Raw genomic sequence first — 60,948 nt, 5'->3', positions numbered from 1 at the left:
GGCACTGACGGAGCAAGGGAGAGCGCGCGCCCCTTTAAGGGGCGGGCCGGGCCCCGCCGCAGTACTGACGCGCGGCGCGGGGCGGCGCTCTGGTGACACCGCCTTCCTTCGTTTCCAGATCTTTCTGGAATGCGCGGCGCCCGCTGCCTGCGCGGCCCGAGCCCTTCCGGAAAGTGCCGAAGCCGGAGCCGGCGCCCGGCGGACTACCCGGCGGCCGCCACAGGGCGCCTGCGCAGAGGCGTGCAGGCGCCGGTTGGTGGCTGGTGCTCCGCAGTGGGGGAGAGGCGGCGGCGGCGGCCGGTCCCAGCAGCGCAGCGGTCGCAGGCCGGCGGGTAGTGCCCAGCGCAGCCATGTCTGTGGTCGGCATCGACCTCGGCTTCTTGAACTGCTACATCGGCGTGGCGCGGAGCGGCGGCATCGAGACCATCGCCAACGAGTACAGCGACCGCTGCACCCCGTGAGTAACGCCGCTCCGTGCCGCCCTCCCTCGGGCCGCAGCCGCCGTTCTCCCCTGGCCCTCCGCTCCCTAAGGCGGCGGCGGCGGCGGCGGCGGCGGCGCCGCCGGCGCCGCCGGGCCGTCCCGTCCCGCGGGGCCTCCCCAGTGCGGTCCGGCGCCGGCTGCTGCCCTGCCCTGCCCCGCGCGCCGCGGGCTTCCGGGAGCGGCGCGGTGCCGGCAGGAGAGCTGCGGGGCGCCGTGCTAGAAGCGCCGTTCTCCCCATCTCTCGCCGTGACTTCTCCGTGTCCTTGGAGGACCGCGCCGTGCGGCGCGGCACAGCGGGCACCGCAGGTTTCTGTTTGTTTCCGTTGCGATGGCTCTGTGCTCGCGTGCGTGCGTCCCGCCGCTTCTCCCCGGAGCGGCGCCCGGGTCTCGAACGGCCGTGTGACCGAGACGAGCGGGCGGCGCGGAGCTGTGCGTGCCTCCGCGCGGCCGCAACGTGCTGTGCGGGCAGCTGAGATGGGAGGATGCGCAGGGATCCCCCGTCGGTTTCGTTAGCGCTGAGAGGCCGAGAGCCGGCTCTGAAACTTTGTGCCGGGGAAACCCCGGTGCCCGTCCGTCGCCTCGCTCTGTTTGGCGTGCGAATCGAATGTCTCGTTGCTAATTTGTGAGTCACTTACTTCGAGGCTCTTGCGAAGTGGCTGTGAAAGTGATCTCGGGCACGGCTAGTGAGATAGCACCGGGTGCGCGGTTATGTACAGGCAGTGATACACGCGTCTGGATTTTCTCTCCTTTTCTCTAAATTGTCACAGGGAAAGTACAGTATAGAAAACGAACTCCCTTTCTAATGCTGTTGTCTGAAAGCAAACTTAACAGTGTTAAAATAGTTGTATCACAGAAGCTTGTTGAACTAATTGGGTCTTATTTCAAGTAGGGTTTGAGCAGATGTAACACTTAAATGCATCCAAAGTGCTCTGTGTCTCACTGAACAGTGCAGTAACTGAGCACTTTATCTCTCTGTTCCTGTGGGAGAGCTTACATCACTCAGAGACCTGCAGTTAACCAGGAGCTGACATGGATAGGATGTGTCCCAAATACTTTGGCACTTAATTCCAGATTTACCAAGTGACGGTGTTTGTTGTGTTGGTGTAACGCTCAGCAGAAATACCTGAACCAGTGCTGGACAAGCTAGGACACTCCTATTCACAGCGTGTCACTGAGCTTCCTAAAGAGAGGGCAGTGCTGGATATGCTTTATGGGGCTCGTTATGCTCTCTGCACAGGCCTTACGAGCACAGCCAGCACCTGGGCTTTGCAGCCTGTTCAGATACCTGTGCAGTGCTGGTGCGGACAGTGCGTTGTCAGTAGAGCCTACTTTGCATCTACATAAAAGCAGTATATGTTTGTGGAAGATGGTGTATTATTACACTTGAATGCAGTGCTCATTAAGTCTTGAATACTGTGTCGTGATGGTTAAAACATTCTGGTGATCCTTTACGTCAAACCCATCTTCTATAATTTAAGATGTAGGATTGTTGGCATTTATAAGATGTGCATCTTTGGGATAAGCACTGCAGAAAGAAAGGTTCTGTTGTGAAGCTATCTATGTCAGGAGATGTAGAATGCTCCCTGGGGCTCCTGACCTTGGTGTCTGGTGTTAACTGAGACCTGGCTTTTTCCGACTGGAGAACTCCAGCAGGTCAGCTGCACACGTTTGCACTGAGCCTTGGCTGCTGAATGCAGGGCAAATGGCTGTGTCTCACACTGTGGCAATGTGCAGAAAAAAAGCTGATGGTTGATAGCTCGTAATCTTTAATAATTTTTTTTCAGACCACATGCAATTAGTGTAGTCATAAGCTGTAATTAAAACCATTCTTCAGAGCATCTTCAAAACAGAGCTTGGAGAAGATTGCAGTCTCTTGGTGAGGAGAGCTGCCGCTGTTAGAGCAGTCCCTGTCCTGCTCAGATCCTTGCTTCAGAGGAAGGCAGGATGCTTTCTGCAGGGCTGTGTTCAGTGTGGTGGTGTATAGAGTAGAAAAGTTGGTTGATGGTGCTATCCAAGTGTATGCAATGCCCTCCCTCAGTGTGGTGAAGGTGGGGAGGAGGCAGGAAGTAGTCTGCTGCACTGACCTTTATGCATTCATTAAACAGTGAAATTTAAACCTTATGGGTCTGCGTTGTGGTTGTATGTTACTGATGAATGGCCTCAGGCAGATCCGTTCCCAGATGGGAGTAAATCCTACTTCCAATCTATACAAGCAGAGCTGGTGATTGGGGGTGGGGAAAAAAAGCAAGGATTGTTGACAGTACTTGGAAACACACTGGGAGGATATACTGAGAGTAGAACGTGCTAGGAGGAGGACATAATGCAGTATGTGTTGTTGGAGAAAGAAAATTTGGTAGTTACTCCAGTTTTACTTAGCTGCTGGTGGAGTTAGTGGGGCTCTGAGTGGAGTTCTGTTGCCTTGTTATGTGTGTTTCTTGCAGGTTTTCTTCCTTTTGACACTAGAGGGAAGGCTGCTGGGGAAGTAGCCATGCAGTGTCTGTGCTCCTGGTGAAGGGGTTGGGAGAGGAACAGAGCTGCATGGGACTGCGGGCTGCTGAGGACCTCCCAGACCTGTGATGACTGGCAGCTATAGGGCGTCTGCCTGCAGTTGGCCGTCACTGGGAGTGCCCGTGCGTTGTGGGGTTGGGCTGCTCAGCTACCTCAGGCTTGGGTGTTATTTTTAATTACTGTCTCACAATGATTGTTGGAAATTACTCCTGCAGTGTGAATGGAGTACTGTCAGACTCCGGAGTTTTTGTTTCAAGATAACTTGCCTGGTGACGTTCAGAGCTTCCTTTTTGGTGTTCCAGACTACTTTGGTTCCAAGCTGTCACCTGGAATTAACTATTAATTCCTTATCTTTATTGTAGAATATGTAGAACACTTATGTTTTTAAAGAATTCCCTAAATGCCTTGAGAACAATTGTGGTTGCCAGAGTTTCTACACTAATTTGCAGAGAATGAAATAGCAAGAATTCCACAGCAAGTTCTGGTGCTTGATACAATAATGCTGTTAATACTACAGCCATATTCTTTCATTGTAGTTTTTGGGGCTTTGCTTTGTTTAGAATTATGTGGATATAGTTTATAACACTTCCTTTTAAAACTCAATTTTTTTTTCTTTTTTATTTAGAGCATGTATATCTCTAGGATCCAAGACACGGGCCATTGGGAATGCAGCAAAGAGCCAGGTAAATGGATGGAGGGGGGTAGGGGGGATACAAGAGCATATCACTTACCTGACTCGCATTCTGTTGAGCTTCAGAAAGAGAAGTAGTGAATAAACTTGATATTGCAAAGTAAGTTGTCTGTTACAAGTGTGCATTTTGCAGTATTACTGCTTCAGTATTCTGTTATTCTAGTATTTTTTTTATTCTATTACAAACTGTTTTGTCATTAAGAATAGAGAATGGGAAGAAATGGACATCTTTCCCAGTAAGATATTTTTTTTCCTGACCATTTGTGACAGTAAGAGTACAGTTCCAAATTGTATCTCCATGTGGGGGATGGGAGGGATTCTGTGCTTACAGTTTTTGAAAAGTTGAAGCAGCTGTTCAGCAAAAGCTTGATACTGATGCTAGCTAATTCTTTGCAACTTCACTGGTGGCTTAGGAGAACCAGGAATTGTTTTGGAAGGAAAATACTTAGAAAACTTAAAATAGCCACTGTGAATGTAGAAAGCCAAAGCAGATGAGACTTTACCCTTTTTCTTTACACTCAGACATCGTGTTAGCAAGCTGAAAGGAGGAGGCCTCTTTCCCCAAAGTGGTGTGCAGTTGACTGGAAATTGAACAGCAGGTTTGCTGAGCGGCTGTAGAGGTGATGGAGCCTCCTGGTAGTAGCATGAGCATTCAGGACGTGGCAGATGCTGTGATAACTTCAGTTCTAAGAAACTTTACACTATTGATCTGAGCTCAGCCCCTGAGCTTGCTGGTGGGAAGGTGTCCTGCTGGTAATGTTTCCAGCTGTTCAGCTCATTATTTAGGGTAGTAAACTAGACTGGCTGATGCTGAAATAGGTTACCCTGGAGTATCTTCTTTTGGTAGCTCAATTAAATATTGTATTTGTTAGTGTGGGTTTCTGACAAAATCTTTCCTTAAAATAATCCAGGTGAAATACTCATAACATAATAGATGGAGGGAGGGCTTTATCTTCTTTGCAATTGGAATCTGAATTAGAGCACAATTTTAAGAGAAAAGGAGTGCAGTGTGTGCACTTGTTGAAGCTTCATATGAAGTGAATGTAGGTAGTGGCTTTATTTGTTACTTCAGATTGCTGTTACTTCGATATGTAAATCGTCAAATCTTGTACACGATGTCAGAAAGCTCCTTTAAAATAACAGGTGCAGCAGTTAACAGTTACTAAAGGGGAAAGTAAACTTGGGTTTGATAGTGGAGACCATAGATCTAAGAAGAGTGCTGCTTTCTTCGCACTCTGTGTTTTCCAGTAAATGTGTGATGCTTGAAGAAGTGTGTTCAGTACGTGCATTGAGCCCAGCATAACAGGAGTTATCATCTGAAGGGTTTCTGTAGTCTGTGTGTAAGAGATAACTGAAAATGGAATATCTTTCACAGATTGTTACAAATGTAAAAAATACACTGCATGGCTTCAAAAAGCTGCATGGAAGAGCATTTGAAGATCCTTACATACAAGCTGAAAGGGCCAAACTTCCTTACGAACTTCAGAAGATGCCAAATGGCTCAGTAGGAGTAAAGGTAAGTTAGAACTTGGTGCGGAGTCATCTCTTGCAGTAGAGACCAGCACTTCAAACCTTTGCCATGTGGTGCATATTATATAATTGTGTCTCTTAGTGTACATGGTATAAAGAGGTATTGCATTGACTCCCTTGCAGATGTCCTGTAAAACTTTTCAGTTACTAGTACCAGAAGCATTAAGCTTGGATTTCACTCAACTTGAATAAAACTGTGCAATAAACCTGCTCTTTTCAAGAGATGAAGAGCACCTTTTTCCCTGCAATAACATTTGCTCAAGTATGGTACTTTTTCTGAGATGTCTGTCGTGGTTTCTCTTCGTTAGCTTTCTGTAGTCTCATTAATAGTTTATACCCTACGAGGTTTACCTCTGCATAGGTATAATTACAGTGTGTGATTATTCGTGATATCTCGTTTGTCTTATGGACGTGCGGAAACCGAGTTGCTGAAAACCAGGTTAATTCTGTCTCAACATTTAATCTGAACAAGTTATTTTTAAATTACTTCCAAACTAATAGTTGGAAACAGCTGTTCTTAACATTCAGACGTTTTGGCTTGAGTCTCTGACTGTAGGTCTTAGATAAGAAACACTATGTCTGAAAAGGTATTTGATTTTTTTTTTATTTTTTTTTTTAAAAGTCAAATGTGTTTTTCTGATACTATTTTTTTAAGTAGCTTTTCAGGCTTTTTTTTTTTTTATTTTATTTTTTATCTTGGCCAAAGCTGTTAGTGTACCTCCTTGTCAGGAAGAAAAGGTTGTTGGTGAAAAATGCCATGCCGTTGTTGCTTACAGTGCTTAATGTGGGATGATTTCTTACAGAACTGCAATTCTGTCTTTCAGGTGAGATACCTGGATGAAGAGAGGCTGTTTGCAGTGGAACAAATTACAGGAATGTTACTGGCCAAACTTAAAGAGACTTCAGAAAGTGCTCTGAAGAAACCAGTGGCAGACTGTGTTATTTCAGTAAGTTGTCATCCATTTACTGTCATTTTGCTCACGGGTAACTTTATATAAGTTTGTGCCATTATGCCATAATGTGACAGGGAAGAGATACAAGTGGTGTGTAGAAATCACATTGACAAGGACTTGGGTCTTTATTACAGATTTTTTCCAATTGATAACACTTGTCGTCATACACGAGAACGTGGAAAACTTGTTGAGTGTGCTTTGAGAAAACATACTGTGTAGGCTGATTGGGGCTGGTTTGCTGGAATGTAACTTGCTTTCTCTAAAAGAAATATTCTAATGTAAAGGCATTCTTTCCTAGTCCCAAAGAAGTTCCCAGATGTATGGTCAATTTTGTAGTTGAGTTCTGTTTGGTTGTATTGTATTTGAAAGTTACCTGGAACTTACTGCTCTGAAGATAATGTACTGGGGATTTAAGAAACCTGAATTACCCTCTGTCCGTTGAAAAGGTGTTGTTTATTTGGCTTATCTGCTTGGTATCTTTTTTGCTATGCAGCTCACCCATGGGGGCGAGCAGGGGCAGCAGAACTTAGGCGGGAGGGTTTAGAGGGGATTTGTTCCCAATATAGAAGTCCTAGATGTCTGCTTTTCACATTGTAGAAAAGCGGTAGCCAACAAAATAGAAAATACAAATATAATTCTGTGTTAAGCTTTGCTGAAGTTGAAGAAATGGCAACTGAGTGCAGCCAGTTTCACTTAGAAACATTTAGGTCTGTGATTGTGCTTTGTCTATTTTTGGTGGAATTGAAGACTGCAGCGGACTGTAAGCTGGAACTGTCAGTTAGGTAAAATGGTACAGCTTGATATAGACCCAGTTGTAGCACAAAATTTAGTTCAGAGGTTCTGAACCTAAAAATACTGTAGTGCTTCAGCAATAACTTCTGGGGCTGTGTATTTATGCATACTTATTTAAGTAAATCTTTTGGCTTGGGTGTATAAGTGTTTTGAGCTCATAATGATTTTGAGATCAGATTCATCGGAAGAATGAAAACTTCATGGAGGTTTGTTGGTGCTTAAATATGCTTTTTTAAAAAACAGGTTTGAATTTCACTTGCATATTTTTGTCATGGTTTGAAGTATGCCATAAAGTGGATTGCTTGGCTGTTGTATTCAGACTGCCTTATTAATCTGAGGTTAGTTTATAACACTTTCTTGTGGTATTGAAATTTATAGTCTTGTTTAGTGGGTAAATCAGACTTCTTTGATTTAGAAGTCTATATGTCATATCCTATGTAATTATTTCTTGGAAACAGGTACCAAGTTTTTTCACTGACACGGAGAGAAGGTCTGTAATGGCAGCTGCTCAGATTGCAGGATTAAATTGTCTGAAGCTAATGAATGAAACTACAGCAGGTAAAGTCCTGTGTGCACAGAAATAGAGCGGCAACGCATGTAAATGTTTTCTTAACAAACTGTTGAATCTGTAAGGGCTGTGACGCACTACTGTTACACAATTAGGAGCTTGGAAAAAGCTACTGAGGCTTGTATTGCCCAGTCCAACTTGAGAACTGGAAGCACAGCGAACTGATGAAGCTTAGGGGCCCTGAGGAGAGTTTGCATTTTGTAACCATAATACGGTGCAACTTAAATAGCTCCCCTGCTTGTGAAGTGGGTATCTGTGCTTTCCTCTGTACCGTGGAGCTGCGGCAGGTAGGTCAGGAAAGCCTGAACTAGCTTCAGAATCAATCCAGCAGGGATATGCACCTGACCTAAATCCTCAGCTGTTGTATTAAATAGTACTATAATGTTGTGTTATCAGATGTAACTGCCTATTTTCTGTCTGAAAGATTGCGATTAATCCATTATTTATGTGAGATGTGTTGTGGAGTCTTATTTTAAGAGTGATTTTTTTTTTTCCATGGGTTTGCTCTACATCCAAATCACCTCATCCATATCTCTTTCTAACTTGTAGTTAGCTGCAAGTAAAGTTCTTTCCAATTCTTGATCAAACAGTAACACGACAGATTTTTCTTTCCAGCTTATTGTCTGTGCTGAAATAAAAACAAATTTCACAGTAGTGTGAGGAGGAAGTTGGTTTTTGTTTTTGTTTTTTTTAATTAAAATGTATTTAGGGGAGATCTTGAAAGTGCATAATAAGAACCCCCTCATGTTTAACTTCTCATGTATGGTTTAAAAAGGTGCCTCTACACAAACTGCATTGTTACGGAGTTTTATCTTAAGGCTCATTTGCTGATCATATTTAGAAACCAATGTTATCGCTTTTAAAAATATTCAAATTGAGTAAAGTCTGTGGGAAAGTGACAGTTTAAGCTTGTTGCAAATCTGCCAGTTGTAGCATTAGCACGATTGTTATTTCTCTGAAGTAACTTATTTACTGCCCTTACATGGTTTTGATGAATTCTACGGCAGAGTATTAAGAAGTGCTACATGGGAACTGAAGTTGGAGCGGTTTAAACCAGTCATGTAATTTTTATTGATATGAATTCTTCTATGAGATCTCAGCAAGCTCTCTGGGTGAATGCTGGTTTTGAGATCTTAGCTTCTCCTAAACTATTTTGAAAACTTCTTGTTGAACATACTGAGTTGTGCAGAGCTGAGCTAAGATTCTGAACATAATTTCAGAGGAGAGTTACAGGTGTGACCTTTATACGTGAATAATAACTGCCAACAAATCCTAAAAATTGTAAGTTAGGGTAGAGCGTGTGTTGCGCTTGAATGGCAGTTATGAATTAACGTGAGCTAATAGTAACACTACAAATCGAATGACAGCACAGAATTAGGCAACTCATAGAGCCTGAAAGTCATGTCACTTTGCGCCCAAATATTCTGTGAGAGCAGAGTGATGGAAGTATTTAGTTTAAGTATAATTAGCGCCTTTCTTTTGGTAGTGCTTCTAAAGCATGCTTTCCATCTGAATGCAGCTCTGCCTTGACATTCACACGTTTCTTTTGCAGTTGCTCTAGCCTATGGGATATACAAGCAAGATCTACCAGCTTTGGAGGAGAAGCCGAGGAATGTGGTCTTTGTCGATATGGGGCATTCTGCGTATCAGGTTTCAATCTGTGCTTTTAACAAGGGAAAACTGAAGGTAATCTGTTTTTAAGTCTTTGCAGTAAAATACCATATTTCCAAAGCATTTAATTAAAAATATTGTTCTGTGGAAAGTTTTGTAACTAAACAAAATCTACAGCAAATAGTATTGAAGTGCAGAATACCAAGATTGCCCGGCCTTTTTGCAGTTGCGACAAAGCAGTTTTCAATAACAAAATGCCCAAAGGTTGCCTTGGAAAGTGCTTGACAGTTAAGAAAATATGTGGCTTTTGTGCCTTGTTTTCCCAATGAAATAGTTGTGCATTCCTAGTGATCTCACCGAAAGAGTGGTGATGGAATGATTGACTTACCTATGGGGTATTGTTGAATTGCTTTAAACTGTTTCTTATGATCATTTTTTTCCCTACCGTGTTATAATGATGTAAAATCTAAATTCAATCAAATGTGAAACAAAACAGTATTTGCTTTCCTGTTTCAAAATTTTCATCTTTGAGGTTTGGTCTACTGCTGGCTGGGTGTTTCTGTACGTTGGTCTTTGGTAGACTTCAGCTGAGGTCATGTGGAAGATGATAGTGGTGTGAGGTTTTTGTTTTTTGGAGAGAGGGAGAGTGAATCACAAGACTAGTAATAGCATAAAAAAACAGCTAACTTGCTTTTTCTTCAGTGAGCTACTAAACTGAGTAAAGGCTGCAGCATGGTGGAAAATGGCATGATAAATGTAGCTTTCATTTTTAGAGTAATAATGGTTGCATTTTATTTGAGGAGGGCAGAAAAGAAGTGAAGTGAGTCATTTGTCATGTTTATTTTTTAAGTTGTTGTTCTGTCATGCAACTGACAGTAGCTAGTTCACATCCACAAAAGATGTGAACTTTTAAAACTATATGAAACCTATCCCTATATCTAAAGAAATGCCATTAGGTAACTTGTATTCTGTTTTGTTTGTTTTTTCACTTTTATGCAGGTCTTAGCTGCTACCTTTGACCCTTTCTTAGGTGGCAGGAATTTTGATGAGGCTTTGGTAGACTACTTCTCCGAGGAATTTAGGACAAAATACAAACTGAATGTAAAAGAGAATCCCCGAGCACTGCTCAGATTGTATCAGGAATGTGAAAAACTAAAGAAGCTTATGAGTGCAAATGCTTCTGACCTTCCGCTGAATATAGAGTGCTTCATGAATGACCTTGATGTCTCTAGTAAGATGAACAGGTACCGTACGTTATTTTCACTGAAGTATGACCAGACGTCGTATCGCAGCTGTCTTTTAATATGGAACATTTTCCCTGTTCCTGGCAGAGCTCAGTTTGAGCAGTTGTGTGCAGCTCTTCTGTCCCGAGTGGAGCCTCCTCTAAGAGCAGCCATGGAACAAGCTAGTAAGTAGGAGTTGGGTGCTACCTTTGGTTCTAGAAAGTAATCAGTAATGTGGTTATCCTAGATCTCTTTAATGATTATCTTTTTAATGTATTTTTGTATTCATTAGAATTGCAAAGCTAAGTACTGAAAAGTTAAATGTAAGTTCCATTCATATGCTTGCCATGTATGCATGAATCCCATTCCTGCCTCATTTAGTGCACAAATGCGTATGCAACCCTGACTTATTGACCTTCATTCACCCTGTGTAATGGAAAAGGTTGGGCCATGGAAATATATATGTATTTTTTAAAGGAAAAAAAAAAAGGGGGGGGGGGAATGATGAGGATGGGGGAAACCAGTGTACTGTACTTTGAACACTTAGCAACTGTCTGGCCAGCCTGTTCCATATGTGATACGTAAGTCTTCACTGACCTGAGAACTTGGCAGTCTATTCTCAAAATTTTTGAAGCATGTGCAAATAACAGTTTCTTTTTGTTCGTTTGTTTAGTGAAATAGTCTTTCCTAGAAAAAGGTTTTACCCTATTTTTCAACGAAAAGGGAAATATTCTGCTTATTTTTTGAGTTGGCTCGGTAACTAATGCTGGAAGTAAGAACTTGAATAACTGCTGAGCAAAAACATACAAGACTGACAGCTGTTTGAGATTCTGAGATCACTTCATGCTCATATCTGGAATCCAGAATTAAAGTTAACCTGCAAGCACAGTTGAATATTTATTTTATGTTTTCAGTCAAGGGTTTTGCTTTTCTCATTGGCAACGAAAATTAATCCAAACATACGATGAGGTATGTTTGGGCTTTCTTTTATTCTTGTTTGGGAGGAATGAGAGGTGGTGTGAGTAGTACAGGGCTGCCAAGGGAAATGATTGCACATTTGGGTTTATGTCCACCAGAAGGGAGAGGGTGCACATATACAAGGTGTTTTTGAAGAACAGCTGTCACAACATGAGCTGTATTTGATGCTTTGCTTCTGCATTTTCCGGAGTTGTGCAACCAGTAAACTTCTTAGCCTGCAGGAGGGATAAGGGTTTTAAGGTGCTTCACTGCAAATCTGGTTTTAAAGATTTTATTGGCAGTTTAATCAGTGCTTGTTATTAATGTGTAGTTAATAAGAGATCTCTGTCTAATTTTTGTTGTAGAGACAGCTTTTTGGTATCTTGGTGATAAGTAAAGGCAATGCGCGCTCTTTCTTCTAGGACTTCACCGTGAAGATATCTACAGTATAGAAATAGTTGGTGGGGCTACTAGAATTCCAGCAGTGAAGGAACAGATCTCTAACTTTTTCTGTAAAGAAATAAGCACCACACTAAATGCTGACGAAGCTGTTGCAAGAGGCTGTGCCTTGCAGGTATGGGTATTAAAATTCAGTATTGCTCACTTACTGTGACGTGCTACTGCACTGTAACTAAGGAAAACCAAATATCACTGTGGGTGGAAGGAGGTCAGCTCTTACTTGCTTATTGGAACAGCTGGTGACAGATCACATCAGAAAAGACTGTATTATGTTCGGTAACTTGTCACTGTCATATTAAAGGGAATGACCCTGTTAGAGACCTGTTGAATTTGATTGTCTGAATTTATTGGTCCACTTCTGCGTAAGCCATTTGTAAGATTTTATTGTGTCTTTACTGACAGTGACCAGGGAAATGGTGTTCATTTAATTAATTAAAGTCAGCCCGTTCAATTACCTCTCAAGTCAGTTCAATTAATTATCTGCCAAGAGTAAAAAGATTCTGTTTAAAAAATGCTGTGGTAAGCTGGAACCTTCACGTGACATGTATGCACTTAGATATTAATTAGTTGCTGTACTGCTATTTATTTTACTACATGGGTATAATAAAATTCTGATCTTTGTTTTCTAGTGTGCAATTCTTTCCCCAGCTTTTAAAGTGCGGGAATTTTCCATCACTGATGTTGTTCCATATTCCATAACATTGAGATGGAAATCGTCTTACGAAGAAGGAACAGGGTAAGTTGCACAATGTCTGCTGAGAAGTATGATGGTGTGTTTGTATAGGGAAAAAAATTGAGTTGTGGAGAAGGCCTTTCAGACTTGGAAGTTGTCATCTGATAAACAGTTCTTCTTTCTCTTTTTCTTTTTTTCCTTGATTTCCAATTACTGCTTAATTGAAAAGATATTTAATTTAAGAAGCATTTGCATGAAGTTGCTTAATTTAAGTGACATCAAATGTTTAGTCCATCTTGAGATGCACTGGCCTTTAATGTGCAGCTCTCGTCAGAAACTTTCAAGTAAATAGGTTATTTGGTGGCTTATTTAGCATGGCTGCTGATAATCCATTACATTATGCTCAATGGTTTAAATTTTACATAATATTTTACTGCTGTAGGGAATGTGAAGTCTTCTGCAAGAACCATTCTGCTCCATTCTCAAAAGTAATTACTTTTCACAAGAAAGAGCCTTTTGACCTGGAAGCTTTCTACACCCATCCGCATGAAGTGCCTTATCCTGACTCCAGAATAGGTAAGAACGTGTGAATAAGAAAAGCGACTTTTATTGGCAAGGAAGAAGTTTTCTCTGATGATCTTTACATCCATGTTTCCTACGTTATGGTAAAACCTCAGTTCTGTAGAACAGCTGAGAACAGCCTACTTGCCTTTGATGCAGTGCTCAAACTGTATCAACATCAGATGATGGCAGTCACTAGAAAATTTACTTTCTTTGTTCTTCACTGTTTCTGAATGCTTCAGAAATGTCACTGCAGAGAATTTAGTGCTGTGTTGTCTGGTTCTTGCAACTTCACTAAAATGTGAAGCAGGACCCACCAGCACAGATTTTTTGAAGTAATTGCATTAAAGGAACTGTTAATGCTATTCATCTGTTCAGATATGAATTTATGTCACTTTCTGTTCTTCTGTGAACTTAAAACGTAGATGTTTCCTGAATGAGTCCAAAGAACTGGAGGGTTGAATTAGTTTCCTGATAGCTAATACTGTTTTACTCATAATTTACTCAGCATCTTTAAAACTGATTTGTGATTTTATTTGCTGACTTGTGAGTCAGATATAAACTTGGTACTGCTTTTTTGGGTGTCTGCAAAATACCCATCTTTAGGAAAGAGCATTCTCATCTGTATGTGCGCAGTCTGCATCACTTTTCACTCAACTTGCAACAATTTTCAAAATACAAACCTAACTGTTTGCAGAAGCCTCAATAAACGTGCTGCTCAGTCTCCAAATGTCCAGTGTACCAGGGTAACTAAATCCAGGACCTTTCTCTGTTAAGTTTTTTCATTGCTAAGTTAGTGTAAGTAAGCCAGAGTTAAATGGGTGAAATAAATGGTTTGAGGTGAGTCGCAGAGTAGTTCCTCTACTGTGATGGTTAGAAAAGGTAGCAGAGAGATTTAACGCTTGCTACAGTGTTATCTTGATTTTTTTGTCAATAGTGAAATTGTCCTGTGGCTGTACAACATAAATAAGTGACAGACTAGTTTTTAATTTGTCTAGCTTCAGTTTTTGTCATAGAACTGGAAAGTAAGTAGGAGTTTTAAAATAAATTTTATTTAGATCGCATTGTGATTTAAATTAGCCTTCAAGTTGTGGTTTTGGTGGTCTTGCTTTGTTTTTGTTTTTAATTTTCTGATCTCTTTTCTTAAGGGCGTTTCACTATTCAGAATGTTGGTCCCCAGCATGATGGTGACAACTCCAAAGTGAAAGTTAAAGTGCGTGTCAATATTCATGGCCTTTTCAGCGTGGCCAATGCTTCCATAATAGAAAGGCAGAATGTCGAGGGAGATCACAATGATGCACCGATGGATACTGAGTCATCAACTAAGAACCAAGGCAGAGAAGATGAGCTGGTACGTAAACTTGTAAATATCTACAGTCCTTGTAATTCTGACAAGAGAGATGATAATTGGAAATTGCTATGATTTCACCTCCAGAAGCTGTATGCTCTTTTTCATGCCTACATGATTTCTTCAATTATATAACATGTTTGTTTGTATTATTAAAATACCGGTGACCTGGCACTTTGAAAACAAAACTATGGAAACAAGTGGGTTCCAAGGGGGAATTTTCTTCCTTTGTTTTTTTTTTTTTTTTTTTTTTTTTTAGCATCTCTAGACTAGTCCTGGTATTACTGTGTTGCTCTCAAATGGCAGCACAGTTAATGTGTTCTGACAGATGAATTCTAAAGGTGTGGGGTTTTTTTCCAAGTACTACGTCTTCGTTGATTAAAGAACAGATGGTATTTTTTTCATAAGCCTTCTTTCACTTAAGACGCTGTATGTACTTGTCTATAGGTAGTTCTTACAAACTGTCTTAAAAGCCTTGAGGGGAAGTTAATGGAAATACATGTGTGATAGTGTTGCCATCAATACTGGAGAAATTACTGGTTTAGACATCATTATGTCACTGCTAGTCAATGCTGTATTGCTGTAGAAGTGCCTGCTCACAGCATTCTGCCTGTCAGTTCTCCCATCCTAGTGTAAGGAGGATCATTTTCCTTGCTGGCGTCCTACATACTACAGGTAGATAGCTGAGAGTTGCAAGAGTCAGCTCCTAGACTGACATGGTAGGTGTTAGGACTGGGTGGCAGAGAGTGCTTTTGTGGCTGGGAGTGGCATACCAGCAGTGGTATCTGGCAGTTCCTGGTGGATAAGTGCTTTGCATCTGACATTTGCTTGGAAGTGAAACGGCTGGAAGTGACATAGCTGGCATTTTGTGTTATCAGCATGCTGCATGTCAAGGTTATTAATCTTAGTAAGTACACTGTGTTCAGTACAAGGGTAACCACTTCCATCCTCAGGCTTTGTTGGTTTGTATTACTTCCATTTATCCTAATACATCTTCTGTTTTACAATGGTGCTTGTCAGCAATTACCTTTCATTATTGAGGATGATACCCTCGACTCTGAGGATGAGGTCTGTAGTGTATATGTGTATTTCCCATACCCCCTCACTCCCAGCTGCTTGTAGGCAAGGTAGTTCCTTCTGGTTATTGCCTTTCCTGTGCGAACAGTAAGAACAGAAAATAAGGAAGTTCTGCTCTGCAGTGAGAATGCTTAACTTTGGTAAAAGTAGCCTGTTTACTTCCTACTTCAATCACTAAAACTTGGCCGAATTAACTAACGCAACTAACCTGCAGCACGTGCACCTGTGCTAGAGTTTGCTAGTATTTCACCAAACTAACAATAGTGTTTTATGCATATGTGGTGTATAAATAAATGAGTTTAGTTCTTTGTGAGAAGTCAAAAACTACTTCGGTTACATCTTGACTACTCTTCAGAGTCTCTTCACTATTTATTCATGCCTTGGATTTTCAAGTACTTCCAAATAGTCACTCTGAAAATTTGAAACTTTCATTTATTAGGATGTTATTAAAAGTTTTTGCAGTGACAGCAGGGAATTGGAGAACTTGAACTAATTCAAGTGATCAGCTCTCGTAATTACAGTGATGTCTTTGAAGACTCTCAAATCTAAAATAAGGCAGTGAACTACTTAGTGATAAATTCAAGTGAAACATGGAGTGACCAATAAATATAATTGGTCTTGTGCTGTGAAAGGCTATTACAGAAATGACTTTCCATGGTCCTGTGAGACAAGTGCAGGCAACACTTAAAATTATTAAATTACTTCTGTTTTAGATTATAACTTTTAAGGGTTGGGGGAAATGTTATCTGTTCAACGTTCTGGCTGTTCCTTACAGGATCTGTAGTTACTGCCTGTGATGGTGTTGTGCTTCTAGAATTTTATTTGCATGTATTTCATATGTATGTATTTCAAAATTAAAATGGAGTATTCCCTGCGCTTAGTATAATTCTGTGGATAGCAACATCATAATTGATTAAAGAAGGAAGGCCAAATTGCTTCTGTTTCTATCTCAAATTAAACAGATGCTGTGTTATCAAAATGTCTGTTGAAGTAATGCTTGATTAACTAAATCAAAGATTTGTTGAGACTGAATTGAGCACATAAAGACTGTGATGTATTTTGATAGACATCAGTCTTAAATCATACCACAAACCTGTGCATTCAGTTATGCAACTCTTTGTCTAGGATAAAATGCAAGTTGATCAAGATGAAGGTGCTCAGAAAAGTCAGGCTGAACAGCAGAGCCAGGCAGATGAGGAAACCGAAAATGCAGGAATTGAAACAAAGGTATGTATTCAGCATTGATAAGGAAACACAATATTGTTTTCCTTAGAGTCTCTTTTTTCTGCGTAATATTCTCAGATGTATTCCATTAATCTCCTTAGTTGTGATTCGTAGGGACTTTATTTGGAAGAGCAGAGAAATTCTACCTTAGCACTTCCCTTTCAGTGTTGTAAGCCACGACTTCTGAAGTAAGTTTCCTTGATTTAACATAGGTTTGAAGTGAAAATGAAAATCAGGGAAGCTTGAGAATCTTGGAGAAGAACATGCAGTGTCTTTAGGTTTTTCGAACAGTACTTCACATTGTTTGAAGAAATTAAATTTCACCAATTTGGTTCAAAAGTAAAATAACGGTGATTCTGAATAGCAGATGCTTGTGCTTCATTTGCATGCAGTTAATTTGTAGCTCTTAGTAATTTTTGTCTTCTTTGTGCATAAGTGTAGCATTATTGTAATTCTGTGAAGTTCCTTACAATTGAAAATCTTACAGGCTTCTTCTGGAGACAAGCAAGATCATCCAACCCTGCCAAGGGCTAAAACAAAAGTCAAGAGTATTGACCTACCTATCCAGGCAAGCCTCTATAGGCAACTGGGACAAGATCTTATCAATTGTTATATAGAAAATGAGGTAAGAAGCATGAACAGGTGATTACTCACATTAACATCAATAATTACTTTGTTTGCACAGCCTTAGAATTTCTTGAGGCTTTCCCTTCAGTAAGAACTTTGATTTTTGCCTACTTTTAGTTGGTGTCTTTTTCTTGGGACAATAAATCAATTTACTAGTAGTGCTTAATTACCCACATCTGAATGTAATCTATTAGACTGTTCTTACCTTGAACAATCAATGCCTTTCTTATGCAAGAAATTCCTAGGATTTCCAGTAAAGGCTGCACAGTCTGTTATAGGAATGCTAATTGTTACTGACTAACCTGAATGGGTCAGGATTAGCATTTGCAGACTGTTTTTTGTGCTCTACCAAGGCTGTGTGGCTGGCTAGATCAGGTTTTTGCCCTTAATGGCTTTATCAGCAGGAAAAGTGTTGGAAAGTATTGCCTGTAGAACGCTTGCTTTCCGTAGAATCCTGTATTTGCAACACCTTTACAGGTGTTCTCTCCCATTGCAAAGATTGCACTCATTTAAGATCTTCTCTCAAAGATGGTCAGTGCAAAGACTAAAATGTGAAATAAGTTTTCTGTAGAGCAGATTGACTCTTAGTGACCTCCAAACTCGTCAGTACTTACGTTTTTGTGATGGTCAGACTATAATTTCTACCTGATCCGTTTACGCTGAAGCACTTCACAAACAGCTTCTGAATGTGAACAGTTCTCACCCCCATCCCCTCCCCATTTCAGTTCTTCCTGAGGTGAAGATAAGTTATACAGAGGAGAAAATTAAATCAGTATCGGTCCTTTTTGTGGTTTGGGAAAAGTCATGCTCAAGCTCAGATGCTCATTTTGATACTTGAAATTCTTAGTTTTAACTAAGCTTTCATCCACCCTAGGGGAAAATGATGATGCAAGACAAGCTTGAGAAAGAAAGGAATGATGCTAAGAATGCTGTTGAAGAATATGTGTATGACTTCAGAGACAAACTATGTGGAGTCTTTGAGAAATTCATCACTGAAGAAGTAAGATTCGCCTGCGTGTTTCAGCTGTTGGAAAATGATTTTTCTAACAAAAGCTATGAGTGATATCTGTGGAGGCCACAGGATTCTATTGAACTTGTCTCAGAATGTGAAATGAATTAACTTCGGAAATGAAGTCAGCTATGCATCAGCGTGGCATTTGAATTGCAAATACAAAAATGAGCATAAAAATGAGTGCTTATTATCTGCATTTTATTTATTGAAAAATACAATTAATTCCCCACTTAAAAGTGTGGTGAACCTGGTGTGTTGCTGAAACCCAAGTAAAAGAGAAAGTGGTACACTTGGCTTTTGCAAAAGCAGAATTGAAAAAACATTTATGTATTAGTTTCTAATGGCTGTCTGTGGAAGTGTGTGGTACACAGGCAACAACTTTCTGAAACAGCCATTCCGCAGTAGCAGTTTTAAAGTCTATACTCCATGAATTACCTGGTTACCCAGCAACACATTTTGTTCTTTGCTAATTGATAGTGTCTCTGACTTGCTTCATAGGATACAAACAAGCTGACCTTGATGTTGGAAGACACAGAAAATTGGCTTTATGAAGATGGAGAGGACCAGCCAAAGCAAGTGTACATGGATAAGCTCCAGGAACTAAGAGTAAGGCTTCAAGCTCTTTAGAAAGAGGGGAAGGGGAATAGTGTATATGCATGTTATGTGGCTGGTGTAAGTACATATCTTCTAATGAGGGATGTGTGTGTGCCTGCCTACACGTGAACTGGATAAATCCAGTAACACGGTAGTACGGACATGCAGGTTGTACCTGGGTGGTATTTAGTTGCGTGATTGAATGTAATACGAAGAACTAGGGATACATAGAACTAGCAATACTGTTACTGTCAGTTGTCCTTCTAATATGAAGATGGTCAGCTGAAGTTGACAGTGGCTAGTGATGAATAGTAAAATTGATCACTGTGAGAATTTTTTGTAGCTCTTGCTACACACTGAAAGAGGCTTTTCAGTATTTGACTGTTCTCCCAAGTATTCAGAACTGCACTTGTAAATAGATGGCTCTGGTTTCAGTGTTTATGATGGTCTTCAATAGCTGTGTAATAAAACAGAAGTTTTGGTCTAGCACCAAATGGTAAAGGTTAATGAATGCTTTAACAGTAACTTCCACTATACTGTTTGATTGGTAATGACCAAAAAAAGCCCATCTTAAGTACTTCTAAACTTAAATAATCTTGTGGGCAAGTGTAAATTGTGATGAATGGGTATTTGGTTATTCAAGGCTATGTCTCCAGCTTTAGTTCTAACTGTTTCCTCTCAAGTGACGTTTTCCATTGTGGGAGAGGTCATTGATGGAAACTTGATAAGGGCAACTGCCTTCATGCCTGGATACCAGTATTCAAGAGAAGGGGAAAAACAGACAATAGATAAAAATATAACTTTTCTGACTGTTTTAAAATTCAAACCATCCCTGCAGATTGTCTTGTTTCTCTTCCAAGTGCATTGTAACAAATGCTCTTTTTGCTTTCTTTTGCCAAGAAAGAGCAGAGCACTAATCGTTTATTTAGACTTCTGGGTTTTTTTGGTGGTGGTGGCACTGCACTACAGCGAAATGCAAAGATTAACTCTTGAATGGGTGTGAAGAGGAGGGAAAAGCCATGCTGCTTACGATTCCATTTTTATTCCTTGACCAAAGTAAAAGAAGCTTGTGTTATGTCAAGATCTTTATTTCTGGGAAAATGAATTAGTTGCAGTATCTCACTTGGTTTATGTTTCAGAAATTTGGACAGCCTATTCAGGAAAGATACATGGAACATGAGGAGAGACCAAAAGTTTTAAATGAACTGGGGAAGAAGATTCAGCTCCTTATGAAAGCAGTAGAAGCATACAAAAATAAGGTATTTTTGTAGAAGCGTGGAATGATCTATAGGTGTTTGAATTTGACTATAGGATTTTTTTGTGTATATGTTCTAAAAGAAAAAAAAAACTTCTAGGACTTAACTTTTAAGCTGCTGTAAAATGACTTGTGCTTACCGTCCTGAGAACTTCTAAAACTGTTCTTCAAGGTTCTTTGTGAATGTGAATTGAACACTCGTGTTCTTTATGGTGACTTGTACCACCTGAAATGCCTACCACAGTGTTATCCTTGCTTCCATAACCCAAAAGGTTGTACATTGGGGTTATTCAGGTGAGTCTGTGTGTTCTATTGCAACTTTATGACACAGCTGTGCTTAAGCAGTGTGCATTTCAAAATTTCGCATACCTTAAAGTTTCCCGTGTTTTGTTCTACAGCTATTCTTCATACCAAACACTTGTTTAAAAACAAGGTTTGATTTCTAGTGGGTTGTAGTAATGGTACTCAGTTGTGTCCATTAAGCTCTTAATTGATTTAGAAGTGTGTAGTAATTGATTAAAAACATCTTTCTCCCTAGGATGAAAAATATGATCACCTAGATCCTGCTGAGATGGAAAAAGTTGAAAAATACATTAGCGAGGCCATGAACTGGTTGAACACCAAAATGAATGCACAGAACAAACTAAGCCTAACTCAAGATCCCATTGTCAAAGTGGCAGAAATAATATCAAAATCAAAGGTAAAAAAAAAATAAAAATAAAAAATTGTCATATGTGTTGCAGTCTAGTAAGCTTTTCTTGAATAAGATGTTGGCCTCTGTATTGAGCTAGAATACCATGCCTGCAGAGATGGTAAAGCTCTAAGGAACAGGGCTGGCAGCAGCAGTTTTATTAGCATTCAGTCCTAGCTCTTCACCTTACAGCAATACCTTTGAATAGCTGAAAACATCTGGAGCTATGGCATTGGTTGTGCCATAAAACTGATTACTGTAGGATTTTAACAAATCAGAAACTTCTTTCTTTTAAGCTTCTAGATTTGATAGAAGTCTAGTCCTTGAAAATGTCATGTTGGTCATTACAGACATGAAAGAAATTTGATATGTTCAAGTTTCATGCAGCTACTGTGCCACCAAATAACTCGTTCTCTCACTTTTGTTGTAACTAGGAGTTGGATAGCTTCTGTAATCCCATTATATACAAGCCCAAACCGAAGATAGAACCTCCCAATGATGGGCAGTCAAAAGCTAATGGTGAACATAATGGACCAGTGAATGGACAGAGCAGCACTGAAACAGGACCTGACCCAGCGAAGGACAATTCTCAGCAGACCAAACCATCTGGAGAAATGGAAGTGGACTAAATCTTGTGTTTCCGTTACTAAAAATAGTGCACAGGGTCCATTCTTTTGGTACACACCTCAGATGTTCAGTTACTCTTAGCCAACCTTCTGTCATTTGTTGCTGAGTAGTTTTGGAAGTGTTTCATATTAAGTACACCTCTGATGTTCATTTCCACTGATGCTGCTTATGTGGAGCTTTAGCCAAATGTAGATTGTATAAGTCAGTTTAAGCTTTCCCAATATATTTTATATCAAAACATACAGAATTGATATATAAATGGCAACAATCTACCTTATTTAAAGCTTTTATTGTGGATAAACCTCAGCTCCTTTATTCAGGAAAGGATACTGTATTGCACTACTGATGCTCAAGTGTAGATCTAATTGCATCTTTATTTTGGAAAAATATTGGAATTGAAGTGGCAACGCTTGTCACTTGAAGCACTGACCTTTTCTAGTTATTGTATTGTTATAATTTAAATATTAAAATAGAGGTTAGTTGGCATACTAGTCCATCTTGTTGATGTACCATGAAAATTGTACGGTCTCTTTCATATAAACTAATACAAGCATAAACATTGTTTTTAGATTCCCATACCACTAACAATCTTAGAAAATACCAGTATAATGGCTCTGCCATTTGCTGAAATTAAGTGAATGGTCTCATTGCACACTGCTGTACATAACGGACTGTGCTTATAGGATGATGCTAATGATAATAGTATCAAGTGGTAGAATATACAAGGACTTACATAGCTTTCCCTTGAAAATGTCTTGCTGCACATGTTACCATTTCCACTTGGTTTGTTTTGAATGAAATCTACATCTTGATTGCATATCATGCTGGGGATGAGAAACAGCAGAAATTGTGCTGTGTGAGCTGGATATTGGCCTAATGTTGAGGTTGCTTAAGTGCTGTCTGTTGCAAACTTGAAACAAATACTGAGCGCTTATTTAAGCCATGGTACTTGGCATACAATCCTTTTGGTCAAGGATCTAAACAGAAGAATATGCAAACTGGATATTACTACTCTAAAGATAAAAATCTACTTGATGAATTTGCATAGCTTATCAGTTATCCTTGCTCATCTACTTGATCTAATGGAAGTGTCTATTATGTATTATACAGCTCAGTCACTAGTTTCTTTGATCTGTCTTGGACATCATCAAGATCCAGTGTACATTCATATATACTGAATGCTTCAAGCCAGTCACGGTGGTACTGTAGCACTTGTTAAAACAAGCCACTCCTCTTTTGCTTTAAGCGGCTCTACTGCCAGAATAGAAATGGACTACTTCATGGAAAATGGTTTATTAGCCAAGTTAGCATAGCTGACTGAGATGAGTTGTAGTGTAACGCTTCAGTGACTTGAACTCCATTGCAGAAATGGATGTAGCTGTTAAGGCATCCCATATAACCTTGCTGCTGCTGTAAACAAGCAAAAGTCATGCTCTTGCTTGCAGTTCTGGCAGCCATTTTATTTTCAGCCATGCCCTGATATTTCACCACTGTTCCTGCTCTCTGGTCTCTGACACAGTCTGTGACTGATAGAGTGAACTGTATTCAGCACCATCTTCACAGAGAAAGGAAGCATCACACGCAGCTACTAAAGTAACTCAGGCACTAGAGTCGTACTTCATGAGTGATACAAGTGACTGACCCGTAAACAGCTCCCCTACCAGCTGTGTGTGGTCTGGCGCCTTTTGTTTACGTATTTAAAGCCTTTGTACAAAATTTGAGTGGTGTTGAACTGTAGCTGCTCTGCAATCTCAGTCTTGATTTCCTCTGCTATAATTCAGACATCTTTGGCATCAGAGTGACTGTACTTTAGTGTCAGCTGTCCCTAGCGTAAGCCAGTACATAACTGGGCAAAAGCTTTGGTCCTGTAGGCTTTTTGAATATCTTTTATGAATATCTTAATGGCTTTAACACAGTAATGACTGGCGTTCGTAAGTACTGGCTTCCTGAAACCCATCTAAACAATATTTTGTCAAGTAGACTTGCTGATACCTGGCAGGTGAAGAGCTTAGACAGTGGGAATCTCCAGAATGAACTCTCCAATAATTGGAGATGAAAATGTCATATATAAGAAAAAATTCTTTATTATGCTCTTAATGGTTAAATGTTCAATATGGTATTACAGGTGGTACTGGTGGTGAAAGCCTTCTTTAAGCATGAAGAACAGAGTAATTTTACAGCTGCTTAGTGTCTCAAGCTTAAAAGCAGGCATAGTAAAGAGAGTCTCAGTAAGGTTTTTGTACAAAAATAGTCATGTTTTTGCTGTGCATCTGCTCTATCTCTGGATCCCTGTGGTCCGCTGCCTGCACTCATCAGGTAGCAACTGGTCGCTGGTCACAAAATACATGTTACAAATCCCATCTGTAAGGGCAAACTTGTTCTTACTACAATGGAGGTAAAATTAGCGCATTAACATATGACTTGTTAATGATTAATCTGTTCTCTGTTACAAAGAGGAAAGCTTTACCAGAACACAGATATAGGGTTCTCAACTACTTGAACCATGCACAACTTGCACAAGAGGTTTTGCACGCTGGACTCCAGTGAGTTACCTTTGGCCACCCTGGTGGGCGGCTCCAGAATGAATATCTTCCAGTATAACACAAATAACTGGTGACTGACAGTAGCATACAACCTTGCATCTTAAAACAGCTATTCTTTTTTCATACTTAGTAATCTTTTGAGGGGAAAACATATATCTAATGTTTGAAGCGGTTCCCTCCATCTCATAAGGAAAAAAAACAAACAAACAAAACAAAAACAAAAAAAAAAAAAAAAACCACAGCAACACTAATGCCAGTAGACTTTTGAGTGATGGTAAAAAAAAAAATGAGTCTACAACGTTACATAAAAAGTCAGTTACAAAAGAGCAGAACTACTTCCTTGTATTTTACTAGAAAGACCTTACCTCTTTTCTTGAATAAGCGCCAGTTCTATCCCTCCTTGAGCATGAATGCCTTTGCTTAACAAATGGCTTTTACAGTGCTTTAACAAGCAAACAAACTTGCTAGTAGCTATTTTAAAACTGCTTCATTTTCACACCTTTTATCAACATTTTTTACTTCGGGCTTTTACTGGCAATTCATTTGCACGCGTAACACAGTTTTTTTTTAACCGTCACTTAAGTTTTTATATGTTCTGTTGTTTTTTTTTAATCTGACAAAGGAGTTTTAATGTGGTACACCTGTCTTGCTTGTTTAGTTACTGATTTGGCTATGGATGTCTGACGTTGAATGAAGAATCCTCTCCTTTCTTTGCATTTGGCAGTGCCCTCCTTCTACTGTTAAAAAGCTGCCTTTGGAATATGCTTGTAAAACATCAGTAGGATTAAAATCCTGCAAGCCCTTTGGGTGAAACACATAACACATGCTAGAGCTGGGACTTCACAGGCAAGCAGGAGGCATGCTCATACCCTGTCTGGAGGGGCAGCACTAGGGGGCAGCTGCTGTTCCTGACCTATTCCTTCTGAGGTGAAGAGGTCTACACTGACACCATACAGATGCCTTCAGAGGGTACCTTTGATGACCTTGCTTTAAGGGCGTAGTATGAAGTTTTCTTTTGTTCTACTTAAAAATGAAAGCTGTTAATCTTAGCATCCAAACTGCCTGTTGCCTTTATATCTGCAGGATTTGACATTATTTCATTTTTTGAAACATCTCAATATGTCGAACTCCCCTTTCTGCTATAGCTTCTTCCTGTTAATAAGTTCTCAGATATTCCATGGTTGGTTTTTTTTTTCTTTTTTTTTTTTTCCTGTGTGGAATAAGTTTAAGCATAATCTTATGGTACAGGCTAAGAAATAGAGACTTTTTTCCTAGGTCTTTCTTGACATAGGTATTACTAAGTAGTTAACAGCTTAAAAAAATAAGTCTTCATTCTTCTTAGTACTCTGGTTGTCCATTCATTCTGATTACCTGACACCAGTTCTCAAAAACACAAAGCCATGTTACAGGTACGCTGCATTTGCTGGTTTGGAGTACCTTTCTTGTTACAGGAAGAGAAGCTCAGTGCAGTTCCTGTAGAGAAGTTTCAGCATGACCCTCATCCTCCAAAGCAGGGCTTTGATTGTCGCATTACTACACAGTAATACTTCCTGGGCTGATACAGAAGCCCACCTGAACTGAATTCTAGATGACCAAACTTGAGATAAGAATCAGTATAGGATCTAGAAATGCTAAGCACGCTTACATGACCTGCTGCAGTCTACAAGTTTTCTTGAAACTGGATGAAAGAATATAATTCCACTACTTTTCTCATTCTATATTTTCTAGCCTTTGAAGCACCAGAAAGCAGAGGTAGGAAAAACTGTGTTGCTTTACAAAAGCCACTGACAGCCTTGTAAATTTTCATTTCAACTCCACTATAGTATCTGGAGTGGAGATAAAAATTGTTAACACGCTAGCAATTGTCTGCCAGCTGACTCCTACGTGCATTCTTAGTTCACCACAGTTGAACTTGAGGACATCAACCATCTACTATACACGTAAGTAACAAGTGAACACAACAGGACTGTTGGCGCTACAGCAGAAATTTGCTCGTGTGACGTACGTGAGCGTTGTTAAACCCCATTTTCTGTCTTCCTTATGAGAGGAAAACACATGAAACAGTGAAAAGCAGGAATCAATGCAACGTAATACATAAGGAGTAATTTAAATAAAATGCAATTCAGAGCTGTGCCCACCAGCCACCCTTAGAGAGTGCTAAAATGGCTTAATTAGTTGAAAAGGAGTTAGTTACTGAGTGTTGCATAATGGGAAAAGTTTGTTTACATATTCTGAACATATTTCCACAGGATGGGGGGAAGAGATGGGGATGTTAGAATTAAAGGCAGTGTTAAGTATGCAAAATGTTTACTATGTATGTAAATGGGATCCTGATTAGTGACAGATCATGTGCAAATTGACAATACTCAATTTATTTTTGAATGGCAATATAGATTGTCAAGGTTGTGTATAATGATAATAAATATATAAAACGCTACTTGAACTATAAATGGCCACCGAGACCTACTTTGTCATCAGTGTTCTTAAAAGCAGCTTTGCCTGAGTTAATGGATGCATTTAACACACCTTTGTCCAAAAGACCACAGGTAAGAAACAACAGGCATTTTTGCCTCACTCTGTCTGAATTTGCACAGACAGGCAGGGTTTCTCTTGTGCTTCTCAATCCCAACTGCTGCAGACGTGTCTGCAGACAAACTTCCCCATGTTGGAGCCCAAAGGTACTACTGCTCTGCCTCTGGGAAAATGAGGTCATTTCCACATCTGAAGTCACATTTGACCATTTGGAAGAGTACAAATTGCCAAATGTCAATTAATTCCTCTTTCACTGAATGACTTATTCCAACTTGTGAAAAAGTTCTGTGAACTGATTGGGAAAGTTAGTGACTTCAGGTGGAGGTGCTTCTCTGAGAAGAAAAGATCCTGCAGCACAGCCATAAAGCAAGCAGTTTAGCACCTGCCTCCTGCAGTACTTCTTGCTGCATGTCTCAGTGGTGCAGTTCCTTCATGTTCTGCCAGAATGCTATGACTAGGATACCTGCATATCCTGTATAATTCTATGAAGACACACCATGATTCAACATCTTTATCATCCTGAATATGTTTTAATTAAAAACTTATCCAACTCCCATTTCCTCTGGGTCTTACACACTTGGAGCAGAAGTCAAGAAGTAAACTAATAAAATATTTCAATGGTATTACTCATTTTACCAGCAAGGTTAGGGAGTAGACCATTAGGAGCAGACAAAGGTGGTTCTTTAAAAACAAATGAAGCACACATATATATTTATGAATGTTAACATGCATGCAATATATGTATAAGATAAGTTTATGGAGTTACAATCTATGTGAGCTGGTTTCTGATAAATCAGTATTTACCAGAAAGAGGTTTTCAATTTAAGAATCTAAAAATCTACCTTAGGACATTCAAAGGAGGACTACGGTAGTTTTTTCTAATAATTTCCTTACAAGTCTAAATCACAGGAAAAAATGGTATTTGCATTAGGTGTTGCTTGCAAGGAAATACAGCAACAGTCTAATTTACTAAATTATCCCGATAGGTCAAGACAAGCTACCTTAGTTCATACAAGAGAAACTGATTTTGTAAATATGCATCGTCTTGGTTCTATAACAAACCATTAGATACCTACTTTGTTTTGCTTTCCATTGCCTCCATGACAGAAAAAAATGCCTCAGAGATCTGCTTGCCCCAAAAATGTGCTGAGAAACATAATTTGTCTTAATACGCTGACCTAAAGTCTTTGTCAATAAGCAAATTAAACTAGACAAAAGCATAAATTATATCCTTATGCCTCAGCAGCATTTTGTTTTCATGGATAATCTCAATAAACAAATTTTAGAAGCCAAAAGGGCAGATGGTAATGTATGAACAGGCAAAAAAAGGAAAAAGGAATTTTTCACACAAGCCAGTATGTTTCATACAACAAGAAGTATGGCAGGCGTTACAACCAAGACATCAGCTCTATTGGCAAATCTTAGCAATGGTCTAATTGTTTCCATGATGATTCAGGCATGATGTCATCCTGGCTCTGGCATCAAATGGGTGGCTAATCTCACAGGTGCTATCTACAGAGACAGGGTTTGACTGTGCCACATAGTTACACATACAGTAACCTCACTAAGAGATGCAAAAGATAAGGAGGAAAAAAGCTTATGCTGGTACAAGTGGTGAAATTGGTGAATTACATCTTGGTGGTACCACTGCTACCTGGCATCATAGTTCAGCACAGTGAGCAAAAACAGAATACCTGCCCAGCTTTGATGACATTTATATAAGCAATGTGTTAGTTCTGTAAGCTAGACTGAGGCATGTTGCTGTAAAGCTGTAACTCCATAGGAGGGATCAAAGCTTGAATGCCAGTAAGAATTTATCAGGCAGGGAAAAAAAGCCTTGTGACATATCTAGGTTTTAGTCAAACCAGAATAGATCTAATAGCTAGCATTTCAGAAACAATTATTCTTTGCACAAGCTATTTTTTTGTTGTTGTTGTTCACACACATCACAAAACCCCTCCACCCACACTCCTGAGCCAAGGAAAAAACATGTTGTCAGCTTCACAGATGAGTAAACTGAATCACATGGCTGACAAGTTTGACCTGTTTCTTAAAGATAGGGATTTAAACAAAACAAATACCGCTTTGAAATAAATGGATCTTTCACTAGCGTAGAAGAGGGGTGAGGAAAGAAAAAGGCCCTCTACATTCTTTTATGGATCAGCTGCGGTGCAGTCAGTGATGGCATGGAGCTCTCTTTTTGGTGTGAAACAGACGTTCTCCCTGGAGAACTTGCTGTCAGGCAGACAAAGGGGAGTTGCAGCCTCTGCCTCTGCGAACAAGGCATCAATGCTGACACAGCTCTCAAGAGACCTGTCCAACTCCAAGCCTCACAACTCATACAGTCTGACATCAGTCTGCACACATTTCCTCTGAACATGCTTTGCGGAGAAATGTCATTCTCAGCAACTGCATGAAATGAAACTGAAGCGAAAAAAAAAATTGATATTGAAAATAATAACAAAAAAGCTCAGGCTGTAAGAAAAAATGGAGCAGCTGCAGCATTGTACTGCAGCAATACTATTGTTTCTCAGCCTTAAGATATAAAATATCACAGTTATAAACATGCCATGGAAAGTTCTCAAGGAAAACCAGTCTGGTCTCTTGATGACAGGGCGGAGTATCAGGGAGGAGAACTAAAAGCTCAGTAATTAAAGCTCAGCACAGGCATTTGTTTAAGGACCAAGTTTCAAAGCAAAACCAGCATGCTGCTCCATGTACTCCAACCTCGGTCATGCTGTAAGGATACCCATGCCAATTTTAAACTGCCTTAATTCAAGTGACAAGTCTCAACAGAGGCTGATGAGCCCTGAAATACAGGCCTACTGTCAGGCCCTGCTAATGCTGGGCAGGCACTGATGCACAAGCAGTGGTGCAAATGTGAAGCTGTTTGGTCAAATTAGTCCTGAGACTGGAATGTGCAGAAAAAATACAACCTGACAGTATGTGAATTTTACTGGAAAAAAACCTCACCAAGATTATTCTTGTTCTTCTTGCTGTTCACTATGAGTAAGTCTGTATACGACCAAGCTGGTAATGTCACCAAAGAAATGTAGCTTAATGACTTCTGAGAATCTTAGACCCCAGTCTAGGAATCAAATAGATTAGATTAGATTAGATTAGATAGATTAGATTCACGTAGAGGTGAAATCAGAAAGGCAAAAGCCCAGCTTGAATTTAACCTAGCTGCTGGTGTGAAAAGGAATAAGAAACTCTTTTATAAATACATTAACAGTAAGAGGAGGACAAAGGAGAATATCCACTCTTTGCTGGATGAGGCTGGGAATGTGACCACTGAGGATAAGGAAAAGGCGGAGGTTCTGAATGCCTTCTTTACGTCTGTCTTTAAAAGTCAGACCAGTTATCCTCAGGATACCCCTCTCTCTGACCTGGTAATCTCGGCCGGGGAGCACACTAACCCCCCTGCGATTCTGAAAGAAACAGTCAGAGACCTACTGCTCCAGCTGGACTGTCACAAGTCAATGGGGCCAGATGAGATCCACCCAAGAGTGCTGAGGGAACTGGCGGAGGTGATAGCCGAGCCGCTTTCCATCATCTGTCAGCGCTCCTTGTTGACTGGTGAGGTCCCAGATGACTGGAGGCTTGCCAATGTGACTCCCATTTATAAGAAAGGTCGTAAGGAGGATCCGGGGAACTACAGGCCTGTCAGCCTGACCTCGGTGCCAGGGAAGGTTATGGAGCAGATCGTCTTGAGGGAGATCATGCGGCATGTGCAGGGTGACCGGGGGATCAGGCCTAGCCAGCATGGGTTCATGAAGGGCAGGTCCTGTTTGACCAACCTGATCTCCTTCTATGATCTAGTGACCCATCTGGTGGATGAAGGAAAGGCTGTTGATGTGGTCTACCTAGACTTCAGCAAAGCCTTTGACACTGTCTCCCACAGCATTCTCCTGCAGAAGCTGGCAGTCAGAGGCTTGGATGGGTACACTCTTGGCTGGGTAAGGAGCTGGCTGGAGGGCCGGGCGCAGAGAGTGGTGGTGAATGGAGTCAAATCCAGCTGGCGACCGGTCGTGAGTGGTGTTCCGCAGGGGTCGGAGCTGGGGCCTGTCCTCTTCAATATCTTTATAGATGACCTCGATGAGGGCATCGAGTGCACCCTCAGTAAATTCGCAGATGACACCAAATTGGCTGGAAGCGTGGATCTGCCTGGGGGTAGCGACGCCCTACAGAGGGATCTGGACAGGCTGGAGAGCTGGGCTGGAGCCAATGGGATGAGTTTCAACAAGGCCAAATGCCGGGTCCTGCACTTCGGCCACAACAACCCCAGGCGACGCTACAGGCTTGGGGCGGTGTGGCTGGAGGACTGCGTAGAGGAAATGGACCTGGGGGTATTGATTGATGCTCGGCTGAACATGAGCCGACAGTGTGCCCAGGTGGCCAAGAAGGCCAATGGCATCCTGGCTTGCATCAGAAACAGTGTTGCAAGCAGGAGCAGAGAGGTGATTGTTCCCCTATATTCAGCACTCGTCAGGCCGCACCTCGAGTACTGTGTCCAGTTTTGGGCCCCTCACTGCAAGAAAGATATTGAGGCCCTGGAACGTGTTCAAAGAAGGGCAACGAAGCTGGTGAGGGGTCTGGAACACAGGCCATATGAGGAGAGGCTGAAGGAGCTGGGAATGTTCAGCCTGGAGAAGAGGAGGCTCAGGGGAGACCTTATTGCTCTCTATAACTTCCTGAAGGGAGGTTGTAGTGAGCTGGGGGTCGGCCTCTTCTCTCGTGTCATTAGTGATAGGACCAGGGGGAATGGTTTCAAGCTACGCCAGGGGAAATTCAGGCTGGACATGAGGAAGTATTACTTTTCAGAAAGGGTGGTCAGGCACTGGAATGGACTGCCCAGGGAGGTGGTGGAATCACCGACCCTGGGGGTGTTCAAGGAAAGACTGGATGTTGCGTTGAGGGACATGGTTTAGTAGGAGCTATTGGGAATAGGTGAACGGTTGGACTGGGTGATCTTTTAGGTCTTTTCCAACCTTAGTGATTCTATGATTCTATGAAATTTAACCCTTGTACTAAGCAATGCCATTTTTGAATTTCACTGGAATTTGTAATTCTTGTTTATGTTTAGAGCTGAATGTAATCCACCACAGTTTGTGCCCTTGGAAAGGGATGTCCTATGTTTACTTCTGAAGCTCCATGGTTTAAGCAGGAACTTTCAACAAGTTCTCAGCCAAGATTGCGGACAAAACCTACGCGCATTATGTTACTGACCTATTGCTAACACCCACAGAAATCTTACTCATGTTGTTGCTAATCTCTCCTACTTTAGAGGAAGCTGGGGAGGTTATAGCTAGGTACATCTCTGCAGTTACACAAATGCTGGTGGTTGTTTCATCTCCCAGGATTAAAGAGATGGCCATTGCAGATCATTTACTCACTCAGGACTCTTCTGTGCTTCATGTGATGGTAGGTAACATTTGATGCTTCAGTGGAAGATGTTGATAGCACAAAAGAACATGCTTCATAATACTATTCTGTATGTACCAGGTACATGTTTCCTCCTAAAATTTAGGCAGCTCTACTGCTGAGGAGTGTAAACCTCAGGGTAAATCCATTTGTTCTCTCTTGATAAACCAAAACAAACAGAACATTCCAAAAGGTGGTATAACTCCCTTTCCTTTTCCTTCCCCTTCCCGTTCTCCTCTGTTCCCTTCCCCTTCCCCTCCATTCCCTTCCTTTTTCCTTCCCCCTTCCTTTTCCCTTCCCTTTCATCCAGGAAGTCTTAAAATAAAAGGTTATCTATACTCAATAGGTTGCATTTTTGCTAATTTGTAAAGACAGTTCAGATAGGAATGAACCATTTGTCATCAAAAGCATTGCTTACTATACTCATGTCTTCTTGCATGGAGGTTTACAGTGCAGTTGAAAATCCAGTTGTTTTCTATTCAGTGGTCTTTTTGCATCCTATAAAACACACAAAATCTGCTCACAGGAAGCTCACTGCACAGGAAAAAGCAATGAGCTGACTTCTGAAAACATATATATGGACAAATGCTAATTAGAAAAAGGATTAAAAATGACATAAGACATTTTTTACTCTCATGACTGTTGTGTAATTCTAAATAGTTTGGAAACATCACTAACAAAGGAACTGTGCCTCAGGGAGCAGTCTACATTTGCAAACAGAACTGGCTGTCAACCCTGGAGCTTACGCCCACTGCTGGCAACTGAATATTCAAAAAGGGAGACCAAAGAAACCTCTAGTGAGCATCTAAATAAACTAATATGTAAGGCAACATATCTGGAGGGGGGGAAACACTGCATCGTGCTAGGATAAAAAACAACAGACTAATGAATCCTCATGTAATAAACCACATCCAGCATATGCTTCAGCCCACATGTCTATCTGTGGACTCACAACTCCAGTGTAATGAGTTGTCATCTGTCAAGGGAAAAAAATAAAGAAACACAAGAGCTAAAGGCTTTCAGAGCTGAAGCCAAGCAGCTGAAGTTCCACCTGTGTGTCAACTGCAGGCTGCTGGGCACTGGTATGCTCAAGACAAAGAAATCAGAGACTGAAGTCTTTACATGGAAAAAAAAAAAAAAGCATCTACAATAAAGTAATGCTGCAGTGCTCTTCTCAGTGCCAAAATTGGCATGCAGAATTAAACACAGATTAAATGGAATGAGGTGATGAGCATATTCTTGCAGTAGCCAGCACTTAGAAAGTTGGGGTTCTATTTTCTTTGTGTGGAGTTTTGATTGGCTTTGCTTTAGTTTTTCAGATTATCTTCTGAAAGATTATCTTCTCAGTTTAAAACCATTCTCCCTTGTCCCATCACTATCCACCCTCGTAAACAGCTGTTCCCCCTCCTGTTTATTACATGATCCCTTCAAGTACTGGAAGGCCACAATGAGGTCTCTCCAGAGCCCTCCTTTCTTCAGGCTGAGCAAGCCCACCTCCCTCAACCAGTCTTCATAGGGGAGGTGCTCCCTCTAATCATCTTAGTGGCTCTCCTCCAGACCCTCTCAAACAGCTCCCTGTCTTTCCAGTACTGGGGGCATCAGACCTGGATGCAGTACTCCAGATGGGGCTTCATGAAGGCCGAGTAGAGAGGGACAATCACCTCCCTGCTGGCCTGGAGCCCAGGATACCATTTGCTTTCATTTGCAAGAGCACACTGCTGGCTCATGTTAAGTTTTTTATCCACCGGGATGCCCAGGTCCTTCTCTGCAGGGCTAAATGCCTCTGAATACTTTCACTAACTGTGAAAGTCACAGAACTGTGTAATTACAAACCTCAGTTTTAAAAAGTAAGTCCCTCTTCTTGACAGTGGTTGTGATTTGGCTCCTGGTGATGAAGACTCACAGAATTGCACAGAATTATCAAGCTGCTAATGCACACACGCAAACTTGCAGCACAGGCCCTGGTGCCCGAACTGCCTTGCCTGTCTTTCTTTGCCTCAACAGTTTGCTGCTGCTGAAATACGCTCCTGCACAAGCAGGCTGCTGCTGAGCTCACACCCTAGCAGGTCACAGCAATGTCTTGTGCATATGCTGCAAAGCTAAGGTGTAATTCATTCTCACACTCAGAACATAAAGTTAACACATCAAAGCAGTACTGACAGGGATCCTTTCAGCACCTTCCTGTGCCACACCTTCACTGTCTTGAGAGAGTGAATGATACATTATGTGGTTTATTTCCCTTCCTTCTTCCTTTCACCTGAGCTGAACATGTTATTTCTAGCGTTTTCACATACTAAAGCAGTTCTACACAAGAGAAATTAAGCAAACTTTAAAAAAATAGACCTGAAGTTAACAAAGAACTCATCAAAATTTGTCATGTTTTCTAAAGCTTTCTTCAAAAGCACAGCCATCTCCCCTGTTCGTGGAGAGGTGAGGGATGATGTCTCTGAGTCATTCTCCAAGTGATGTGGACCTTCTTCACTAAGAGTGTCACTGCTAGCAGAACACTGTGAAGAGCCAGCAGATGTCCTGGAAATGCAGGGGGTCAGCTTGACCACCCCTGTATTACACAAGAAAAAACTAAGCTTTTAAAAGCAATCTTATTCTAAATAAAATATACAAATAATAATAATAATACAGTAATATCAGAAAGGAATGGTTTCAACAAAAAACTACTGCAGAGTGCAAGATCAGTATGGAAAAAATGCAGATTTGCAGTTTCTGATGAGATTCTGATGATTTTACAGCTGTATTCTTCTCAGTCTGAGAAGCCAAGCTGAAACAAAAGCCAACTGTACACATTCATATAAAAACAGACACTTTTCAGGCTAACTAATCACAATCCAAAATGAAAATAACTGCCCTTTCTACAAATTTCAACATACGTGTCTCATGGGGAAACATCTGTCTAGAATGCCCTACGGTTTTCATTTATTACTGAAACTAAGCATCTACACTGGCTCTAAACGTAAGGCAGAACAAAATAAAGAATAAAGGACGGCAATCTTCTGAGATAACAAAATGGAGGAGGCAAAAAAATGTGATATTACTATCTACATTCAAGTTCAGGCTGGATGTGGCTCTGGGCAGCCTGGTCTAGTGGCTGGTGATCCTGCCCACAGCAGGGGGGTTGAAACTAGATGATCTTTGAGGTCCTTTTCAACCCAGGCTATTCCATGTTTCTATGATAAATGTCCAGTCTTTCAAATACAGAGAACATGGAAGCAGTTATCTGAGCTGCTGAAATGTAGGGAAACTTCAGATAACTAATAAAAAAATAATATTGCAGTATTTTTTCAGAGACAGTGCAATGACCTGAGATAGGTCATTATCTTTCATAGGACAGATGAATAAGACATCAGTGCAGACCAAAGGAGAAGAAGATGCAGAGTTAAAGGGTACCAGCACAACAAATACCAGTCACACAAGGCCACAGAAACTGCACCAGACACAGCAGACGTGCTCAGTCAGAAGTTCTATTACAAACCAGATACATCATCATATTCTTAAACTTCAGAAAGGCACTTAACTTTTTGTTAAAACGTGACAATAGTGGTGATTTTTATTTTAGCAGAAAAGAAACAGAACTCAACGGCATGAAGCCAAAACTAGGTATACTTGCTTCAGCATAAATGGGTACATTCAAAGTGCGGTTAATTAATAACTGACACAACCTAGCTAAAGGCAAGACGCACTCACTGTCACTTGACATGTTTAACATGGAGATGAGATCCCTGGAGAAGGGATTGCAGAGCTGTGGTCCTCCCAGGCAAATGCACTATCACTTCTGTTCCTTCTCTTCTGTGTAGAAAACGATGTCATTTCAGTACTTTTGTTCACAGCAGCTGCAGCAAAGTAACATGGAGATGTTCCCCCCTTAAACAAATTGGTCCCATTTTACAATAATATACATCTGGCAAAGGCTGGTAAAAGGTTTGGAATTCAAAGGACCATTTAATACCAAATACCATTTAATAATTAATCCAGAAATCCTAACCCAGTTTGTTGTTGTTGTTGATGTTGGGTTGCAGTATGATGATGATGTGAGCGACCATATGTACTAGGAATACCAGAGTCAAAATAAGGTCAAATCAACAAGGGGACTCAAACTGAGGTTTAAATATGTCATTGGGTAGGACAGAATGTCCCCCAGAGAAGAATCGGATTTAGATAAGACTCAGGAGTTCTTGTATGACTAGAAGGAGAAATATTACACAGTGTCAGCGTGAAGGATTTCAGCAAATGAAAAGAAACTGAAGATTAATTGAAGTCCTTGCCATGCGTTGGCTGAGCCGGAGTGGGGTGATTGGAACTAGCAGAACTGCCGTAAAAAAAAGCTGTTTACAGAAAATAATTGGAGAACTATTGCTCATGCCTTAGCTCAGCAAAAATACAATTCTTTGATAATGAGGATTTTGGTGCCTAAATACAGAGAGGGATTAGAATTACCTTTCATCAAAGTTACAAAATACTGAAAATTGAAATGGCCATCAATGGCTCTGTCATGAAAACACGAGAAGTGCAACAATGAGCTTTAATGACAGCACAAAATTAGAAGCCACCACAAAAACAGAGGGCTGGGTATCATAGATGAGGTATCAGATGACCCTCACAATTTCAATAACAGAGACAAAGTGAATTCAGCTCAGGAACCATTTCCAACAAGCACCAAAGACAAGGCAGCACCACCCAGGCACGCTCCACAGCATAGTCCTCTAATATTACCTTTGCAAGCCTTGAGCACATATGCATTTCAACTTCACATTGCATGAAAGTCTACATCATCGTTCCAGAAAAACACAGCTCACTGTGTAGCAGCTCACTGAACATGTTCCAGAGCTTCGGAAACAATCACAGCCAATGACAAATGTGATGGAGATTTCAATTCATGCAGCAATTTGTGAAAGACAAGGGAGCAGTTAACACAGGCTGTCTCCAGATCATTCCCTTTCATGAAGTTTGGCAAGCCTGGCATCTTCAGCAGTCTAGCTGTGATACACCCAAAAAGCTAAACCCAGCATTTTCATAAGGTGCATTCCCATAGCTGATGATCTGTTACAGCTCAGCAAAACTTCAAAAGCAAATACTCAAGTGGAAGTTCTCTTTTGAACCCCTCTGTGTCTGTGGCCTGCTTTCAGAGAGAAGCACCTCTGGGGTGAGCAGCCTACATGTCCAGGGAGGTGTGGAGTAACCACTCCTGTTGATGTCCATTACCCTTGTCACCAGGTCTTAGAATCTGGCATGAGCTGAACTCTAGTAGGTAGAAGTTTAGTTTCTCTCTTTGTTACCAGTCAAACATTAAAAAGGGGAATGGCAAAACTGGGCAGCCTACACAGGTAGCTCTGTTTTGAGGGAAAAGGTGGCTAGATTCATCAAGCTAATTGTTGTACAGCAGGTCATGATGGAATTAGAGCCTGAGAACGTGCTCTGGTAGTAGTAGAAGGGTGAAAAAAGTCATTGTTTTTAACTGAACGATTCACACGGCGTGGCAGAAGAGGACAGAACATACCCTGTCACAGCGATAATTCCAGAGCTGGACACAACTTCCTGCTGTACTGCAGCAGACTCAGTGAGCACACACCTGCCAGACAGGAGATCCCTTTCAGAGATCTGACCACAGCCACTCATGTGAACCCATCTTCACCGAGTTATTCCTGCATGGCTAGAGGAAGCAAGGCACTTTCAAAAGTAGCTCATTACTTGCACATCCTACTCCTCCCACATGTACTCACATTCCTAGGTGTAAGCAGCACAGCTTGGGTGACCTGTACATTGCAGCAGCTTCTCTCTCCCACTTAGTTTGCTGTTCTGTATAGTTTCAAAACACGGATGTGTTCTACCTCTACAGGCTATACAACCGTCATCTATGTTTCGTCAGTCCCCGGTGAGGCACTGGTGCCTGATCCAGTTGGGTTTGGTAGAACTTTTGCCTGCTCAGCATGCATGGATGGGAGCATCCACACCAGCTCTGGTGTCCTGGGCAAAATGGGTAGCGGTCTGCACTGCAGGCTGGGGGATACATCTCAGACCTGGGCCCGTGCCTCCTAACTTTTGGTCTGGTCATTGTCACCCTAATGGGGAGATGAGGGAGTAAAGGGCATTTATGCACACAACGTGAGCTGTTACACACCATTAAGCCCAGGACCTGAGAAAGGTCTAAGGCTCTTTCAATTTACTAGCGCAGATGCACCCAGCAGGCTCAGAGAAGAGTTACAGAGGCTGAGTTATGCCTGGGCAAGAACAAACAAGCTTAAACTGACTACAGATGCATATAAATAGAGAAGAACATCTTAAACCTTCAGAACTGTGAGTTCCGAAAGAGCCTTTGAACAATTGCAAGACCTCATACTTTTAAGATGAAAAACTGTCAGTTTTTGAAACAGACCAGAATAGGCTGCCACAGCTTAATTGTACGATCCTGGAGACTCATTGCAGCCTAATGGATAAACACAGTACATGAAAACCAGTGAATAGGATGAGTTGTTGTAACGAAACAACTTCTAAAATGCTGAAATTACAAAGACGCATGCAAAGCAGCCTTACTATTAATTTGCTTGGCTAAAGAAATCAAATCTTGGCAACAGCATTGCAAGGGGCAGGGGGGAGGAAATCATTTATGAATCCATTGATTCCCTCATTCAAACTTCACCTTCTTTTGGAGCATGATGGAGGCTTCTGGAATATCACAACTTAATTCTTTTGAAGTTCTCTAACTACTCCTGGCTTTTGGTTCCTGTGACAAAAGTGACCCACTGCAATCAAGGTTTAGTGGGATATGTTTGCTGAAGCACTGTGCTGTACAAAACAACGTGCCAAATTCAATTTGAAAATAGCAAACAGGGAGAAGTTCCATCATGAAAGAAAAAATCCTTTTAAGAATTGATGTTTTGTGCTGATTGATTCTCAGTTTAATGGTACTGAAAGAGAAAAGTGTAAAACAATGGCGTTTTTTTGTTTTTTGTTTTTTTGGTCTGTTTGTTTTAGAGAGAGAGAGAGAGAGAGAGAGTCTTGATTGGAAAATAAAAGCCACAGCTCATGGATCATTACATGCTTTCAATTCATCATTTATTCAGGAGATACCAAGAATGTTGTTGAAAACATTATTAGCTGCTACACAAGCAGATATATGAGAACTCCTCTCTGCATCTGTCAAAAGCAGCAGTCCAGAATAAATATGTATGTATCAAATCTGTGAATCTATCGGCATCATGAACGTGCTTGCCAAGACACAAGCAAAGCTGCAGAACAACTAACAATGACAGAGTATCACTTGCAAACTATAACTTAATGCCCTGCGTTCAAGCACCCTGAAAGTATTCCCAGCGTGGACTCATTTAATTCTTACCTACATGGACTTCACAAACGTATCCATATATCCTTTGACACATTTTTACAAATGCACTGACTGCTTACAAGTTATTATTTCCTATATAAATAAAGAACTGAAATCAAACCAAAAAACAAATCGTAATCAATGAAGTTAACATGAAAAAAGCCTGCTAAAATAAAAAGTTTGTTCATGATCCAATCCAGCAAAATCTTGTATATTCCTAATGTCAGAAATAAATACAGAAATAGACTCAGTTTTATCACCTTCACATTCTGACTATGAAATTCATCACACTAAACTGTAATTGCTGGCTACTTACAACCTAAACCAGCACACGGAAATAGGTCTGCATCATGTATACCGTATCAGTTATGGATGAGTACTGGAACCAATGGTCAGAACAAGATAATTAACCCCCCAAAAAGTAACCTGTGATCATGCTATTTGCATGATATACGACATTTTTGAACACACCTGATTACAGTGCAAAACAGAAAAGGCATGAGCCATAAAACCCTTTGTCTTTTTTTTCTAATCTTTTTTTCATTACAATGAGCACATTCTAACTCATCTAGAAACTGCTTGTACAAAGAGCAAATTACAAGACTGTCTGAGTCGTGTAATACTGAGCATAGTACTGTCCATCAGTCTACAAAACACTATCTACATGGACATTTGTGTAAGTACTGACATTGCACCTCTGCCATTTTGTTCAAGGTCAAAGTCGATTTGCCTCTTTACTGATAGACCCGGACGAATTTCAATAGCAAGGCAATTATCGTTGCTCATAAAATTAGCCTGTGCCCTAAAGCACATACACTTCTCCAGCTACAGTGGCTAATATTAAAAGGCGTTATTTCTATCTACAAACGTTGTCTTTTGCATGATCATGCAGACTTTGAGTGCTGTTAATTAGCTGTGTAGCTGGCCCCAATATCAGTATGCATTGGTCATAATTTTGACACATGAACACAACTCACACAACTTTACTCATCATATTTCAAACTAAAATTCTACCAATGAAGCTCAACTGAAAGTCCAACTTTTGCTGATGTTCCAAACTAATTATTCAAACCACTGATGATGTTTAATAGCGCACAGCTTCACGGACTAATCCATTTAGTCAGCCACACCGTTTCCTTTTTACATTTGAGGATTGTCAGTAACTGGAACATAGCACTTACCCACAATGATCAGGGACCCATTTTACAGCCACAAGAAGGAGATGATTCCGTACAACTTGCAGAGCAGCCTCCTGGAAGGTGCAGCACGCAAAACGCTGTATTTTATTCCAGTGATGAAAGCTGGCAGGCAGCAAAAACTGTCAAGACTTACAGTCAACAAGCTGGCAAAGACTGGAAAAGGTGGAATGCCACATCAGTGTATCTGCATGTCCAGAGAAGGGCAACGAAGCTGGTGAGGGGTCTGGAGCACAAGTCTGATGAGGAGAAGCTAAGGGAACTGGAACAGCTGTGTCTGGAGAAGCGTCTTGGGGAGACCTCATTGCCCTCTACAACTGCCTGACAGCAGGTTGCGGCAAGGTGCAGGTCAGCCTCTTCTCCTAGGTAACATCAGTAGGGTGACAAGTAATGGTCTTAAATTGCACGAGAGGTTCAGGCTGCAGACTTGGAAAAGTTCTCAGAAAGCGTGGCGATGCACTGGCACGGGCTGCCCGAGGAGGTGGTGAAGTTGGAGTCACCGTGCCTGGAGCAGTTCAAGAGCTGTGTGGATGTGGCAGTGAAGGACTGAGGGTTGGCGGGCACGAGGCGATGGGTGGGTGGCTGGAGTGGATGGCGTCAGCAGTCTTTCCAACTGTAACGGTTCTACGATCCAGGACGCCGTACGCTCGGGGTTCCCTCAGCAGTGTTACGTTTACCTCAGCGCCTCCTAACGGCCGACAGGGAACGGGTGCGCGAGGCTCCGCGCATGCGCAACACTCATCTCTCCTCCCCCCCCAAATTGAACGGTGGCGCCACAGGCCGTTCCGCGCGACGCGATTGCGTCAGACGCAGGCTCGGGCCGGGGCGGGGCCGGGGCGGTAACGGCGCGATTTTTCAAAATGGAGGCGCAGGGGGAGGGGGGCGGCCGCCGGGCCCGCGAGCGGGCAGGCCTGGCGCGAGGCGGGCGGCGGAGGGCGCCGTGATGGCGAGTCGCGGCCGCGGTCCCGAGGACAACCCCTAGCGAGACCCGAGGAGAGCGGCCGGCGCCATGGCGACCTGTATCGGCGAGACGATAGAGGTGGGCAGCGGGGGCCCGGCTCGGGCCGCCCCGCCATTTGCCGTGGGCGAGGCCGAGCCGGGCGGGGTCGTCCCCTTCCCGGGTGGGAGGCGGCCGCCGGTGTCGGCGCGGCGGTTAGGGCGGCCGGGGGCCGCCTCGAGGCGGGCCGCGGCCCGAGCCCGGCCCCCGCGGAGCCTCGGGCGGCTCGAGGCGCCGCGCATGACGCTGCCATGGTAGCGGCGTCGCGGCGGGCTCCCCTGGGAGCGGCGGGCTGGGCGGCGGGAAGGCGGCTGCCCCGCGACGCCGCGGGAAGCGGCGGGCGCAGTGTGAGGAGAGGACGACGCGGGGAGGACGACGATGCCGGGCACGGCGCTGAGCGGCCCCGCCGCCCTCTGCTTGCGCGGCCCCGAGTGCTCCGTGCGGGTACTGACCGCGTCTCTCCGGCGGTTATGGGCTGCGGGCCTTCTCGGTGGCGCACTCTCCGTCGCGCTGGGGCTGACGGCAGTTTTGTGTTCGCGTTGCAGGACTTCAAGGTGGGGAACCTCCTGGGAAAGGGCTCCTTTGCCGGGGTCTACAGAGCGGTATCCCTGAAAACCGGCCTGGAAGTGGCTATTAAAATGGTAAGGCGGCCAGCCGGGGGAATCTGTGGCTTCTGGGACCAGCAGAGGTGATTGTAGCAGGTCGGAGTGGCTGTGCCCGGACCTCTTGTTTCTGAGTAAGCGATGCTGAGAGCAGCATTTGGTCCTGGAAGGTGCAGCACAGTCGAAAAGCCCATATTGGTAACTATTAAAAGTGTTGATGTTGTTGTTAAAATGACTTGAGCTGAGATACTTGGTTGTAATTATACACTCATCTCTGTAATTGTAATTCAGAAATTGGCACCCACAAAAACATTGTTTAGACTGTTCAGCTGGAGAGGTCCTGAGCACAGGAGAAGCTTGCAGCCCTTTAACTTGTGATGGCCTTGAAACATTTCCCTCACTGTAAGGGCAAACCTTTACAAAAGGAACTCTTGTTTCAAATACATTTTGCTAGCTTTTATTACAGCTTGTAGTACTTGCATTTATCTACTTTTCTAATGCTAGCTACCTCTAGCGTGTGTGCTTTGCGAACTCGGCACTGGATTTCTCTCAAAATTTTGCTACTGTTTATTCATTATTTGAACAGCTGTGTTTTTCTCTGTTTCTCTAAGATGCTTGCATGAAAATGCATCTATTTTGAAATGCATACTAGATTTAAAGCATCTAGTAGGCAAAACTAAAACCTTGTTTGTATGTCAGGGTTTTCAGGCAAGACATGCATCGAACAGTTAGAATTTTGAGTTTGGTTAACAAAATGTATATAATCAATGCTGCACTACTTGAAAAATATTGTGATCTATTTTCAGATAGACAAAAAAGCCATGCACAAAGTGGGAATGGTACAAAGGGTTCAGAACGAGGTGAAAATACATTGTCAGCTAAAGCATCCATCTATTCTTGAGGTAAGATTCATGTATTTTTAGCAATAACTGCATACGTGACTTGCTGTGTGGTCTACAGGTATTCTAATTTCCTTGTTTTGTTTTTTTCTAGCTTTATAACTATTTTGAAGATAGCAACTATGTGTACTTGATACTTGAAATGTGTCACAATGGTGAAATGAGTAGATACATAAAGAATAGAAAGAAACCCTTTTCAGAAGATGAAGGTGAGACTTTTTTCTATGAAGCTCTCTGTATTTACACGTTGACTTATTCAGTAAGTTTGATTCCAGTGAAAGAGCACTTAAAACAGCTATCAATCTGAAACTGTACAGCTTAAAAACTTGTCAGAAGTGGTAACCTAGAGGTAAGTTATGATAAACATTTTTCACTTGAATATTTTTGTGCTTTTATTTCTGTTTACGTCCTTTGACAATAGCGTGTGCTATTTGCGGTTTCAGAGAAGCTTACCTTTATACACCAAATTACTGTATTGGCCTTCCAGATTCTAGTTCACCTTATGTAGGATCATTGAAAATCTTCAGTGTGTTCCAAATGTGTGTATAAATGAAGATAAAGCAGTTAACTCTGTACAAGTTATGTAAGGGCTAAGTTAGGAAGAAGTCCAGTATGAGGAAGAAATATTCAATTTGATGCTTGGTCTAGGATTGTTTGAAAGACTGGTAACTGAGGAGAAATCCTGCTATAGTTTCACTTCTGTTTCTCACAAAAGTCAGCAGACAAAAACAAAAATCCTATCTTATATTTAGAGTTCACTGTCAGTAATTTTAAAACTTTAAATTGGCCATTATTCTTGTGAATTGTGTTTGCACAAGTCTGCAAAAAAAAAAGCTTTACTGCACTTACAAACTTAGTAATTTTTTCGTACAAATGAGTGTGAGAATTTCAGATGTAGCATGGATCATTGAAAAGCAAAGCAAAACAATGCAGCTCCAGAAGAAATAACAGGAAAGCAAGCTGCTGTGTGCACTGATTTACAGTGCAATCAGACATGCTGTTCTGGTTTCACCCCATTCGGGTTCATTGTTTGTTGCCTCTGCTGTTCCCAGAATTCCTGAGTTGGTCACACAGTTGGTCACTGCACTGCTGTTTTAATTTACCTACTTGTCAGTTTCTAGTCTTATTCTGTCAAACTACTGCAATTAGTGACTTCTTTGGAAGCTGTCGTAGGGCTGGATTAAAGGGGTACTGTTACGCAGGCATCTGTTTAATCTGGGTCTGCTCCAACAGAAGCAGTTCATATGATCATAACTGTTATGCTGAAAGCTGATAGAACCGCTGACTTGGGTTTAGGAAAAAAAAAAAAAGCCTGTTTCTTTGATAAGTGATTTCTGCAAATGTTTGTTCCTCTGCAGTCGTTGCCATCTGCAGAGAGAGAAAGGATTGTAATTTGTTTGAATGATTCTTAAAATTGCTGTAATTGAAACATAGTAAATGGTGCTGTCCGAGCAGCATTGGGGTTTTGTTGTTCTTGCTGTAAGCTACAGCTTGAATGTTTCCTAAATTTCATAGAATTTATGTTATAATGTATTTTGTAATGTTCATACAATTTATAATGTATAAGAACAGAAATATTATGCCAGTATTATTAATATGGAAGGTTACGAGAAACTGAAATACTTCTGGGTTTGCCTCATCCAAATTGTCTCCTGTACTTTATAACCAGTGTATAATGAAGATGTTTGGCTTCATGTATTTGTTTCTGAAAGTGATGAGAGCAATTTAAAAATTTAAGGTCTCTGAAGCCTAATTTAAGGGAACTTTGCAGATACTTTGTTGGCCTGTGGTAATTGCATGTTTCTGTTATCACAGAAACAAATTGGATTACTGCATTACAGAATGGTATCTTATGGACTGTTGTAGAAGAGAGTAACGCTGTGTTGCTTCAAGCAAAAAAGCAGGAAGTGTTGTTCCTACCTCATTAGCATGACACTTAAATGCTCTCGTAACATCCTCGCTAGTTAAGAAAAGATAAAGGCGAGACAAGTAACAAACTTCAAAGGGTTATAATTTTCAGAGCTATGATTTCAGTTATTGCACTAAGGCTTTTGTTCTTGTGCTTTTGGCAGCCCGACACTTCTTGCATCAAATTATCACAGGTATGCTGTATCTTCATTCTCATGGAATACTGCATCGGGACCTCACCCTTTCCAATCTCTTACTCACCAGTAACATGAACGTCAAGATTGCTGATTTTGGACTAGCAACTCAGTTGAAAATGCCTCATGAAAAGCATTATACCATGTGTGGAACTCCGAATTACATTTCGCCAGAGATAGCCACAAGGAGTCCACATGGACTTGAGTCTGATGTATGGTCTTTGGGCTGTATGTTTTACACTCTTCTTATTGGAAAGCCACCTTTTGACACTGACACGGTGAAGAACACGCTGAATAAAGTAGTATTAGCAGATTATGAAATGCCAGCCTTTTTGTCCAGAGAGGCACAAGACCTCATACATAAATTACTTCGCAAAAATCCAGCAGATCGTTTGAGTCTTTCCTCTGTGTTGGATCATCCTTTTATGTCCAGGTGTAGCTCTGCTCGGAGCAAAGATTCAGGAACTTCAGAAGATTCCATGGACAGTGGAAATGCTACTATCTCTACCACGTTTACAGGCTCTTCCAGCATCAGTACCAGTGGCTGCTTGAAGGAGAAGAAGAAGCTGTTAGTGGGACAGCCACTCCCAAATAAAATTACTTTTTTTCCTAAAAACAAGAATCCCAGTAACGCTTCATCTGTCGATGGGAGTGGTTCTTTTCATCAGTGGGGAATTCAAGGGAAAGAAACTGGTGCAGGTGGCAGGGGAAGAGTCATGCAACTTGCTGAAGAGAGACCGCATTCCCGCTACCTCCGAAGAGCCCACTCCTCAGATAGGTCTGGCACATCCCACAGTCAGACTCAAGGAATATCACATGTCGTTGAGAGGTGTCACTCCATGGAACTGCTTTCCAAGCCTAGAGGAGGAACGAGGGAAAACACAGAATGCTTTTCGCCTGCGAGTAGTTACACTGATATGGGAGAAATATTCAAGGAAAAGACTTCTGGTAGTTCTGGCTCTTTTGAAGGGCAAATATCTCCACCTGTGAAAGATCAACCACAGTAAGAATGAGTTCTTATTATGATGAAATTTAGAGTTATCTTATGTTAGAAGCATTTCTTTACTTGGAAATAGACTGCGTTAAGTACCAAAAGTCTCAATGCTTGTAGCTTGAATACAGCATATAAAGGGTAATATTTGATGCTTTTGCTATGGAGAGGTTCACCTTCTGCCTGCCCCCTGTCTTACAGTTCTTAGATGCAGTGTGTGTACCAGCTGGACTGTAGCATTTATTTATCCTGCTAGAGCTCTACTAATTATTTACTTCCTTGTATAGCAAGCTGAGTTCTTTATTCTCCACAGTGACTGTAGTAGAGACCCTTGCTGACTTCTCCTCTCATCTGTGTCTCTTCTACAAGGAGAAGTCATTATGTGCATGACTGCCAACATACGTACTTGCTGCTCTGGGGTGTTTCAGTTCATCTTTAGCAGCTCTTTATACCAAGACAAGATTTAAAAAAAATATATAAGTTAAGGATTATACAATGAGCAACACTTTCCCTCCCAGAAAGGAGGAAACAAACAAACAAAAATATATATATAGTCAAATATAATGACCTGAAACTTAGTTCTGTGTTTGTATTTCCTGCGTGAGAACTCTGGTTTCTTTACTCTCATTTGACAGATTTTCCCAGCATGTACAAACCAGCCCAGGTGTCCACGCAAGGGATGCTAGGGTGTTTGGTGTTAGATGGAGGTCTGATCTTTATTTTCTGTGCACTGCTGTGCAACACAAACCTTTCTTTCTCATAATCTTTGAATTCCTGGAAGTTTCTTTCCTGTTTCAATATAAGGTATATTTTGAGTTGTCACTTCTGCAGTTGTAACATTGTAACACTTGTGCAAGCATTGTTGATGTAGTCTTGATTACATATGTAACTTCTATTTTGCAGCTCAAATTTTCTCTATCCAATGAAGCCCCCCCCTGGTTTGTTAGAGCAGAAGTCCCAGGCTGAAACCATGCAGCAGTGGCTTGGAAGCATGCAGACGAACGGTGAGTTATGAATCAGTCATGTATCTCTGCACTCGAGGTAGAGCTGTAACCTGTAACTATTTCTGCTGTTTTTCTAAATTTTATTTCTTTGAACTTAGAAGGGATTCACCACATAATGTGATGCTGGAATGTAATACTAGCATCCTAAATATTGGTGACGGATTTCAGAAGGCTTTTTAGATAGTACTCTTCCCAAGTTGTTGGATTGATGTAATGAGCCATACATAACTGCCTTCAGAAGAGTGGAGAAACTGTTATTTGAATGCTTCGCTTACCAAAATGTGATTGTTTTCTTTTTCAGCATTTTAGCAAAAACAAATCAAGACACAAAGAAGAAAACTAATTTTTAGAACCTACCCTTGTTATTGAGTCCTTATCTGAACTTGTAAATAAAACGACAAGATTGGCAGGTGACTCAAAAGCTCTGTTACTTTAGATCAGCAAATAAATAAGCCTTGAAAGAAGATGTGACCTCAGTGAAAGAGAGAAAGATAATGAGGGTGCAGAAGGAGGGGTGGAGGAAAAGACAAAAGGCACAGAAGGGAAGGAGGTGTTCTTGTCCCGCATTGTGTTACATCATTTTCAAATAATGAAATTTAATCATAAAATGAAATCATAAATCCATTCATGCCTTTTTTTTTTTTTTTTGTTCTGATATTACTGGACTCCTTACTTCTTACCTATAGGAAACTGGAATCATGTGACATATGGTCCAGATAATCCTATTTATTTTTTGGTTGTTTCTCAGCTGTTCTACAACATGGCAGGAACGGGTTGCTTAATTGGGTGAGGCACCTTTGTTATTTAAGCCCTCAGTCATGGGCTTAAATATCAGAAGTAGAGAAGGAGTAATAGGAAGCTGAAGTTCAAAAATAGTCTCTTTTTCTTTTAAACAAGTAACTGGAAGGCTTTTAGCATGCACATTTAACATTTGGAATACTAAAAACCCAGTTGATGTTAAACACTATTGTTAGCTAACTTGAAACATGTTAATCTTAGTGGTTATCTGGATGGCAGCTAATTAATTAACTTCCAACAGATTGATTGTTAAAGTCTTACGATTTTGTTTCACATTGCTTTTGTGAGGCGATTTGACATATAATAAGGCTGTCATAACAAATAAATTTATGACAACCTTAACTTTAAATAAACTTTTTTGAAATAACCACTGAAATTCTGTGAGGTCTAATATTGATTGAACTGAGTATTAAATAAATCACATTGCCTGCTTAAATAAGCTGCCTAAGATTTTTAAGAGCTTTTCAAAATATAGTAGCAATTTCTGGCTTACTAAGACTCTTGAAATCTCCAATGTTCTTCTACAATGCTTTCAGCTCAGCTGAGACCATCTGAAGACCTGATTGGTAACAGTGATGCACATGGAGGCTTTCGGTATCATCTGGGTATGCAGCAAGATGCATCGAGGAATGGATGGAACACCTTAAAGGATATCCGGGATCATGATGCATCCCATGATTATTCACATTCTTTGAATCAGAGAAAACCAAACAAATATATTCCCGAAGTGCTCTGCCAATCTGGAAAAGGTCAGACATCTTCATGTGGCCTTTGGCCGGCTTCAGAGCAAAACCAAGCGTGGGGCAAAGAACCATCAGCACGTCAGAAACCTACACTGCGAAGTATAGTCTCACCTCTCAGTGCTTACAGGCTAAAACCAATCAGGCAAAAAACAAAAAATGCAGTGGTATGTATCCATTTTTAAAACTGAAGTTTAAAATACACGAGTGTCTTCTAAAAAATCACTTAGGAAATCCAACTTTTTTGCTAAAAATCTATAGGTAAAGTTAAGTTATATGAATTTATACTGCTATTAATTTCGTTCAAATATATCAGTGAAATTCATTGTAGTTTTTCTGAATATGGACTTACTGCAACCTTGTGGCCACTTCCAGCAAGTACTGTCGCTGCAATGCTTTTAGCTTACAAGCAAAGAACCTGCAAGAAGACCTAAGAACTACTGGCCACGTATATATTGCCTACAGTTTCAAATATCCAGACTGTTTATCTGTGCAAGTTGCACTTAAACTTTTGATATGGTTAAAACACTAATACTTCTACAGATCATGTGAATAAATGAGTTATTATTAATATGTAAAGAGTTTTGCTCTCCAGTACTTGAACATTTAAGTGCTGCTTTTTTCTTTTCTTCTAAATGAGGGAGAAAACAAAACAAATCAAGTTCCGTTAATTCCTCTAATTGAGTGAGTGCTCTGGTTGTTGTTCCTGCTATCCAATTTCTGCCTTTTGTTCCATTTCCTACCGTCTTGCTCGTCTCTTCTCCTTCTTCCATTTCTTATTATTTGCTTTTAAGAGCATAATACAGCTGACCTGTCTTGGTTTGGTTTGTCAGTTAGAAAGCCACATCCTCCTTGACCAGGTTTGTACCATGAAGAAATTTTCTGCACTAATCTAGAAGTTAGTGTGAGAAGCATTTATCAGTTTGCAGTATATTCTAGAAATATTCTGTATATATGTTTCTAGAATAAAGCCGTGTTTGTAAGACATTTGTGGAAAAAATGTGAACTCAGCCTGCTAGGAAGTAAATTTTTTTCCAGTTTAACTTGCTGGTTTTGTTTTAAATGTTCTAGGTGAGCATTCTAGATACTGGGGAGGTGTGTATGGAGTTTATAAAAGAACACCATTCACAAGAATTTGTGAAAGAAGTTCTCAGAATATCTTGTGATGGAAATATGGTGAGAATTTGTGGTTTATTTAACGTTATTCCAAGTGCTTGCTGTATTGTTTTCTTTCGGTGTTTTTTTTTTTTTTTTGTTAATTAATTTTAATTCACACAGTTATGTGCTTGGAAGTGCTTTGTCAATATATGTGCAGACATGAGCTCTCCCTTGCTCCCATGCACTGCCACAGCACAGCCCTGTGGATTTGGACTTACGGAAGCATTGTTGAAAGATGCTGCCATTAAATAATCAATTAGAGGAGTAGAGCAGTTCATTGTAATTATGTTAAACTGTGCCTTTCTTCCATGGAAGTTGCAACTATAAATAGATTTTTTTTTTCCCTCTTTTGTAGATTTCAGTTTATCACCCGAATGAAGGAAGAGGCTTCCTTCTTGACGACAGGCCGCCCATTCTTCCTGAGGACAGCTGTATGTATAATTTTGACAATTTGCCAGGTAATGTGACATTTATTTTTAAATGATGACTAATGTGATGCTTAAATGAATCCGGAGGCTTTTACCCTCTGCTTCTCACATAATCAAGAGGATGAAACTCCCTTCAGAATGAGAGTCCAAGTAGTTTTACTGGAAGCTTTTCTGAAATTTGCTGAGAATGTGAACACATTTTTATGGAAGTGATAAAGAACTGCTTACCCTCTTTACCATGCAGTGTACTAAGCTTGAGATTATAATTATTTTTAGATATTATAATATTTTTATTATTCACATTGGAAACTGTTTAAGTATTACTTGAAGAAATGTCAACTGAACTTCAAAAAACGTTATCTCTAATTTGCACTTCCTAATACTTATATAGCATGGGGTGAGAAGGGGAAAAAGATATTTGAAAGCATTGACAGACTACTTAATACAAACAAGTAAAGAGCAAACCTAACCTAACTACAAGTTCTTAAAAGAAATACTGTTCTAATTGGAGAGGGATGTCAGGTTTCACCTGGAGCCATGAAGCCAGCTGGACAATTATAGCTACTTAAATGATGCATGCAGAATTTTGCTCTTTTACACTGATGTTCTGAACTATTTTGATTGAAGAAACAGCATCTGAAGTTGTATGTTATTGGTGGATTGGTGGAAATTAAACTCAGTTTCGTATTTCTGTCAACTACTGAAATATTACTTAGGACATTCAGCTATAAAATAGATATTCAAGCTAGTGCACAGTGTTTTATTTGACAAGTGATAAATGTTTTCAAATATTGTCATCTTTTGTTTTAGAAAAGTACTGGAAAAAGTACCAGTATGCAGCCAAGTTTGTGCAGTTAGTGAGAACAAAAACCCCCAAAGTTACATTCTACACAAGATATGCCAAGTGCATGTTGATGGAAAATTCACCTCCTGCAGATGTTGAAATATGTTTTTATGATGGTATGTATTCATTTTTGCAATTATGCCAAGTGATGTTTAAAACACTGAAATACTGTTAAACAGTGGATGCTTCAGGTTGGAGAAATGCAAGAAACATGATCTTTATCACTCTGTCTTTATCCTAGCGCTCAAAGATCAGTTATTCATTAGTTTGTTTCTGGTATCTTCTTCAGTGAGTGCATTACAAAGGTATTATTGACCTACGTGTTTTCTTTTATGAGATCCTTGGCTCTACTTTTGGGAGTTAACCTGTTTACTGAAATCTGTGTTCCTGCTTCTCCAAGCTTGCCTTTGATTTCCACTGTCAACTTCAGAAAGCAGATGGCCACCTTCTCTAGCTGTGCCTTTAACAAGCCAGACTGCACTGACTTGTTTTCTCATCACAGGCTTCTGTGAACTAGTTGAATTTGCCACATGTAGTTAAACCTCAATGTAAGTTACGATGAAAAAATTATGTAGGTAACATTTCTGTGACTGAGGAACTGCTATCGAGAGAATGATGTCAAATACTACTAGGTCGTATTAACCAATTTTTGGCAATGCTGTTAGATATGCTAATTTTATCTCACATGAATGTTTAGAAAGGCAGTTCTTAAAACGTGATAAATGCATGATTCAGCCTGTTTAAGCAGTGATCTCTGAGCGTAGAGGGTATTCCACTCATGTCACAGTTCCAGTTGAAGTTACAGAGCTCATCCAGAGGTGGTTGTATTATTGAAGTAATTCTTAAGTTAGTGAACTGCTTTTCAATTGAGTGGAATGTAATGGCACGGATGTGTATTTCATAAATACTGGCACTGTATGCAAATCAGTCTAGAAAATGCTTTTTACAGGAGCAAAGATACACAAGACAGCTGGTATCACTCGTGTGATTGAAAAATCAGGGAAATCCTTCACTTTGAAAGGAGAAAATGAAACAGGTTTGAAGAAGGAAATGCAAGTATATATGGATCATGCAAATGAGGTAAATAGCTTGTTGCCTTTCAAATGCAAAGCAGCCTTAAGAAATTAGATATTCTTTAACAAATGATCTAATGTCACTTTGCATATTTTTCGTAACAGAGATGAGAGGTGGAAAGGGGCTTGTGGTGGTGACTGATATTTGTTTTTGTTTTTTAAAGAGCAAATATTGATGTAGGGATAACAGTTACACTTGCCCCATGATGAAGACTTAGAGAAAACTCTTACTAGAGTTTTTCTTTGCCTTACTGAAGGGATTAAACAGATCGTGCAAAGCTGCTTTACACAGTTCTTGAGAATACAACAGAACTGCTCATGCTTAACTGGGTTGCCCGCTATCTCTTCTCATGTTTCAAGTCACTCAGTTAGCAATCACAAAAGTAGTTGCTATGTCTTTGAACTTCAGAAATAGTAAAAACATCAGAAAATTCCAATTCAGCCTGTCCTCTGTGACTTTGTGAATAGAATGTAGGGATCTGTTATTCCCCTCTCTAATCCTTCTGAAAGTTGAGGAGATGTGGATCAAGGGCATAATGCCAAATGTGCTGAAATTACCTGGGACTCTTGTGGTAGTATAGTTGTTTTGTTTTTAATGGCTATTAATATTCTGGAAGAAAGCATTTCCCTACATAGGCTCACCTGCCACAGTAAACATGTGAAACAATTAGACTGTTCTCAGTCAAACCTGAACAAGCTCAATCTAATTTCAGGGACATCGCATATGCCTTGCACTGGAATCTGCTATTTTGGAAGAAGAAAAAAGGAGTGAAAGTGTTCCATTTTTTCCAATAATTGTTGGAAGGTAACATTTTGACCAGTACATATTGATGCGCTTGAATGTTCCTTCTAAGCAGCCTTATGCAGCTAATGGAAGCAAAGCCAGGGCTGTTTAGCAAAGGTTCATAGTCATTACCAGAATAATCACTGTTGTTGTGGCATGTGTCAAAATGCTGGTTTGGTCCTGCATACCTTCCTTTGGTATTAGGACAAAAAAACCCGAACTAACAACTAGCATGTATAATAATAAGTCCACGGAAGACTGGTGTCATCAAGTGTAGCCTGTGGTTTATGGAATGAAAAGCTAGGTCTTCTTGCTTGTTGCTTCAGTCCCTTTGGGAAAGGTAATTTTCCTCCTTGTCTCATTATTTTTCTAGAAAACCTGGCAATACTGAATCTCCAAAGGCAATACTGCCTCTGTTATTGGACAACACCAACTGTTCAAAAGAAGTTACAGCACTGGATAGAAATACAGCTGCCAGTTCTACCCCAATTCAAACTCCAAACTGTACTCCTGTAAGTACACGAACATACAGCAAACACTGTCCAGTAGGAATTGAAAAACTGCAGGCCTATTTGAAATAATGTAATTGTTATGAATGCTTGCCTTTACTAACCATCTGTAAGCATACTAAGTGGAAATTTTTGCTTTCAATTAATTTGTCATGTATAATTTTGAAATGGACTTCTCAAATGATGTCCTCCAAAGCTTTCTCACAAATGTTTCCTGGGAACATAGCTTGAAAATTGCATTCTCACGTTACAGAACAGTCTTGAATTTGGCTTTGGATGGCTCGGATTTGCCATCAGGCTTGTGTAGCAAATAGCAGTTACTTAGGATGCTAGCAGTTGAGGCTAACAGTCTGAGAAGGTGCTGCATTTGTGTTTTTTTTTTTTATTTTTTTTTTTTTTAAGTTTTAAGTGTAAATATTTGTCTGTTTTCAACGGACTCTATATGTGCTATATGATTCCATGACAGAACTGTGTTTAAGATTCAGTAATCTAGTCCTCAAGTAATAGCAGTATCTTCATTTCCGTAAAAACAAAACAAAACAAAAAAAAAAAAAAAAACAACAACAACAAAAACACCACAATAAACCTGTCCAAATGGTCAGCTGAATGGAGGCTATTTCATAACTTAATATGTGCTGAACAACTTTCCTAAAGATGTATTGAACTTCCTGACAATCAAATATGGGAAGAATGAGTTTTAAGTAGGAAATTTGCTTAGGACAGAGTTTCACTGATTCCCCATTTTCATAATACTGAGCCTTAGTGTAGAAAAAGTCCTCGGACATCTCATAGGCTTTTCAAACATAATGCTGTTAAATGAGGCGTGTGGGGTAAATCTCTGCACATAGGAAAAGATTAAAGAAACAAGGGTGGTAATTAGCCACTACAGTTGGTGTATAATCTGTTGGTCTTAAAAGTAAGACTGCCAATGCTGTCATTTCTGGGTTTTAGGTGGTGTCATATGAAAAGTCTACACTTACAGCCAATGCTGCTGAAAGCACGTGCTCCTCCATTCATCAGACAGAATGCAGCCCAAATTCAGCTCAACTTCTGAAGTCAGTCTTCGTGAAAAATGTTGGTTGGGCTTCACAGGTGATAAAGGAGTCTTTTTTTTTTTTTTTTTTTTTTTTTTAAATAATGAGCTTTTAAAATGTGATTTGTGAAGTATATATTGTAGAGAGTTGTGCTCTGCTACAGAGATAAGAAAATTATGCAAAGATCCTGTCAAGTAAGCATGTTAGATAAATACTGTGGTGAACTACATAAACTGAAAAACCAAAGTAATGCCAGTTTGGTATTTTATTTGCAGCTGTCACAGGTCTCTTATGGCTACTACTAACGCCTATTAGAGTGCCTTCTATCATTCAAATTTCCCTCTAGATAAAAGCTGAAGTTCTTAAAATACAGTTTGCTTATGTAGAAGTAAATGTGCTATGACAAAGCATTTCAGCTTCATTTAATAGAGTAATTCTAAATGTGTTTTTTTTTTTTTTTTAATCTTTCCAAATGATACTGCACTCTTGTTAGCTGACCAGTGGAGCAGTGTGGGTTCAGTTTAATGATGGATCCCAATTGGTAGCCCAAGCAGGTGTTTCTTCTATCACTTACACCTCTCCAGATGGCCAGACAACTAGGTGAGTGTCACTAGTGTCACTTGAAAAAAGTAAACTTTATAACTGTTGCTTTTTGTTGCTGTTAAAACTTAGCTTTTCATCATCTCTTCAGCTGATTAGCTTACATAAGCTTTATGAATAAAAGCATAGAATTTAAGGTAACAAATGATGAAGACTCCTGTTTAGTCTCAGGAAACAGCTACTGCATTTAAAAGAGGGAGGGGAAGACAATCTTTTATCCTTAATCTTTTTTTTGTTTGTTTGTTTGTTTGTTTTTGCCCTTGTAAGATACTGCTAGTTCAGGGAAAATATGTTAGGGAGATAACACATCAACATGGATGCACAGACCAAAAGTAATCAGATGAAGTTTTGGACATAATTTGGATGCAGGGCATTTGCCTCAGTCACACAGCCATACAGTAATATGCTTCCTCTGTGTGAAGTTGAAGATGGTAACATATAACCTGGATATTATTATAGCTTACCAATATTTTTAGATGTACTTATTCTGAAATAATTTTTCAGTTAAATTCATACAGGGATGGGAGGGAAACAGGACTCAAGCCTTCAAGTTCCAGTTAATTTGTCTATCTTAGATATACATACCTGATTTAGAGGTTTGCATTTGAATTTCATGTTCTTGTTTGCTTTTGCAGGTATGGAGAAAATGATAAGTTGCCAGAATACATCAAAGAGAAGTTGCACTGTCTGTCTTCTATTCTTGTGATGTTTACCAATCCAACAGGTCCCCACTGATAAAAGCAAAGCAGGTCTTTGGGCACAAGAGCTTAATAAACACACTCACTGACATGAAAGTGACTGATTTTCCTAAGCTTATCCAGAAATTCTTCAAAATTCTGGTCTTAAAAAAAAAATAGGAAGGGAAAGGTTGTTCTACAATTTTTTTGTAAGATACTTTACAAGCACATTTTTCCTCAAAATGATGGATGAACTTGCTCAAGCAAAACATTGAGCAACTTAATTCTATATGACCTCACATTTTTGGAAATAATCTTCTCTATTTTTTTTGTTCCCCCACTGCTTACTCAGTGATGATAATCAAGGAAAACATATCTGGCTGTTGAAGTGTTTGTGTTTGTAAATAACTTGTATTTTTACCTCTTACAAGTAATATATGTAAATATGTACATGTTTTATACCTTTTCGTTTTTATTTTTGTAGCAGCAGCTTTTAAATTCCCTGCACAAGCATTTTATACCCCCAAAAAATAAATGCAGTGGTAAGCGTTCAGCTCTCTTTGTTTCATGTTCAAGTTCACTGAGATCTTTTCCTGTAACTAGTAAAGTTCAACTGTACCAGAAGCTGATGTGTTACTTTAGAGTATCATAGGTTAGCATACGGATGGGTGAAGTTCAGGGCAAATAACTATGAAAACCAAAGCTTCTTCTCACTTGCTGAGCTGAACATTCGCACAATGGTTTTGTATGTTTAGTATTCTACCCCTGGGCTACATTAACTGAAGTATGTATAGATGAAATTTCATAGGAAAGCAAATTATACTTTCTGAACTGATTCCACTTGTTATATAATCATCAGTTCTTATTAACTACAGACACTTAGTGCGATTCATAATATGTAAACTATCATAAGTAACAAACTGAACCAGCGCTGTGAGTAGCTGTTTGAAAGCATTTCTTACGTGTTGATACTCCCATTATTATTACTCATGCATAGAATGTGAGCATTCTTTCAGCTTTGATAAAACAGGTAGGCTGCAAGGCAGTCAGTGCTTTTAAAATATTTCTGTAGTCTTTTAATTATAGTATGCCTGCCATTCATAGTACCAATTCACCCTTGATGATGTGTGGGCCATCTCTGTGTTTAAAAACTTGTAGTATTGCTCACACTGAAAATCTTCAGGCATAATCTACTTGGGTGTGCCAACTCAGTGTACATACAGTTGAGAAAAGCCTATGTAGCCAACACCAAAAAGTGAAATGGCATAAATGCTTAGAATATGGTTCAACTAATTTACGAAGAAATGTGACAGGGAAGTAAGTGCAGTTATATCACAGTATAGACCAGAAAACCTTTCAGCAACAAGAACAGTTTACAAGATTCCAAGGCTGATAACCTGTAACAATCATGCAGCAGCTTAAACAACAGTGGAATTGGTGAAAATACAAGTCTTATGGCAAAAGCATTTGAAAACCTGCAATCAATGTATTGTTAAGGTGTATTAAGTTTTCTGAATATTTACCTGTTTTATCCTTAATCCTTGAAAATAATAAAAATGCTACTGTTACATGCTTTGTCCTAACAGTCAGCACAAACTTAGTAGTAGAATACAAAATTCTAATTGCTGCTAGCCTCCTTGATAACAATTTCTAGACTCTAGTTTCTCATGTCCAAAGAACTCGTGAGTGATGTAAGTGTAAGTTTTTCTTTGTTTTCACCACTAATATAGCAAAGTCATTTTTCATAACATCTTGGAATTCTGCAGCAAGAAATACTGCATTCACTTGAGTAGGTATTGAAATAATCATCTTTTAATTCTGTAGTCATTCAGTGCTTTAACAGTTAAGTAAGATTACTTTATTACATTTAATATAGTAAGAAAACATCAGATACTGCTGTTTAACATACCTACTACAACTTGTATTTACTGCATTTATTTCAGGTTTTTCTTCCCCAGTAGGACTGAAACAGCAAGTGAACACATACAGATTAACTTAGGCCCTGTTAAGAATGAAAAATAATTCACTTTTTGAAGTAAAAATAATTGATTCAAAGGTAAACCTGTTTCTTGCACTACATTATCAGAAAATAAGTCTACAGAAAATAGTCAACATCTAAAGAACCATCAGTTTCTTCCTTTTTACTTAATTAGCATTAGTTCAGACTGATCACTCAGTGGTGGCACAGTGCACAGTTTCATTGCCAACAATGGAAGTGTACACTATTATGCTTAGTAATTCCTTCTTAGAGAGTAAGGTTATGAAAAGCTATGTATACTCTTCTCTGTGCAGGTTAACCTCGCTATAAAAAGGCATTCAACACAACAGTACCAAAACAGTGTATTAATTATTATAGTTCAAGTAAGTCACCAAGATGGATTTTTCAATGGCTCCTAACCAACGTAAATAGCTAAATCCCACCTATTTTTGTGAAGTAGGCACCTGTTTCCTCTACAGTTGTCACACTTCAAGTCCTTGCATTGCCAATAAAGAGTTCCAAGTAAGGCATTTCATATGAACCAGTGCTCAGAAGCTAGCAAACCAGCATCCAGTAGTATAATTTACGTAGTGATTTTTCTGTACAAAGTGCTTGCAGCTTAACTAATCTTGTAGTTAGAAGAGTTACTAATCCTGATTCACAGAATCAAGATACACTGCTTCCTGAAAGGGACATTCTTAACCTGTGACCTTCATTGTTGTACTTGGTGTGCATGTGAGCATTTCAAATGTGCCTTTGTATTGATTCAACTCATTCACATCCTTCCTCTGCTGCTAGAAAAGCAGAATACAAAAAGCTCTATTGCAGCGGTACAACCATGTGTTAGGATGTGATGAATTGAAATCTGTCAATGCATCAGTACCTATGTGCAGTTCTTATCACACATCCAGCAAGGTCAGTGGTTAGGCACTCCACGTTAAAAAGTAGCAATGGACTGTTATTTTTAAAATTGTTTTTGTATTCTCATTGCTTATGTATTTAACTCCTCTCTTCTTGCATCCTTCCAAATCTGACAGAAAATGCAATAAGTCTCTTGTATACTATTTCCAAGACTAACAGAGAGATTACAACCACTCCACATATTAAGCTAAATGCCCAGCGTGGTCCCAAGTGAGTGTATATTTGGCTCACAAAAACCGGTCCAAGTATGCGTGCTCCACTTCCAGAAGCAGTTAACCATCCCATGTAGACACCCTAAAACAGAGATAGGTACACAGGATTTAACTAGCCAGGAATTCCCACCAATTGTCTGAATTAAAAAGAGAAACGTCTAAGCGCTGCTTGTTTTCCTGAATTTTTACAAAATAAATTATTAGTTCAATAATTTTGTGGCCTCACAAGAGCTAAGTAGAGGGGGACATTCACGTCCTCCTCCCTGCTGGCCACTCTTGTAATGCAGCCCAGAACACAGTTGGCCTTCCAGGCTGCAAGTGCCCTCATCTTAGTGAAGAGAGTGGGAAACAACAAATGAAACAAACTGATTATGCATTGTGCTTACCTGAGGTTTTGGGCCTAGAATTTTTGAGTATAAAGTGTAGGACATAACGTTACAAACTGGATAGCCCAATCCTATTAGTATGTCAGAGCTGATATACTGAGCCAGATAGATCATGGGAGTATTCAGGCACCACGACTGCGTGATGGGGCAGCCTGCGGGTTCTGAGTGGTTGGATGGAAGCTGCATTGCTTGCAAATTCCAGAAAGGCATCACCATTTCAGTGGGGGTTGTTTGGGGAATGGAATTATTCTTTATCGCTGTAAAAACAAGTAAAACATGCCATGAAGAAGCGATACAATAAAAAAGTTTCAATAAAACATGACTGTAGTTCAGCATAACTTGGAATTATACCTTGCCACTGGATATTTGGTAGTTTTTTCCCCCAAGGCAGTAAGATAAAGAATCCAATTAAGACAATCAGTAAGCCTCCATGGAGTATGGCACGTTCACCTGTCCTATCAAACAATGAAATTAAAGATACTGTTTAATTAAAATATTATTTGGGAAGGTGTTAATGACATAGCCCACTAACTTGTAGAAAAGATGCCCACCAAAACATTGCAACAAGAATAGCAAAATCACAGTAACTTAAAACTTGTTTTTCTTGTGATTCTAGGGTAAAAGATATACAAGGAAGGGGGTTGTGTTACCAGAACAAAAACAACTGTAGTATCACGGCTCTGTCAAAATCAGAAGTACTTCACTGTCACAGCATGCCCAAATTCACTGACAAGTAGGAGACTTCCAGAATACAGATTTGGACTGGGTATAAAACTTCCCAGGCGTAGTTAACATAAGTAACAATAACATTCCAAGAAAATCCAAGAACTCACTTTTTAGACAGCATTTTCACCACCATGAAAACAATAACTGATTCAACGCCAATCGCACTAAGGATTATTCCATTATAAAAAACAGCCTTTTCCCTGGTCCAGGAATACATATCCATCGTCAGTGGAGTAGCTATGCTGAATTGACAATGCAAAATCCCATTATTATTATTTATTAAGGCAACATGTAAACAAAAATCCAAACATCTCTACGGCATTTCTGTATATATAAACAAATTGTCCTTAACATCAGAGTGGTGTAGAAACATTTTCTTCCAGCAGGGACATCAGTGAACACAGACTGATTATAAACTATTTCTGTCATTTATAAAGTAATAAATCCACTAGACCAAATTCAGTACTGCGACACGATAGCCAGTTCTTGAAGCATACGCAATATATTTCAGATGACTTATGAAAAGATGATAGAATTATTTTCTTACATAAAGAAAATAGGTGAATGAATAGATTACCTCTTCATATGTATTAAAAAAAAAAAAAAACAGGTAGTATAAAATTGTGTATTTAAAAATATTATTGCATTAACAATATAAAATATTGCAAATATAACTGTATTGTCAATTGTTTCAATCATTACCAAAATAAGCTTTACTGGAGCTTTCAGAGTTAAGAAGTTGAAGATATGTATACGCATTCATTCGAAACCTTTTACAGGAATGTTCCACACTGTGTACCACACTGTGCTACATGTTTTTACTTATCACTGCACATTAATTCATTACTGTCTATCAGAATACAGCAATTAAACTGCATATGGTTTGGAACTTAGAAACACTTCTATTTATAAAGAGTATGATTAAGAAAATGAGTACAATAGAAAAATTTGACATGAATACTCTGCTAGACTATGTAATATGTCACAGTATTTTG

At 40.2% G+C, this 60,948-nt stretch overlaps 3 protein-coding genes across 4 annotated transcripts in view; 2 read left to right on the top strand and 1 right to left on the bottom strand.

The window, feature by feature from the left end:
* Positions 1-350: 350 nt before the first annotated feature.
* On the top strand, positions 351-21,464 carry HSPA4L (heat shock protein family A (Hsp70) member 4 like; the record flags this gene model as incomplete). 2 transcript variants are annotated; one of them, XM_079534365.1, is made up of 20 exons in its annotated part: positions 351-457; positions 3,615-3,672; positions 5,056-5,196; positions 6,035-6,157; positions 7,414-7,513; positions 9,076-9,209; positions 10,134-10,378; positions 10,466-10,542; positions 11,737-11,888; positions 12,403-12,509; positions 12,889-13,022; positions 14,156-14,358; positions 15,376-15,423; positions 16,558-16,659; positions 17,144-17,281; positions 18,158-18,283; positions 18,794-18,901; positions 20,029-20,148; positions 20,683-20,844; positions 21,270-21,464. In XM_079534365.1, 20 exons carry the CDS (start codon positions 351-353, stop codon positions 21,462-21,464), a joined length of 2,580 nt encoding a protein of 859 aa, XP_079390491.1. The 2 variants fall into 2 exon arrangements, with proteins under 2 accessions (XP_079390491.1, XP_079390492.1); XM_079534366.1 differs by lacking the exon at positions 15,376-15,423.
* A 20,401-nt stretch (positions 21,465-41,865) lies between these two features.
* On the top strand, positions 41,866-55,788 carry PLK4 (polo like kinase 4; the record flags this gene model as incomplete). Its single annotated transcript, XM_079535133.1, has 16 exons — positions 41,866-41,931; positions 42,033-42,128; positions 42,896-42,991; positions 43,083-43,197; positions 45,061-46,093; positions 46,985-47,085; positions 48,420-48,790; positions 49,695-49,799; positions 50,137-50,239; positions 51,020-51,169; positions 52,003-52,133; positions 52,840-52,931; positions 53,284-53,422; positions 54,371-54,511; positions 54,947-55,053; positions 55,689-55,788. The coding sequence occupies 16 exons, from the start codon at positions 41,866-41,868 to the stop codon at positions 55,786-55,788; spliced, it is 2,946 nt and encodes a 981-aa protein (XP_079391259.1).
* Positions 55,789-58,707: 2,919 nt separating this feature from the next.
* Positions 58,708-60,948, bottom strand: part of MFSD8 (major facilitator superfamily domain containing 8) — a gene marked incomplete at both ends in the record, with an annotated part of 8,571 nt that continues 6,330 nt past the window's right edge. Inside the window, 4 exon segments of the mRNA XM_079534661.1 lie at positions 58,708-58,923; positions 59,228-59,484; positions 59,579-59,682; positions 60,061-60,195. Of these exon segments, the coding sequence (XP_079390787.1) occupies positions 58,708-58,923; positions 59,228-59,484; positions 59,579-59,682; positions 60,061-60,195 (712 nt within the window).

The sequence above is a fragment of the Tetrao urogallus genome (genome assembly GCF_951394365.1).
Source record: "Tetrao urogallus genome assembly, chromosome: 4".
Classification (NCBI taxonomy): domain Eukaryota; kingdom Metazoa; phylum Chordata; class Aves; order Galliformes; family Phasianidae; genus Tetrao; species Tetrao urogallus.
This window is presented reverse-complemented; position numbering and strand designations above follow the sequence as displayed.